The sequence below is a fragment of the Gobius niger genome, assembly GCF_951799975.1.
Source record: "Gobius niger genome assembly, chromosome: 19".
NCBI lineage: Eukaryota > Metazoa > Chordata > Actinopteri > Gobiiformes > Gobiidae > Gobius > Gobius niger.
The window spans coordinates 28101263-28155578 of record NC_136870.1 but is presented as its reverse complement, the minus strand read 5'-3'; the positions used below and the strand labels follow the sequence as shown (position 1 = coordinate 28155578).

The following is a 54316-nucleotide window of genomic DNA, read 5'->3' as shown; positions in this document are numbered from 1 at the left end:
TTAACAAAAAGTGACAAAAAAGTGACAAAAAAGTGACAAAAAATCAACAAAAAATGTGACAAAAAAGTGACAAAAAAATGACAAAAAATCAACAAAAAAATGACAAAAAAGTGACAAAAAGTGACAAAAATGTGACAAAAAAATGACAAAAATTCAACAAAATTCAACAAAAATTCAACAAAAATTCAACAAAAAAATGACAAAAAAAAAAAAAAAAACACACACCAAAAAAGGTGACACAACACAGCAACAACACGAGGAAAAAGATCAGTTTTGTGGGTCTTAGCTTTCAAATGAGGTGTTAAACAGGCCTATATAATGGCCAAAGAGGACAGAATGCATTCGGTTCAGGCGGGGGGTCAGAGGTTAAGTCTTTCTCAGAGCCTGGTCCTGTTTGAATCTGTTTTTCACTTTAATAAACACAGAAACATAAACTGTCCAGAGTTTCTGTGGATTTGTTCCTGAAGCGCCACTGCCATCTAGTGGTTCATCGCTGTAACTGCTCATATTTCACCATCGAGTGTTTTTTCTCTCTTTTCCAGAAAACAAATCCTGAACTTGTGTCATATTCATGTAGTGAACCTCACGCTTCACTACAAGTGGGAGGGGAGAGAAAATAAAAGATATCGTTTTGGACATGATCTGTGCGGTCTTTGTGTTTATGATCTAATGTTAAAGAGAAAAGCTCATCAGACCTGCTGTGAAATATGTCTTTTATTCAACCCCTTAACTCCCGCCTGAACCTAGAGCATTTTCTCCAGTTCAGCTTTACCCAAATCCTGTAACGCCTCATTTGAAAGCTAAGACCTACAAAACTAAATTGATCTTTTTCCCTCACATTACCAGATTTTCACTTTTTCGATTTTTTTTGTCCATTTTTCTGTCACTTTTTTGTCAAATTATTCGCATTTTTGTGTCAAATTTTTAGCACTTTTTCGACCATTTTTTCTAAATTTTTCGTCAAATTTTTGTCAATTTTTGTCTTTTTTTTATATATATATTTTTTGTAAATTTTTTGTCACTTTTCGTCAATTTTTTCCTCAATTTTTCGTCAATTTTTTGTCACTTTTTTGTATTTTCCCCCCCACTTTTTTCACATTTTCATCATTTTTTTCGTCTCAGTTTTGTCGCTATTTTCACACCTTTTTTCTTAGCACTTTTTTGTCCATTTTTTCTAGATTTTTTGGCCAAATTTGTGTCCATTTTTGTCATTTTTTAAAAACATTTAAAAACATTTTTTGTCACTTTTTCGTCAAATTTTGTCTTTTTTTAAAAACATTTTTTCCACATTTTTTGTCAAAATTTTCTTACTTTTTTGCCAAATTTATGTCAATTTTTGTCATTTAAAAAAAAAAAAAAACGTCACTTTTTCGTCAATTGTTTTTCACTTTATTCACATTTTCATCCTTGTTTTCGTCTCAGTTTTGTTGCTATTTTCACACCTTTTTTCTTAGCACTTTTTTGTCAATTTTTTGTCAATTTTTGTATTTTTTTTTGTAATTTGTAATGACAAAAACTCAACAAAAATGTGACAAAAATTCATCAAAAATGTGACCCAAAAAAAACACAAAAAAGGTGACACAACACAGCAACAACGTGAGGAAAAAGATCAGTTTTGTGGGTCTTAGCTTTCAAATGAGCTGTTACACAGACATATATCCAAAGAGGACGGGAGGCATTCGGTTCAGGCGGGAGGTAAGAGGTTCAGGCGGGGGGTCAGAGGTTAAACATCAGCAGCTTTTTACCACCTGAAGAACATGAAGACCAGAGGAACCGTGTCAGAACCAGACTGAGAGACTCATCCATGTGTGAGACGACTGGAGCGGCTGCAGAACATCCAGAACCAGGAGACACGGCCACATTAGTCCAGTGCTCCGGCCTCTGTGTGTGACCTGTCAGAGAACCGTCTCAGGGAAATCAGATCAAACAGCGAAACAAACGGGGATTTTTACAGAATACGTGAGTTTATTGAGGCACTTGACACTGAAACGGATCCAATACAAATCAAATACGTCATAATAATAATAATAATAATAATTCACATTGTGTTGAGTGTAAACATGAGCGTTACATTCATGAAGATCCTTAAACACAGAGGAACAAACTGCTCTGGAGGTAAAACGGTCAGAAATACCACAAACTAAACCAACAATATTCATAAGAAACCAGCGGAGGACTGAGGACAGCTCTTTAAAGCCACTCTGAGGAACATCTGTGTTCACGCTGGAACATCTGTGTCCACGCTGGAACATCTGTGTTCACGCTGGAACATCTGTGTTCACGCTGGAACATCTGTGTTCACGCTGGAACATCTGTGTCCACGCTGGAACATCTGTGTTCACGCTGGAACATCTGTGTTCACGCTGGAACATCTGTGTTCACGCTGGAACATCTGGATCTGCAGGTTTTCACACATGAGCCTGTGTTTCAGAACATTGGAACCTGATGAATGTGCAGATATTTTAGTATCGGTCTTTGGAAAAGTATTGTTCAGGTATCGAGCATTTTCTCCAGTTCAGCTTTACCCAAATCCTGTAGGCCAGTGTAACGACATGGTAACGCCTCATTTGAAAGCGAAGATCTACAAAACTAAATTGATCTTTTTCTTCACGTTTTTTCCTCACTTTTTCGATTTTTTTGTCCATTTTTCTGTCAATTTTTTTTCAAATTATTCGCATTTTTGTGTCAAATTCTTAGCACTTTTTCGACCATTTTTTCTCAATTTTTCGTCAAATTTTTGTCCATATTTGTCTTTTTTTATATATATATTTTTTCTAAATTTTTTGTCACTTTTCGTCAATTTTTCCCTCAATTTTTCATAAATTTTTTGTCACTTTTTTGTATTTTTCCCCCCACTTTTTTCACATTTTCATCATTTTTTTCGTCTCAGTTTTGTTGCTGTTTTCACAGCTTTTTTCTTAGCACTTTTTCGTCCATTTTTTCTAGATTTTTTGGCCAAATTTTTCTCACTTTTTTGCCAAATTTGTGTCCATTTCTGTCATTTTTTAAAAACATTTTTAAACATTTTTTGTCACTTTTTCGTCAAATTTTGTCTTTTTTTAAAAACATTTTTTCCACATTTTTCGTCAAAATTTTCTTACTTTTTTGCCAAATTTATGTCAATTTTTGTCATTTAAAAAAAAAACAATTTGTCACTTTTTCGTCAATTTTTTTTCACTTTATTCACATTTTCATCATTGTTTTCGTCTCAGTTTTGTTGCTATTTTCACACCTTTTTTCTTATCACCTTTTTATCCCTTTTTTGTCAATTTTTTGTCCATTTTTGTCTTTTTTTTGTCAATTTTTTGTCATTTTTTTGTCAATTTTTTGTCAATTTTTTGTCAATTTTTCATCCTCGTTTTCATCTCACTTTTGTTGCTATTTTCACACCTTTTTCCAGAAGCTTTTGGATTGGGGTAAAGCCAAACTGGAGAAAATGTGCTCGGTCCAGGTGGGAGTTAAGGGGTTGTCCCGCAGCGTGGCTTTAAGAACGACCCCCCCCAGGAGCAACACCTCCCACGAAGCTTTGAGTTCAGTCCGTCGTCCGGTCGTCTGGTCCGACCTGAGGCTGAGTTTGAGCTGAAAAGTCCAGGCTACATCGACATCGTTAAATATCAACTCTGTTTTTAGCAACGTTTGGAAAATAAACCAGTGAAACACGAACGTTAAGGCCGTGGCTAAACCGCGCTGGTCCCGCCCCCAAACACCTCGCACAGGAAGTGACAAAGATCTACGATGTTCTGCACAAGTCGCCTTCTGCTAACGGCTAACGGCTAACGGCTAAGGAAGGGGCTAAAACAGGACGAGGCTTCCCCTGTCGCCGTAGCTACAGTTTCCCCCAGGTGATGTTTTTGACCCTCAAAACCCCCTGTCCCCCCAAAAATTAAAGCAAAAAGTGACAAAAATTCAACAACAAAAATGACAAAAAAATGACAAAAATTCAACCAAAAAGTGACAAAAATTCAACAAAAAAATGACAAAAATTCAACAAAAAAGTGACAAAAATTCAACCACAAAGTGACAAAAATTCAACAAAAAAGTGACAAAAATTCAACCAAAAAGTGACAAAAATGTGACCAAAAAGTGACAAAAATTAAACAAAAAAATGACAAAAATTAAACAAAAATGTGACAAAAATTCAAGAAAAAAATTCAACAAAAAAGTGACAAAAATTCAACAAAAAAATGACAAAAAAGTGACGAAAACTCAACAAAAAAGTGACAAAAAAGTGACAAAAAAGTGACAAAAATTCAACCAAAAAATGACAAAAATTCAACAAAAAAATGACAAAAATTCAACCAAAAAATGACAAAAATTCTACCAAAAAATGACAAAAATTCAACCAAAAAATGACAAAAATTCAACCAAAAAATGACAAAAATTCAACCAAAAAGTGACAAAAATTCTATAAAAAAATGACAAAAATTCTATAAAAAAATGACAAAAATTCAACAAAAAGTGACAAAAATTCAACAAAAAAGTGACAAAAATTCAACAAAAAAGTGACAAAAAAGTGACAAAAACTCAACAAAAAAGTGACAAAAAAGTGACAAAAACTCAACAAAAAAAGTGACAAAAATTCAACAAAAAAATGACAAAAAAGTGACGAAAACTCAACAAAAAAGTGACAAAAAAGTGACAAAAAAGTGACAAAAATTCAACAACAAAAAAAGACAAAAATTCAACAAAAATGTGACAAAAAAATCAACAAAAAAAATGACAAAAAAATGACAACAATTCAACAAAAAAGTGACAAAAATTCAACCAAAAAGTGACAAAAATTCAACACAAAAATGACAAAAAATCAACGCTGTAGCTACAGTTTCCCCCAGGTGATGTTTTTGACCCTCCTCTGTCTCCGTAGTTTCCCGTGGGCGTGTACAGGTGATGTTTTTGACCCTCCTCTGTCTCCGTAGTTTCCCGTGGGCGTGTACAGGTGATGTTTTTGACCCTCCTCTGTCTCCGTAGTTTCCCGTGGGCGTGTACAGGTGATGTTTTTGACCCTCCTCTGTCTCCGTAGTTTCCCGTGGGCGTGTACAGGTGATGTTTTTGACCCTCCCCTGTCGCCGTAGTTTCCCGTGGGCGTGTACAGGTGATGTTTTTGACCCTCCTCTGTCTCCGTAGTTTCCCGTGGGCGTGTACAGGTGATGTTTTTGACCCTCCCCTGTCTCCGTAGTTTCCCGTGGGCGTGTACAGGTGATGTTTTTGACCCTCCCCTGTCTCCGTAGTTTCCCGTGGGCGTGTACAGGTGATGTTTTTGACCCTCCTCTGTCTCCGTAGTTTCCCGTGGGCGTGTACAGGTGATGTTTTTGACCCTCCCCTGTCTCCGTAGTTTCCCGTGGGCGTGTACAGGTGATGTTTTTGACCCTCCCCTGTCTCCGTAGTTTCCCGTGGGCGTGTACAGGTGATGTTTTTGACCCTCCCCTGTCGCCGTAGTTTCCCGTGGGCGTGTACAGGTGATGTTTTTGACCCTCCTCTGTCCCCGTAGTTTCCCGTGGGCGTGTACAGGTGATGTTTTTGACCCTCCTCTGTCCCCGTAGTCCGTCTCCGTGGTTACGAGGTCCCGGTCTGGCTGCTGAGGCTCTCCCAGGGGCAGATGATCTCTTTGGCCCCGGCGCCTCCAGGGGGCGCCCTCTCCTCCTCCTCGTCCTCGGACTCGATGGGGTAGATCCGGCACTCGGGCGGAATGTCCACTTTCATCTGGAAAAAGCTGGAAATAACAAACGGGTTAGTATTTATGAATGAGTCAGAGGGAAAGACCAGGGAGACACAGAGGGAAGTTTATAAACTTTAGCAAAATGTCAAAAACGTTTTCATTTTTATTGTAACATTTAAAAAACTAATAATAATAAAAATCACAACTTAAAAAAAAACTACTTCAAAATTTTCCTAAATAAATAAATAAATTAAATGAAAAAAAGTCACAACTTAAAAAAAAAGTACAAAAAAAATTCTAAACTTTTCTAACTACTTCAAAATGTTCCAAATATAATGTAAATAATAACAATGTAAATACTACTACTACTACTACTACTACTACTACTACTACTACTACTAATAATAATAATAATAATAATTCCAAATGTAAAAAAAAAAAAATAACAACCGGATAAAGCGGAAGAAAATGGATGGATGGAAAAAAACTAAAAAAAATTCTAAACTTTTCAAACTACTCCAAAATGTTCCAAATATAATGTAAATAATAATAATAATAATAATAATAATAATAATTCCAAATGTAAGAAAAAATAAATAAAAATAAAAATCACAACTTAAAAAAAAAACTACTCCAAAATTTTCCAAAAAAGTATAAATAAATTATAAATGAAAAAAAGTCACAACTAAAAAAAAGTACAAAAAAATTCTAAACTTTTCCAACTACTCCATTTTTATCAAAAAATGTAAAAAAAAAAAATAATAATAATAACTGCGCCATTGCGATTGCCTGCGGAATTGCGGGAAGCGAATGCAGAAATTGCATAAACTGTTCAAATTGCATAAATTGCTTAATTTGCATAATCTAATTTGCATAAACTGCAAAAAGTGGTAAAATGCATGAATGGGTTAATTTGCATAATTATGTAAATTGCATAAACTCTTTAAAATTCAAAAGTCCTAAATGGCATAAACTCTTAAGTTGCATAAACTGGTTAAATCCCATAAAGTGGTTACTTTGCATAAATTATTAATATTGCATAAACTTTTAAATTCCATAAACTGGTCAAACTGTTGAAATGGCCTCAGTGCTTGATTGGCAGAAGCACAAATGGCTGAAAGGCGGAGTTTCCCCATTGGCTGGATTCGCACATACACACTAATGCAAACATTTCAAACTCCCGTATAAAAAAACTGTAAAACTGCAGAAGCCAATTTTTTCTCAAAACCCACAAGTTGCAGAAGCTGAACCTGCACAATGTGCAGAAATTGCAGAAAATGCAGAAAAAGTGCAGAAAAGCATGGATTTGCAGCAGCCCCATTGTAAGTCAATGGGAAAAATCTCCGACATTTCGGCCGATTGCGGAAAAACCGTAAGTTGCAGAAGTCCCAAAAGTAACAGCACCTTCTCCTCAACATGCGGAACGTTCTGATGCATAACTTGCATAAATTGCACAAAGCATGAAGGTGCTGAAAGCTCTAGAAAATCGGGAAAAAGATGGAAGAGGAATAATAATAAAGAACATGAAAACCAATAATTGACTGCGGAAGAATTCCACAGTCAATCAATAATTCCAAATGTAAAATAAAAAAAATAAAAATATGACAACTTCCAAAAATAAGGAACTTTTTAAAAAAAACTTTTCCAACGACTCCAAAATTTTCCAAAAAAGTAACAAAAAATTATAAATGAAAAAAAGTCACAACTTAAAAAAAAGTACAAAAAAATTCTAAACGTTTCCAACTACTTCGACATGTTCCAAATATAATTTAAATAATAATAATAATAATAATAATATTAATAATTCCAAATGTTACAAAAATTAAATTAAATTGAAAAGCAAAAAAAATTCTAAACTTTTCAAACTACTCCACAATTTCCAAAAAATGTAAAAAAAATAAATCAATAATAATAATTCCAAATGTAAAATAAAAAATACAAAAATATCACAACTTCCAAAAAAAAGACTCCAAAATTTTCCAAAAATGTCAATAATAACAATAAAAATAATAAGAATTCCAAACGTAAAAAAAAGAACACAACTTCAAAAAAAAAGTTTTAAAAATTCAAAATTTTTCAAAAATGTGAAAAAAAAAACTAATAATAATAATTCCAAATGTAAAATAAAAACAATTAAAATATCACAACTTCCCAAAAAAAAGTTATTTAAAAAAAAAAACCTTTTCCAACTCCTCCAAAATGACTTTTCCACATGTTGTTGTTACTTCCTGGATAAATCTCCACATTGACCTTTGATAAAACTCCACTCACTTCCCGAAGCGCTTGGGCGGGGCCTGTCCCTGCCGCTCTCCGCTGATTGGCTGCACTCGGCCGCCGGCGCCCCCTGCTGTGGCGAGGGCGTTGTTGCATTTGGGCGACAGCGACGCGAAGACGCCGATGGGGCCGCAGCCGCGCCGCAGCAGCCGGCGCAGGGACACGCCCACTCGGGAGCGGGGCGGGGCCGGAGGGGGCGGGGCCGGGGCCGGGGGCGAGCCGTCCAGGGCCAGGCTGATGGGGGAGGGGCAGCCGGCGCTCAGGGCGGGCACGGGCAGCGACGGCGAGGAGGCGGAGTCCAGGAACCCGGAGTAAACGGCGAGATGAGGCACGGGCGTCGTGAAGCGGCACAACTGCGGGTCAGAAACACGAAGTTCAGCCCCGCCCACGCGGAGGTTTGGGTCCGATACCGATGTGAAGCCGATATTTAAGCCGATATTTATATCACACGTCTATATCACACTACAATGATGACAAACCTTCTGTTGGTCTGTAAATGCAGTAAATTAGAATAACTGCCTTGTATAAAATGTCTCTCAAAATGGCTGTAGTGAATGTCTTGAAATAGGCCTCTGTCTCTTTAAGAACCTCTTAACTCCCGCCTGAACCGAGAGCATTTTCTCCAGTTTGGCTTTACCCCAATCCAAAAGCTTCTGGAAAAAAGCTGTGAAAATAGCGACAGAACTGAGACGAAAACAATGATGGAAATGTGACAAAAATGTGACGAAAAAATGACAAAAAAATACAAAAAATTACAAAAAAATGATTAAAAAAATTACAATAATGTGACAAAAAAGTGACAAAAAAATGACAAAAAAAATACAAAAAATTACAAAAAAATGATTAAAAAAAATGACAATAATGTGATAAAAGAGTGACGAAAAAATTACAAAAATGTGACAAAAAATTGATAAAAATTTGACAAAAAATGATTTTAAGAAAATGGAAGAAAAAATGACAAAAAAATTGACAAAAAATTACAAAAAATTACAAAAAAAATTACAAAAAATTGACAAAAATTGGATACAAATTTGACAAAAAAATGACAAAAATACTACAAAAAATTGAAAAATGACAAAAATGTGACAAAAAAAATGAAAAATGACAGAAATTTGACCAAAAAGAATGACACAAAATTGACACAAAATGTGACAAAAATTTGATAAAAATTTGAAGATCCGCTAAGATAGTTTGAACCCAGGGCCCAGAATTTGGTGCTTACGCCCCTGGAGCTCACGGCCCAAAGGCCAGAGTGACGGTGGGGGGAAGGGGGTTAAATATATAATAATGTTCTTTAAGTGGGTCAAAACAATGTTCACAAACTTCTGTAAAAGATCTGTGAATAAACGGCTTCACATCTGGATAAAACAGCTGTTCCTGTGATTTAAAACCTCTTAACTCCCGCCTGAACCGAGAGCATTTTCTCCAGTTCAGCTTTACCCAAATCCTGTAGGCCAGTGTAACGCCTCATTTGAAAGCTAAGATCTACAAAACTAAATTGATCTTTTTCCTCACATTATCACATTTTTTTCCATCACTTTTTCGATTTTTTTTGTCCATTTTTTTGTCACTTTTTTGTCAAATTTTTCTCACTTTTTTGTCACATTTCTGTCGTTTTTTGTTAATTTTTCGTCACTTTTGTCACATTTTCATCATTGTTTTCGTCTCAGTTTTGTCGCTATTTTCACACCTTTTTTCCAGAAGCTTTTGGATTGGGGCAAAGCCAAACTGGAGAAAATGTGTCACAAATTTGTCAAATTTTTGTTGATTTTTTGTCATTTTTTGTCATTTTTTTGTCAAATTTTTGTCTTTTTTTTGTTGATTTTTTGTTGATTTTTTGTTGATTTTTTGTTGAATTTTTGTCATTTTTTTGCTGAATTTTTGTCATTTTTTTGTTGAATTTTTGTCTTTTTTTATTGAGTTTTAGTCACATTTTTGTCGCGTTTACATCCTTGTTTTCTTCTCATTTTTTGTGGCTATTTTGGTGCTTTTTTCCAGAAGCTTTTTGATTAGGGTAAAGCCAAACTGGAGAAAATGGGATCCGTTCAGGCCGGAGCTAAGAGGTTAATCCAAAGCCTTGTCGCTGCAGTGTCGCTCCTCGTCCACCAGGGGGCGCCCACATGTTTGTGCAGATACTCACCGGGATGAAGATGAAGACGATGGAGACACAGAGACACGAATGACGCTGCGCTTTTCAAACCTGCGTTGACAAGTTTCTCAAAGCGCGAATGACGGAGACGGAGACACACGAGGCGGAGCGGCGGCGTTTATTACTCACACTGAAATCAACACACATTAAACGCTAAGAACAGAAGCCGGCGACAGATTACAGATGTTCATGGATCACAAACATGTTCTACAAACTACGTTCAGCGTCTGACTCGTGGTCCGTCACTGCGGTTTGCGGCTGAGTTTGCTCATGACCTGCGTGATGTCGACCGGGGCGGCGGCGGCCATCTTGGCTCTACGCTCCGCCTCCAGCTGCCGCAGCACGATGGGGCTGAGCGACGGGCGGCGAGTGCGGGCGTTCTGCTCCAGCTGCGAGTCCCTGAGACACAGCGGGGGGGGAGACGTTTGTGAACACATCTGTCCAGGAAGTGGGAACCCAGGGTGCTGAGGGCGCCGCAGCAACCCCCTGGTGGAGAGTTTGTGAACTGCAGGTAATAGTAACCCCTTAACTCCCGCCTGAACCGAGAGCATTTTCTCCAGCTTTACCCCAAATCCAAAAGCTTCTGGAAAAAAGGTGTGAAAATAGCGACAAAACTGAGACGAAAACACGGATGAAAATGTGAAAAAAGTGAGAAAACATTGACGAAAAAGTGACAAAAAATGTACAAAAAATGAGAAAAATTGACACAAATTTGACAAAAAATTGAGAAAAAATGGACGAAAAATTGAGAAAAAATGGACGAAAAAGTGACAAGAATTTAGCAAAAAAATGCGAATAATTTGACGAATAAGTGACAAAAATGAAAAAAAAAAAATGACAAAAATTGACAAAAAAGTGAGAAAAGTTTGACAAAAAATGGAGGAAAAAAGGGACGAAAAAGTGACGAAAAAATTGCAAAAAGTGACAAAAAATTGACAAAAAATGAGAAAAATTGACACAAATTTGACAAAAAATGGAGGAAAAAAGGGACGAAAAAGTGATAAGAATTTGACAAAAAATGCGAAGAATTTGACCAAAAAGTGACAAAAAATTTGACAAAAAAGTGAGAAAAAAATTATAAAAAATGGAGGAAGAAAAGGACGAAAAATTAATTTGACGAATAAGTGACAATTTTTTTTTTTTAAATGACAAAAATGGACAAAAATTTGACAAAAAAGTGAGAAAAAATTTACAAAAAATTGAGAAAAAATGGACGAAAAAGTGACAAGAATTTAGCAAAAAAAATGAGAATAATTTGACGAATAAGTGACAAAAAAAAAAAAAAATAAAGACAAAAATTGACAAAAAATTGACAAAAAAGTGAGAAAAATTTGACGAAAAATTGAGAAAAAATGGACAAAAAAGTGATAAGAATTTGACAAAAAATACGAAGAATTTGACGAAAAAGTGACAAAAAATTTACAAAAAAGTGAGAAAAAAATGACAAAAAAATGGAGGAAGAAAAGGACGAAAAAGTGACAAGAATTTGACAAAAAAATGCTAATAATTTGACGAATAAGTGACAAAAATTAGAAAAATTGACAAAAATTTGACAAAAAAGTGAGAAAAATTTGACGAAAAATCGAGAAAAAATGGACGAAAAAGTGACAAGAATTTAGCAAAAAAATGAGAATAATTTGACGAATAAGTGACAATTTTTTTTTTTTAAATTACAAAAATGGACAAAAATGGACAAAAAATTGACAAAAATGTGAGAAAAATGTGAGAAAAATTGGACAAAAAATTGAGTAAAAATGGACAAAAAAGTGATAAGAATTTGACAAAAAATACGAAGAATTTGACGAAAAAGTGACAAAAAATTTACAAAAAATTAGAAAAAATTGAGAAAAAATGGAGGAAGAAAACGACGAAAAAGTGAGAAAAATTTGACGAAAAATTTAACGAAAAATTGAGAAAAAATGGACGAAAATTTGCCAAAAATGAGACGACTGCCCAACAAAAAAAGTGATGAAAAAAAATCCGCCTTGAGGAAAAAGATCCATTTAGTTTTGTAGGTCTTTCAAATGAGGCGTTACACTGGCCGACAGGATTTGGGTAAAGCTGAACTGGAGAAAATGCTCTCGGTTCAGGCGGGAGTTAAGAGGTTAATAAACAGGAAATATGCACAGGAAAAGTAAATTTTGTCCCTCAGCGCCCCCTAACTAAAACATCTTCCCACAGCTCTGCACATCTGTCCAGGAAGTCTAGGACATGACGGGGGAAATCCGTTTTCGTGGAGGAACTTACGTGAACTTGTGCTCCTCGGGGGTGACGGCCTTTTTCTGCGTCTCTTTGAAAACGGGAGACTTCAGGTATCGGCCGTACGAGTCCTGCCGGGAGAGACGTTTTCAAAGGTTTGTTGTGTGTTAAAGGAGTCGCCGCGTTTTAGCATCGTTAATATACATGAAGAACAGGAGGGGTCCTAATATGGAGCCCTGTGGCACACCTCTGTGGACATTAAAAACAGGGAACAGATACACGCTCCCCACGGCCGACTTCTGCACGGTTTTAGCTGAAAAACACGACGAGTATTCCAGAGAAACAGCTGTGCAGGCGCTCTCCGTGAAGGAAGAGTTTTTACACTTTTTACATCGAAGTCACTTCAACATTAGCACCGCAACAACATGAGAAAAAGACGAGGAAATGTGAACCTCTGACCCGCTCACGTGAGTTACTGGAACAGAGCGGGGCCTAAAAACACATGCATTATCTCAGTATTTCTGATCAAATAAACACAACAGCCCCGCGATTAAAGCGCTATGAACGAGTGAAGTTTTACATTGATGAAATGAGCCGCGCTGCCACACGAGGCACAAATGCATAAATGAGCCAGTGCAGGATTATATTCCAGCATTGTACATAATAATTCATTAGTATGATGTCAACAAGAAGAAAATACTAGGAATGAAGCAGTAGTAGTAATATTATTCTTTTTTTTCTTCTTTTTTTTTAATAAGATGTGGCACAGATGAGCAGAGTCAGACCTGCTCATGATGGAACTGTAAAAACCAGAGCTTTAGAAAAAAGTGGAGACTCAAACCCAAAGTAAAACTCATTATTTGATTTATATTTATACACTTGTATATTGCTTGGTAGAGTTAATACATTTTGGGCAGAACTGTGAACTGTTACATTGAGTTCTTGTCACAAAATAAAGTGCAAATATATATACATAATTATTGGTGTCATTATCGGTTACTGGTGTCAGGACATGCGGAATTATCGGAAATCGGTTATCGGTTAAAATTGGCATTATCGTGCATCACTAATTAAAAACATAGAATTTTTCATATTTCCCTGTGGTGCGTTCACTGACCTTCTTCATGAGCCTGTAGATGTATCTGTGGTGCGTTCACTGACCTTCTTCATGAGCCTGTAGATGTTTCTGTGGTGCGTTCACTGACCCCCCGTGGTGCGTTCACTGACCTTCTTCATGAGCCTGTAGATGTTTCTGTGGTGCGTTCACTGACCTTCTTCATGAGCCTGTAGATGTATCTGTGGTGCGTTCACTGACCTTCTTCATGAGCCTGTAGATGTTTCTGTGGTGCGTTCACTGACCCCCCGTGGTGCGTTCACTGACCTTCTTCATGAGCCTGTAGATGTTTCCGTGGTGCGTTCACTGACCCCCCGTGGTGCGTTCACTGACCTTCTTCATGAGCCTGTAGATGTTTCTGTGGTGCGTTCACTGACCTTCTTCATGAGCCTGTAGATGTGTCTGTGGTGCGTTCACTGACCTTCTTCATGAGCCTGTAGATGTTTCTGTGGTGCGTTCACTGACCTTCTTCATGAGCCTGTAGATGTATCTGTGGTGCGTTCACTGACCTTCTTCATGAGCCTGTAGATGTATCTGTGGTGCGTTCACTGACCTTCTTCATGAGCCTGTAGATGTATCTGTGGTGCGTTCACTGACCTCCTTCATGAGCCTGTAGATGTTTCTGTGGTGCGTTCACTGACCTTCTTCATGAGCCTGTAGATGTGTCTGTGGTGCGTTCACTGACCTTCTTCATGAGCCTGTAGATGTATCTGTGGTGCGTTCACTGACCTCCTTCATGAGCCTGTAGATGTTTCTGTGGTGCGTTCACTGACCTTCTTCATGAGCCTGTAGATGTGTCTGTGGTGCGTTCACTGACCTTCTTCATGAGCCTGTAGATGTATCTGTGGTGCGTTCACTGACCTTCTTCATGAGCCTGTAGATGTATCTGTGGTGCGTTCACTGACCTCCTTCATGAGCCTGTAGATGTTTCTGTGGTGCGTTCACTGACCTTCTTCATGAGCCTGTAGATGTTTCTGTGGTGCGTTCACTGACCTTCTTCATGAGCCTGTAGATGTGTCTGTGGTGCGTTCACTGACCTTCTTCATGAGCCTGTAGATGTGTCTGTGGTGCGTTCACTGACCTTCTTCATGAGCCTGTAGATGTTTCTGTGGTGCGTTCACTGACCTTCTTCATGAGCCTGTAGATGTTTCTGTGGTGCGTTCACTGACCTTCTTCATGAGCCTGTAGATGTTTCTGTGGTGCGTTCACTGACCTTCTTCATGAGCCTGTAGATGTGTCTGTGGTGCGTTCACTGACCTTCTTCATGAGCCTGTAGATGTTTCTGTGGTGCGTTCACTGACCTTCTTCATGAGCCTGTAGATGTTTCTGTGGTGCGTTCACTGACCTCTCGTGGTGCGTTCACTGACCTTCTTCATGAGCCTGTAGATGTATCTGTGGTGCGTTCACTGACCTCTCGTGGTGCGTTCACTGACCTTCTTCATGAGCCTGTAGATGTATCTGTGGTGCGTTCACTGACCTTCTTCATGAGCCTGTAGATGTATCTGTGGTGCGTTCACTGACCTTCTTCATGAGCCTGTAGATGTTTCTGTGGTGCGTTCACTGACCTTCTTCATGAGCCTGTAGATGTTTCTGTGGTGCGTTCACTGACCTCTCGTGGTGCGTTCACTGACCTTCTTCATGAGCCTGTAGATGTATCTGTGGTGCGTTCACTGACCCCCCGTGGTGCGTTCACTGACCTTCTTCATGAGCCTGTAGATGTATCCGTGGTGCGTTCACTGACCTTCTTCATGAGCCTGTAGATGTATCTGTGGTGCGTTCACTGACCTTCTTCATGAGCCTGTAGATGTGTCTGTGGTGCGTTCACTGACCTTCTTCATGAGCCTGTAGATGTGTCTGTGGTGCGTTCACTGACCTTCTTCATGAGCCTGTAGATGTTTCTGTGGTGCGTTCACTGACCTTCTTCATGAGCCTGTAGATGTTTCTGTGGTGCGTTCACTGACCTTCTTCATGAGCCTGTAGATGTATCTGTGGTGCGTTCACTGACCTTCTTCATGAGCCTGTAGATGTTTCCGTGGTGCGTTCACTGACCTTCTTCATGAGCCTGTAGATGTATCTGTGGTGCGTTCACTGACCCCCCGTGGTGCGTTCACTGACCTTCTTCATGAGCCTGTAGATGTTTCTGTGGTGCGTTCACTGACCTCTCGTGGTGCGTTCACTGACCTTCTTCATGAGCCTGTAGATGTATCTGTGGTGCGTTCACTGACCTCTCGTGGTGCGTTCACTGACCTTCTTCATGAGCCTGTAGATGTTTCTGTGGTGCGTTCACTGACCTTCTTCATGAGCCTGTAGATGTTTCTGTGGTGCGTTCACTGACCTCCTGTGGTGCGTTCACTGACCTTCTTCATGAGCCTGTAGATGTTTCTGTGGTGCGTTCACTGACCTTCTTCATGAGCCTGTAGATGTTTCTGTGGTGCGTTCACTGACCTTCTTCATGAGCCTGTAGATGTTTCTGTGGTGCGTTCACTGACCTCCTGTGGTGCGTTCACTGACCTTCTTCATGAGCCTGTAGATGTTTCTGTGGTGCGTTCACTGACCTTCTTCATGAGCATGTAGATGTTTCTGTGGTGCGTTCACTGACCGTCTTCATGAGCCTGTAGATGTTTCCGTGGTGCGTTCACTGACCCCCCGTGGTGCGTTCACTGACCTTCTTCATGAGCCTGTAGATGTATCTGTGGTGCGTTCACTGACCTTCTTCATGAGCCTGTAGATGTATCTGTGGTGCGTTCACTGACCGTCTTCATGAGCCTGTAGATGTATCTGTGGTGCGTTCACTGACCTCTCGTGGTGCGTTCACTGACCGTCTTCATGAGCATGTAGATGTTTCCGTGGTGCGTTCACTGACCTTCTTCATGAGCCTGTAGATGTTTCCGTGGTGCGTTCACTGACCCCCCGTGGTGCGTTCACTGACCTTCTTCATGAGCCTGTAGATGTTTCCGTGGTGCGTTCACTGACCCCCCGTGGTGCGTTCACTGACCTTCTTCATGAGCCTGTAGATGTTTCTGTGGTGCGTTCACTGACCCCCCGTGGTGCGTTCACTGACCTTCTTCATGAGCCTGTAGATGTTTCCGTGGTGCGTTCACTGACCTTCTTCATGAGCCTGTAGATGTTTCTGTGGTGCGTTCACTGACCTTCTTCATGAGCCTGTAGATGTTTCCGTGGTGCGTTCACTGACCTTCTTCATGAGCCTGTAGATGTTTCTGTGGTGCGTTCACTGACCTTCTTCATGAGCATGTAGATGTATCTGTGGTGCGTTCACTGCCCTCTCGTGGTGCGTTCACTGACCCCCCGTGGTGCGTTCACTGACCTTCTTCATGAGCCTGTAGATGTTTCTGTGGTGCGTTCACTGACCTCTCGTGGTGCGTTCACTGACCTTCTTCATGAGCCTGTAGATGTTTCTGTGGTGCGTTCACTGACCTTCTTCATGAGCCTGTAGATGTTTCTGTGGTGCGTTCACTGACCTTCTTCATGAGCCTGTAGATGTTTCTGTGGTGCGTTCACTGACCTCCTGTGGTGCGTTCACTGACCCCCCGTGGTGCGTTCACTGACCTTCTTCATGAGCATGTAGATGTGCGTCTGCGCGGCGTCCAGCACGTATCGGTGCGGGTGCTTCAGGGACTTGATGGTGATCTCCATGGTTTTGCCGTCGATGTTGATCCAGCGAGGAGCTCCTCGAGCCAAGAAGGTCCTGCAGGAGAACATCAGGAGGAACATCAGGAGGAACATCAGGAGCTTAAAGGGACGGCAGGACACGAGAACATCCCCTTTAACACATGGTCCTGCAGAAGAACATCAGGAGCTTAACCTCTTAACCTGAACCGAGAGGAGCGTTTTCCTCACGTCATCAGAGGTTTTTCCATCATTTTTTTGTTGGGTTTTCAACTCATTTTGTAACGATTTTTTATCACATTTTTGTATTTTTTTTGTCACATTTTTTGTCCATTTTTATCGATTTTTTGTCATTTTTTTGTCATTTTTTTGTCAATATTTTGTCACATTTTTGTAAATTTTTGTCAATTTTTTTTAATCAATTTTTTGTCCAATTTTTATCAATTTTTTGTCAATTTTTTGTCAATTTTTTATCGATTTTTTGTCATTTTTTAAATCAAATTTTTGTCATTTTTTTAAATCAAAATGTTGTCATTTTTTTGTCATTTTTTTGTCCATATTTTATCACATTTTGTATTTTTTGTCACATTTTTAAATCAATTTTTAGTCTTTTTTTTTTTTTTAAATTCACATTTTTGTAATTTTTTTGTCAAATTTTTGTAATTTTTTTGTTTTTTTTTGTCAATTTTATATCAATTTTTTGTCATTTTTTTAAATCACATTTGTCATTTTTTGTTATTTTTCATCAAATTTTTGTATTTTTTTTGCTACATTTTGGTCATTTTCTTGTCAATTTTTTGTAAATTTTTGTAAATTTTTTGTCAAATTTTTTATCAAATTTTTGTCCTTTTTTTAAATCACATTTTTGTCATTTTTTGTCACATTTCCATCATTGTTTTCGTCTCAGTTTTGTTGCTTTTTCACAGCTTTTTCCCAGAAGCTTTTGGATTGGGGTAAAGCCAAACTGGAGAAAATGTGCTCGGTTCAGGTGGGAGTTAAGGGGTTAAAGGGACGGCAGGACAGGAGAACATCCCCTTTAAGACAGGTTTGTTTCCAGTTCTTCATTGAGTCTTCAGAAGTTTCTCGAGCTCATGTTGATGTTCTCGTGTCCTGAAGGAAAACCAGTGGAGAACCTCTGAGAACCTCTGAGAACCTCTGAGAACCTCTGAGAACCTCTGAGAACCTCTGATCTACAGATATATGATTTTCTGGAACCTGCTTTAGATACTTTTTTTCGTCAGGCCCTGCAGACGTGTCCTCACAAACTGTTAGATGTTCTGAACGACAACAGATCCTGAGGCTGAGATGATCCAGAGGAAACGTCTGAAGGTCTGAGTGGGTGGAGCTACATGATGGTGTGTGTTTACTTGTAGATCTGCTCCGCCTTCTCCTTCATGGTGGCGGCTGTTCCCCACTTCAGGTCCTCACAGCTCTCCCAGAACGCCAGGTTCTCTCCTGGAACACAACGAGATGTTTGTGAGAGTCTTCCTCCTGCAGAGTCCTCCTCCTGCAGAGTCTTCCTCCTGCAGAGTCTTCCTCCTGCAGAGTCTTCCTCCTGCAGAGTCCTCCTCCTGCAGAGTCTTCCTCACTCACCGCTGAACTCCTTCTTGAGGAACATCCTGAAGTCGTCTCGTCCTCGTGGGTCCGACAGCAGCTCCGCGAAGCTGAAGGTCCAACGCTCCACACGCTGCTTAGTGGGCGTCTCCACACTGAGACAGGAAACATGCGTGAGAGAGAGGAGGAGACGAGGAGGAGAGGGGGAGGAGAGAGGAGGAGGAGAGAGAGGAGAGACGAGGAGGAAGAAGAAGAAGAAGAAGAGGAGGAGAGAGGCGGAGGAGAGGGAGGAGGAGAGAGGAGGAGAGACAAGGAGGAGAGACTCACTTGTGAGCGTTGAGCGTCCAGTAGGAGGCGTCGTCCGTGTGCCAGGGGTTGGAGGGCAGGGGGCGGGACAGGAAGGGGTCGTGGCTCTGATAGGTGGAGCAGTATTTCACCAAACTGAGAACAGATCGATGATGTCACTTCCTGCTCAGAGGATGAAGGAGAAAACAGACTCCTCCTGCCGTGACCAGTGTGGACATTTGGAGATCGTTTCCTCCTTAACGTCTTAGTTCTAATGTCAGAAGGTTTTTACAGACAAACAGACTAAGGACAGACAGGATTAGCTTTCAAATGTCTGAATGAATATATCTTTGACAGAACAGTGACTCACAGAGACTTTAATCTGACACTGGTCTGGAAAACGTGTTAGTTTATGTTTCCACAGGAAAGGCTGTGACTGAGGCCCCGCCCACACGTAGCAGGAAAGGCTGTGACTGAGGCCCCGCCCACACGTAGCATCTCACAAACCCAAGATATTTTCCTACAATCCGGCCTCATCCACCCAACACCAGAGTTTTCTGTCTATAAATACAAAGGTTTCTAAAAACTCCGGCCAAAGTGAAGATTTGTGAATCCTCTGGTTATGTGTTTGAGTGTGGACATAATAACCGAAGTAGTCGACCACGTCACTGCAGCGTGCAGCGCGAGGCCTGTGTTTACATCAGAAACAGCATCTGACGTTCCAAAGCTCCAGTCCTGCTTCCTGTCAAAGCGCAGGTGAAGGAGCACTTTACACTTTACAGGCAGTTGTTTTACGCCCAAATAACCGTCCCACATCCGACGTGGGGGGGGCATTTCTGGGCAGGCATGCAGTTTGCGACGCAACACCGGGACGCACTTCTGCAGGAGAACTTTGAGATGAAGGAAACGGTGAGACCAACGCCACAGTCCTGCTGCTGCTGTGTTTGGAGTCAGGTCAGGTCAGTCTGTCAGAGGTCAGAGGTCAGTCTGAGGTCAGTCTGAGGTCAGTCTGAGGTCAGTCTGAGGTCAGTCTGAGGTCAGTCTGAGGTCAGTCTGAGGTCAGTCTGAGGTCAGCGATCAGCGGTGAGTCAAGAAAGTTCCTCGCTGCACTTGCCTATTTATCGGAAGATGACAAAAAATGTATATGTCGTCTCACAGCTGTTAGGCAGGTCTGTGACAGTGTTCATTTTGACAACATATTTTATTTTAGTCTTAGTCTTTTCACTACAATGTAATTTAATTTTAGTCAAGATTTAGTAAAAAAAAAAAAAACTAGTTTTAGTCGACTAAATTTAAGACTAATTTACTCGACTTTGCATTGATAATATTGATTCTAATCATGTTTAATGTTGTTCCTCTGCTTCATGTTTCTGCTCCACATGAACAAAGCTCAGAGCTGATCCTTTAAACATGATCTGAGGCTCTTTCAGACGCTCAATACAAGTTTGGATGATTCTAGTCTCTCCTTTTCATTTTTATTTAGTCTGATTTTAGTCGACTCAAATATCTGGACATTTTAGTCACAGTTTTAGTCTCATGAGAAACTTTTAATTTAGTTTTAGTCACAAAAATATCACTTTGACTAAATGTTATAGTGGACAGAATGAACCCTGGTCTGTGCAGCTGTAACGGTGAGTTTGGGACGACAGTGAAAACAGCTGCATAAAGATACTGTATGTGCGGAAACGTGTGGAGCGATTTGAACAAGTTATGATGAAAAAACACATATACGGTTCAGTGTGGATGCCGATTTTTAAAAAACGAGGCGGAGGCGGATTTATAAATGCCCTGCTACGTGTGGACGAGGCCTGAGATGACGCTGTGATCCAAATATGGGCATTTCCTGTGGGAGACGCAGCGGCTAAAGACAGGAGGAACATCCACAGGTGCATCTGACCTTCAGTCGCTCCTAAAGACTTTACAGACTCACACTGGAAATGACCATATTTGTATTACAGCGTCTTTCCTGCTACACGTGGATACCAAACATTAGTCGCTGGAGTCACTTCCTGGATGAATCTAAACCTCGTAAAGACAGAGTTTGAACTTGAAGTGTCTGGACTCACGCTCCCAGAGACACCGAGGACTTGACCCGGGGCCTCATGATGGACTGCTGGGTGAAGATCATCTGGAAACACAGACGGAACATCAGAAACTTCTCACACAGAGACACCGTGGAATCAAAGAGGAACTCACGATCCTCTCGTAGAAGTCCGGGGTCGGCGCCTGGAGGGACAAACCCAGATCTTTATCACAGTTAAAGCTTCTCCTGCCCTCACAGTCTCACAGTTTATTATTTATCTAAGTCTGAGGGACAAACCCAGATCTTTATCACGGTTAAATCTTCTCCTGCCTTTAAAGTCTCACAGTTTATTATTTATCTAAGTCAGGGAGGTCCAAACCTTCTTCACTGAGGGCCACACACAGAGCTCAGTCCAGGTCAGAAATACAACGTCACCTCTTTTGTATAAAACTTAGCAAATAATAATATATATTTTTTTATTTAGAAGTTTTTCCTGCGTTCTGGTGCATTTTAAGCAGTAAATAATAACTATTTTTGTCAGTTTGCTGCTGTGAAAAGAATAATTTCTGGCTAATATAAACAGGCTACAGCTTTTTTAGTGCAAACGAACATATTAGTGGTAAACCCTGAACCCAGAGCATTTTCTCCAGTTCAGCTTTACCCAAATCCTGTAGGTCAGTGTAACGCCTCATTTGAAAGCTAAGACCTACAAAACTAAATTGATCTTTTTCCTCACGACATCAGGTTTTTTTTCATCACTTTTTCAATTTTTCGTCAATTTATTCAAATTTTTTTTTGTCAATTTTTTCTCACTTTTTGTCAAATTCTTATCACTTTTTTTGTCCATTTTTTGTTAATTTTTGTCATTTTTTTTGCCAGTTTTTTGTCCATTTTTTGTCCATTTTTTGTCAAATTATTCACATTTTTTTGTCAACTTTTAATCATTTTTTTGTCCATTTTTTGTCAAATTCTTATCACTTTTTCGTCCATTTTTTCCTCCATTTTTCGTTAATTTTTGTCTCTTTTTCATCCATTTTTTCTTAAATTTTTGCCAATTTTTTCTCACTTTTTTGTCAAATTCTTAACACTTTTGTGTCCATTTTTTGTCACTTTTTGGTCCATTTTTTCTCAATTTCTCGCCAGTTTTTTCTCACTTTTTCGTCCATTTTTTCTCACTTTTTTCACATTTTCATCCTTGTTTTCGTCTCAGTTTTGTTGCTATTTTCTCACCTTTTTTCCAGAAGCTTTTGGATTGAGGTAAAGCCAAACTGGAGAAAATGTGCTCGGTTCAGGTGGGGGTTAAGGGGTTAAAGTAAAACAAAAAAACATCCTTAATCACAGCTTTCTATGAATGGATTTTCCTTTATTTCATATATATTAAATTAAAGCATTTATGTGTTTTTTCCCTGGGTCAGACTGACAGGAACAAGAGCACTGCCTTTGAACCTGAACTCCAGTGCTTTGGTCCAGTTTAACAGTGATATTGTTGATAAGAATAAACAGTCTCAGACGTCGATGTGAAGCAGAAAAACCTGCAAAGAAAGAAAACACAGACTTTAGTGTTTTTCCTCTGACGTGGTGTAAGTGTCAGATACAAAAGAGGATCAGACTCAATAATCTGATTAACACGAGCCGAGGTCGAACTGGATTAGACTCGTATTGTTTCCACTCGGTCCAAGAGACAAACGATAAACCCTCCACAGAGCTCCACCGTCCCGCCCCTCGCGGTCCAAGAGACAAACGATAAACCCTCCACAGAGCTCCACCGTCCCGCCCCTCGCGGTCCAAGAGACAAACGATAAACCCTCCACAGAGCTCCACCGTCCCGCCCCTCGCGGTCCAAGAGACAAACGATAAACCCTCCACAGAGCTCCACCGTCCCGCCCCTCGCGGTCCTGCTGTTTACACGGCCAGGTAACGGTACAAGGCTGTGACGTCATTCACTTCCTGACTGTAGAAACTCCGTATCCCAGGAACCATTGCCACATCGCGCCCGCTGGTCAAACACGGCCAGTTTCTGTTACTTTCCGACAAAAGTTCTATGTTATTTCACTATAAAACAATCTGTATCAGGCTAATGGGAATAACAATGATCTGTGGTTCGTTTAAACTCTTAACTCCCGCCTGAACATGTTTTCTCCAAATCTAAAAGCTTCTTAAAACAGCGACAAAAAACGAGAAGAAAATGAGGATGTAAATTGACAAAAACGACAAAAATCCAGCAAAAAAAACGACAAAAATCAGCAAAAAAAAAGGCAAAAATTAAGGGAAAAAAAAGACAAAAATCCAGCTAAAAAAAGACAAAAATCCAGCAAAAAAACGACACAAAATCCAGGAAAAAAATGACAAAAATCCAGCAAAAAAACGACAAAAATCCAGCAAAAAAGTGACAAAAATCCAACAAAAAAGTGACAAAAATCAAGGAAAAAAACGACAAAAATCCAGCAAAAAAAGACAAAAATCCAGCAAAAGAAAAAGACAAAAATCAGCAAAAAAGACAAAAATCCAGGAAAAAAACGACAAAAAATCCAGGAAAAAAATGACAAAAATCCAGCAAAAAAGTGACAAAAATCCAACAAGTGACAAAAATCCAGCAAAAAAGTGACAAAAATCCAACAAGTGACAAAAATCCAACAAAAAAGTGACAAAAATCCAGCAAAAAAATGACAAAAATCCAGCAAAAAAAACGACAAAAATCCAGCAAAAAAACGACAAAAATCCAACAAAAAAAACGACAAAAATCCAACAAAAAAACGACAAAAATCCAGCAAAAAAGTGACAAAAATCCAGGAAAAAAACAACAAAAATCCAGGAAAAAAATGACAAAAATCCAGGAAAAAAATGACAAAAATCCAGCAGAAAAACAACAAAAATCCAGCAAAAAAGTCACAAAAGTGCCATAAAAAGTGACAAAAACACATAAGGGAAATAAAAAGTGACGACAATAGCAAAGAGGAGAGAGTGCATTTGGTTTGGGCGGGGGGTAAGAGGTTAATTGGATCGTTGGAACGTTTTTCTTCCTCTCAGTGTTAGATATGGATTAAACGTCCACTCTCTGCCTGCATTATGTTGGAATACATTGTTTATAATCTGTCGTCTACATTACAATAAATAAATACGTGAAGCTCCACCAATCAAAAGCCTCGTAGCAGATCATGGGACTCCCGAGCATCCTGGGTAATGTAGTTCTAGGACGAAGGCTCGCATTTTCCCCCAATTTTCCCCCATTTTTTCCCCAATGTTTTCCTATTTATTCCCTATTTTCTCTGATTTTTTTTTTATTATCAAAATCAATACGGTCTTAAAGGGGAGTTTTCCTTCCGGACCAGAGAGGAGGCGGGACTGTGGAGGAGGCGGGGCTGTGGAGCTCTATATCTTTCCTCATTTTGGCCCCCGTTCAGGTCGTTTCACTTCCCAGTTTGATGACAGAATTGTGGGCGTGTCTCCCGGGTCCTCACCTTGTACCTGGTCGGCGTTGGGATCCGCTCTTCGCTCCAGGCCGAAGTCCATCGCGCTCACGGTCCCCGGCTTCAAACCAAACATCACGCAGACCATCAGTGTTTTTATGCAGAAGTGAAACGGCCACAGGGGGGGGGGGGGGGGGGGACAAACTCACCGGGGGCCTGTGCACCACCCAGTACGCCCTCTCCTGGCACTCGAACACCACCCGGTCCGGCTTCTTCCTCTCCTTCGCCGCCCTGAGGAGAGACTCAGAGGTTCACAGGGAATCACCCGCCCCCCCCTGCTCCTCACTGCCCCCTCTCTCCTTGAGAATGACAAAAATCGAGCAAAAAAAGACAAAAATTGAGCAAAAAAAAGACAAAAATCCAGCAAAAAAGTGACAAAAATCGAGCAAAAAAATGACAAAAATCGAGCAAAAAAATGACAAAAATCCAGCAAAAAAATGACAAAAATCCAGCAAAAAAATGACAAAAATCCAGCAAAAAAATGACAAAAATCCAGCAAAAAAGTGACAAAAATCGAGCAAAAAAGTGACAAAAATCCAGCAAAAAAGTGACAAAAATCCAGCAAAAAAGTGACAAAAATCCAGCAAAAAAATGACAAAAATCCAGCAAAAAAATGACAAAAATCCAGGAAAAAAATGACAAAAATCCAGAAAAATAAAAGACAAAAATTGAGCAAAAAAAAGACAAAAATCGAGCAAAAAAATGACAAAAATCGAGCAAAAAAGTGACAAAAATCCAGGAAAAAAACAACAAAAATCGAGCAAAAAAGGGACAAAAATCCAGCAAAAAAAAGACAAAAATCGAGCAAAAAAGAGACAGAAATCCAGCAAAAAAAAGACAAAAATCCAGTAAAAAAGTGACAAAAATCCAGGAAAAAAACGACAAAAATCGAGCAAAAAAGTGACAAAAATCCAGCAAAAAAGTGACAAAAATCAAGCAAAAAAAAGACAAAAATCCAGCAAAAAAAAGACAAAAATCCAGTAAAAAAAATGACAAAAATCCAGCAAAAAAGTGACAAAAAAACAGCAAAAAAATGACAAAAATCCAGTAAAAAAAGTGTCAAAAATCCAGTAAAAAAGTGACAAAAATCCAGCAAAAAAAAGACAAAAATCCAGCAAAAAAATGACAAAAATCCAGTAAAAAAAGTGTCAAAAATCCAGTAAAAAAGTGACAAAAATCCAGTAAAAAAAGTGTCAAAAATCCAGTAAAAAAGTGACAAAAATCCAGTAAAAAAGTGACAAAAATCCAGCAAAAAAATGACAAAAATCCAGTAAAAAAAAGACAAAAATCCAACAAAAAAGTGACAAAAATCCAGCAAAAAAATGACAAAAATCCAGCAAAAAAAAATGACAAAAATCCAGCAAAAAAATGACAAAAATCCAGCAAAAAAGTGACAAAAATCCAGTAAAAAAATGACAAAAATCCAGTAAAAAAATGACAAAAATCCAGCAAAAAAAGGACAAAATTCCAGCAAAAAAGTGACAAAATTCCAGCAAAAAAATGACAAAAATCCAGCAAAAAAATGACAAAAATCCAGCAAAAAAGTGACAAAAATCGAGCAAAAAAGTGACAAAAATCCAGCAAAAAAGTGACAAAAATCCAGCAAAAAAGTGACAAAAATCCAGCAAAAAAATGACAAAAATCCAGCAAAAAAATGACAAAAATCCAGGAAAAAAATGACAAAAATCCAGAAAAATAAAAGACAAAAATTGAGCAAAAAAAAGACAAAAATCGAGCAAAAAAATGACAAAAATCGAGCAAAAAAGTGACAAAAATCCAGGAAAAAAACAACAAAAATCGAGCAAAAAAGGGACAAAAATCCAGCAAAAAAAAGACAAAAATCGAGCAAAAAAGAGACAGAAATCCAGCAAAAAAAAGACAAAAATCCAGTAAAAAAGTGACAAAAATCCAGGAAAAAAACGACAAAAATCGAGCAAAAAAAGTGACAAAAATCCAGCAAAAAAGTGACAAAAATCAAGCAAAAAAAAGACAAAAATCCAGCAAAAAAAAGACAAAAATCCAGTAAAAAAAATGACAAAAATCCAGCAAAAAAGTGACAAAAAAACAGCAAAAAAATGACAAAAATCCAGTAAAAAAAGTGTCAAAAATCCAGTAAAAAAGTGACAAAAATCCAGCAAAAAAAAGACAAAAATCCAGCAAAAAAATGACAAAAATCCGGTAAAAAAAGTGTCAAAAATCCAGTAAAAAAGTGACAAAAATCCAGTAAAAAAAGTGTCAAAAATCCAGTAAAAAAGTGACAAAAATCCAGCAAAAAAATGACAAAAATCCAGTAAAAAAAAGACAAAAATCCAACAAAAAAGTGACAAAAATCCAGCAAAAAAATGACAAAAATCCAGCAAAAAAAAATGACAAAAATCCAGCAAAAAAATGACAAAAATCCAGCAAAAAAGTGACAAAAATCCAGTAAAAAAATGACAAAAATCCAGTAAAAAAATGACAAAAATCCAGCAAAAAAAGGACAAAATTCCAGCAAAAAAGTGACAAAAATCCAGCAAAAAAAAGACAAAAATCCAGCAAAAAAAAGACAAAAATCCAGTAAAAAAAATGACAAAAATCCAGCAAAAAAGTGACAAAAAAACAGCAAAAAAATGACAAAAATCCAGTAAAAAAAGTGTCAAAAATCCAGTAAAAAAGTGACAAAAATCCAGCAAAAAAAAGACAAAAATCCAGCAAAAAAATGACAAAAATCCAGTAAAAAAAGTGTCAAAAATCCAGTAAAAAAGTGACAAAAATCCAGTAAAAAAAGTGTCAAAAATCCAGTAAAAAAGTGACAAAAATCCAGTAAAAAAGTGACAAAAATCCAGCAAAAAAATGACAAAAATCCAGTAAAAAAAAGACAAAAATCCAACAAAAAAGTGACAAAAATCCAGCAAAAAAATGACAAAAATCCAGCAAAAAAAAATGACAAAAATCCAGCAAAAAAATGACAAAAATCCAGCAAAAAAGTGACAAAAATCCAGTAAAAAAAATGACAAAAATCCAGTAAAAAAATGACAAAAATCCAGCAAAAAAAGGACAAAATTCCAGCAAAAAAGTGACAAAATTCCAGCAAAAAAATGACAAAAATCCAGCAAAAAAATGACAAAAATCCAGCAAAAAAGTGACAAAAATCGAGCAAAAAAGTGACAAAAATCCAGCAAAAAAGTGACAAAAATCCAGCAAAAAAGTGACAAAAATCCAGCAAAAAAATGACAAAAATCCAGCAAAAAAATGACAAAAATCCAGGAAAAAAATGACAAAAATCCAGAAAAATAAAAGACAAAAATTGAGCAAAAAAAAGACAAAAATCGAGCAAAAAAATGACAAAAATCGAGCAAAAAAGTGACAAAAATCCAGGAAAAAAACAACAAAAATCGAGCAAAAAAGGGACAAAAATCCAGCAAAAAAAAGACAAAAATCGAGCAAAAAAGAGACAGAAATCCAGCAAAAAAAAGACAAAAATCCAGTAAAAAAGTGACAAAAATCCAGGAAAAAAACGACAAAAATCGAGCAAAAAAAGTGACAAAAATCCAGCAAAAAAGTGACAAAAATCAAGCAAAAAAAAGACAAAAATCCAGCAAAAAAAAGACAAAAATCCAGTAAAAAAAATGACAAAAATCCAGCAAAAAAGTGACAAAAAAACAGCAAAAAAATGACAAAAATCCAGTAAAAAAAGTGTCAAAAATCCAGTAAAAAAGTGACAAAAATCCAGCAAAAAAAAGACAAAAATCCAGCAAAAAAATGACAAAAATCCGGTAAAAAAAGTGTCAAAAATCCAGTAAAAAAGTGACAAAAATCCAGTAAAAAAAGTGTCAAAAATCCAGTAAAAAAGTGACAAAAATCCAGCAAAAAAATGACAAAAATCCAGTAAAAAAAAGACAAAAATCCAACAAAAAAGTGACAAAAATCCAGCAAAAAAATGACAAAAATCCAGCAAAAAAAAATGACAAAAATCCAGCAAAAAAATGACAAAAATCCAGCAAAAAAGTGACAAAAATCCAGTAAAAAAATGACAAAAATCCAGTAAAAAAATGACAAAAATCCAGCAAAAAAAGGACAAAATTCCAGCAAAAAAGTGACAAAAATCCAGCAAAAAAGTGACAAAAAAGTCTCCTTCGGCGCCCTGAGGAGAGACACGGAACTCAGAGGGAATCACCTGCCTCCTCTCTCCTCCTCACTGCCCCCTGTCTGCTCCTCACTGCCCCCTGTCTGCTCTCACCTGTACTGCTCCTTCGCCTGCATCACGATGAAGTCCCACTTGTGGTTCATCCACTTGTGCAGACGGTTGTACTGCTCCTGGAACAGAGAACACAGACCTCATACAGACGAGGCGCGGCAGGAGAACCGGAGGCGCAGCAGGAGAACAGGAGGCGCAGCAGCAGAACAGGAGAACAGGAGTGCATACAGACCTGCTCGTGCAGCTCCAGGATGCCCTTCTTGCGGATGTTCCTCTTGGCCAGGTAAATCGCTGCAGAGAGAGTCGAGCGTTAGATAAAGTCACGGCTGAAACAGGACGTTGCGTTTGGGCCGGACCGTAATCCGTGTCCTCCACGGGCCACTGCTGCGTGGGCCAGAAGTACGGCGTCTGCGGAGGGACACAACAGTTACACGGTGAACACGCGTGGTCGGAGGGGGCGGAGCTTCTGACCTGGAAGCGGTAGAGCGAGGCGTCGGCTCGGATCAGCAGCCGCTTGTGCTGCTGCAGGGGGTAGATGTATCCGAGGGCCGCCAGCATGGAGCCCACACTCCTCGCCTCTGAGCACAGACACACAGGAATGTTAAAGACCGTAAAGGCTCTAATATAGGGCGGGGCCTTTATTTACTCAAGGGCATCAGGACCAGGCCTTTATTGGAACCAGGCCACAGTTAGAGACAGGCCTTTATTTCTATTTGAGCAAAACGGACGACCAGGAAAACGAAGAAAAACAGATTCATCAGGTTCATCAGATTTATTACTGAACATTTCAAACCCTCTCCCAGCGGCTGGAACATTGACGCCTTTTATTTTGTCGAGACAACAGGAAGTGTTTCGTTGCTGTTAGCGGTGCTTTGACATCAGTGTCACTGCAGGTTTCTGTTTCGTTTTTACCGGACCGGATTATTTGTTGTTATCTTGTGTAAAAGGCGAGTTTAGACGGAGCGTTTGTGTTTGTGATCGATCATGAGACTGACCCGAGAGAAGACGAGACGCTCGCGCTGATGGGAGGAGTTATTTTGAGGCGTGGGACTGACCTGCACACGGAGCAGCTGGACGTGCTTTGAAGACGCGATGGTGACTTTATTAAAACCCTGGAGGGTCACACAACTCTCCCCCTGTTTCCAAATATGGTCACAGGAGGTTTGAAAAGTGGCTAAATCTGTGTCAAAGTTACGCTGGGATCAGCTCCTCCGCAGCGTCGCCCTCGGCCCGGGTTCAGTTTGTTACTTCCTGCACCTGAGTTTTCATTTACACCAGTATGAGACAAACTCCTAACATGGGGAATATTTCTACTGCTGTAGTTTCTGAGGAGCAGTGGTTGGTTACTCGGCTGGTGACGAAAGCTCGGAGGCGTCTCCAGGAGGTGGGGGCGTTCCTAGGAGGACTCAGGCAAACCTATCCCTAAAATGGCCGCCATCAGAGTTTTTACAGATTACTCAGAAATACGTGAATGTGCCAAGGCAACACTTCAGCCATGTTTTTAATGAGGGAGGGACAGAATAACAGGATGGAAATACCCCCCTTTAACTGAACCAACACAGAGGAGGCTGTTCACACGCACCGTCAGCGTCCACCAGGAGGCGCTCACTCAGCCAGCTCACGATGTCCTCCCCTGGAACACAAGAACACAAGAACACAAGAACACAAGAGTTACTGTTACTGAAGCACTCGAAGCACAAAGCCCTGGAGAACATGTGTGGATCATCAGCTCCAGCTGCAGAGCCTCAGGTCAGACTCTCCAAACATCTGTGCCTGTGGTTCTTCCTCAGAAGGTTCAGAGCCGTGTTTACTGTGAGGTGTCAGAGACAAAGGGCCACATGTGGCCCGCGGGCCTTGTGTTGGACACATGTGTTCTGGATCAGTGTTTTTCAGCCTCTGTGCCGGGACACACTCGTGCCGTGAGATGTCGTCTGGTGAGGCTTGGAAAATCATCATATTTTACCTAGTTGTTTTTCTTTAAAACAAATTCATTTTATCCACAAGTAATGAACCGTTTTCAAGTGTCTGTCGAGAGCAGAGTAACCATGTAATAAATACTAAATAGAGTTCTGGAATGTGATTAGCAGCGATTATAAACTTATGGAGATCACTGCAAAAAGTAAATATCAAGCATTGCCTTAAATGAATTGAGGAAATGTTTCTTGTTTTGAGCGGTTTTCACTCATTTAGACACTTTTCCTGATCGGACCGAGTTTGCTTTGCTTGTTTGAGGACATTTCAGACCAGTTCTAGGGTAAATCTTGCTTGAAATACGAAAGTAAAATTGCCAATGAGATAAGACCAATTTTCTTTCCCCATTGGCAAAGAAAATGACCTGAAATAAGGACGAAATGTATCGAAACGAGTCAGAAACATCTCAGAACAAGTGAAATAATCCAGGACAAATGCCCAAGAACTTCTTAACTAGTCAAAACAACTAAAATGTGGATTATTGTGCTCAAATTGAGATGTTTATACTGATCTAGTTCAATACTTTTTGCAGTGATTTTAGAAGTTAAAATACTGGAGTTATTGTTCACATTAAAACACTTGGACACCACAGTGTGTTAGATGTTTTTACCAGCAGTGACTCAGCAGCTAACGGGGGGCTTTTTTCTCCACTTTAAACTGTTTTTAGCTAATGTTAGTCTGTGGAAAATGTATGCTAACAGGTGCCAAGATGGCGGATCTCCATGGTAACTGTGGACTTTCCCAAACTCTATATCAGGTCATTTCTTTGAGACAGGAGGCGGTGACGGTGGCGGTGGCTGTGGCCCGGCGGCTCGCGAGACTCTACAGTAGATTCTATTCAAGACACTGATGTGAACGACTGAGGCCACAGGGTCACGGTTTGAATATTTCCTGCTGCCTCCTGATTCTTTCAATGAAAAAATGGGCTTTGGTTTAAAAAGGTTGAAAACCACTGCTCTGAAGGTCTGTATCCGCGATCGTGTCCTTTCCCAGATCTCATGACCATAATCTAGAGGGGGGGGGAACATCACAACAGTCTGACAGGGCGACCGCATCTCTGCCGCCGCCACCGCCGCCCTGGTCCGTCTGTCCACCTCACGCTTGACCCCTCCCTCACTGAGAACCCGACCCCGAGACGCTTGAACTCGTCCACCATGAGGAGAGAGAAGCAGATCTTCTAGAACAATGAGCTCCATCATTCACAAGACGCTGCAGTCGAGCAGAGGAGGATATTGTACATGTTGTAGTATCGATCTTCAGAATGGCGGCTTTAAGTAACCGTGACGTCACTGGAAACACATGGATTTTGTTTTGATTGAGCCCAGAGTTATGGCCGTATTCATGTTCCTGGTGTGAAGGAGCAGGTTCTAAACATGTTCAGCCCAGAAACCAAAAGCAGCTCAGTTTAAAAGAGCTTTCACTGAAGGACCTGCTCCTTCAGCAGCGGCTATTTTTACCCTGACAGAACTTCCTCCTCCTCCTCCTCCTCCTCCTCCTCCTCCCTCTCTTCTTCCTCCCCCTCCTCCTCCTCGCGCCGTGACGTATTATCCGCGGGATCCCTCTCCTGACTCCGGGACTCCGTTACCACGACGACCACCACTTCCCGTTTCCGTGGCGACCCGTGTCTCCTCCTCCTCCTCCTCCATCCTGCCCGAAGCCGAGGGGAATCTCCATCGTCACATTCAGAGACTGCATTTAACCCCTTAACCCCCGTCATAACTGAGCAGATTTGCTCCAGTTTTACCCAAATCTAAAAGCTATGGAAGCCCGTTTCCGCCATGTTGAAAAATAAAAGCCCAACGGGAACTCGAAAATACAAGATTTAAAGTCATAATTCTGTCTTTAAAACACAAAATTATGACTTTAAATCTCTAAATTCTGAGTTTTTCAGATCCGTAATCATAAACGTCAGCCCTATTTTACTTTGAAAGGCCGGATGTCGTTGCCGTTCTCTTTCCTGTCTGATGCGTCTGAACTGTGGAGCTTCATCTGGCAGAGCCGGATCTTGGAATCGTATCATGCCTGAAAAACAACTCGTGCCTCTTTGCCTCTGCCATGTCCTATGGACCCCCCTATGGTCTCCCCGCTGGATAAAAGGGCGATGCCGGTGGACAATGGCTAGTTTGCCCGGTTAGCCTGGTTAGCATGTGCAATCCAGCTCATTGTTGATAAAAAAAAGTGTGTAATTAACCACTAATGTGTCAATCCTGACCCAGTGTGTGATAATCTTCAAGGCTGCTTTATGTGGTTACGGCTTTATTGACGTGTTTAGTGTAAAATACTTAATTCCACAAGATCCATTATTGGAGCTGATGCTAGAGCTGCTAAGAAGCTAGTTAGCTCCGGGTGCTAAGCAATCGGCTACGGCTAACTGTACATGAAGTGTGAGAAATAAACCAGCCCGGCTCAGTGTGTGATCGCTGTTAAAGGGATGCTTTATGTAGACGGTGTTAAAGGGATGCTTTATGTAGACGGTGTTAAAGGGATGCTTTATGTAGACGGTGTTAAAGGGATGCTTTATGTAGACGGTGTTTTACTGACTTTATTCAGGCATTTTTCACATTTTCACATGATCATGATCATCCGAAGTTCATAATGTTAGCGATCGTAGCATTAGCTTTGGGAATGCCCTGCATCATCAAGGCCTAAACACATTCCTATCGTGGATACAGACATTTTTAATAACTTTTCTTGTCACTGCTTTTAATCCTGGTGTTGAGGTAAAATAAACACTTCTGTGTCTTTGTAAAAGTCCCAGAGCTGCTGTAGCTCCGGTTCACAACACGATGAAGCTAATCCTCCATGACTGTTTGTTTACATCTGTCCCCACCGTACCCACGTCTATGATCACGGATCTGAAAAACTCCAAATTACGAGTTTAAAAGTCGTAATTTTGACTTCCTGTTGGGCTTTTATTTTTTAACATGGCGGAAACGGGCTTCCATAAAAGCTTCTTGCCTGGAGCTGACAGGCCTCACACGACCTACAAAACTGTGACAATCTGAACCAGGACGTTAAGATGGGTTTTGTAGGACTTAGCTTTCAAATGAGGTGTTTCCCTGGCCTATAGTCCGCGTCTCACCTGTGACGGCCTGGGGGAGGGCGTGTCTCACCTGTGACGGCCTGGGGGGGGGGGGCGTGGGGAGGGCGTGTCTCACCTGTGACGGCGTGTCTCACCCGTGACGGCGTGTCTCACCTGTGACGGCGTGTCTCACCTGTGACGGCGTGGGGGGGGGGCGTGTCTCACCTGTGACGGCGTGGGGGGGGGGGGCGTGTCTCACCTGTGACGGCGTGTCTCACCTGTGACGGCGTGGGGGGGGGCGTGTCTCACCTGTGACGGCGTGTCTCACCCGTGACGGCGTGTCTCACCTGTGACGGCGTGTCTCACCTGTGACGGCGTGGGGGGGGGGCGTGTCTCACCTGTGACGGCGTGTCTCACCTGTGACGGCGTGGGGGGGGGCGTGTCTCACCTGTGACGGTGTGGGGGGGGGGCGTGTCTCACCTGTGACGGCCTGGGGGGGGGGGGGCGTGGGGAGGGCGTGTCTCACCTGTGACGGCGTGTCTCACCCGTGACGGCGTGTCTCACCTGTGACGGCGTGTCTCACCTGTGACGGCGTGGGGGGGGGCGTGTCTCACCTGTGACGGCGTGTCTCACCTGTGACGGCGTGGGGGGGGGGCGTGTCTCACCTGTGACGGCGTGTCTCACCTGTGACGGCGTGGGGGGGGGGCGTGTCTCACCTGTGACGGCGTGTCTCACCCGTGACGGCGTGTCTCACCTGTGACGGCGTGGGGAGGGCGTGTCTCACCTGTGACGGCGTGTCTCACCCGTGACGGCGTGTCTCACCTGTGACGGCGTGTCTCACCTGTGACGGCGTGGGGGGGGGGCGTGTCTCACCTGTGACGGCGTGTCTCACCCGTGACGGCGTGTCTCACCTGTGACGGCGTGTCTCACCTGTGACGGCGTGGGGGGGGGGGCGTGTCTCACCTGTGACGGCGTGTCTCACCTGTGACGGCGTGGGGGGGGGCGTGTCTCACCTGTGACGGCGTGGGGGGGGGGCGTGTCTCACCTGTGACGGTGTGGGGGGGGGGCGTGTCTCACCTGTGACGGCGTGGGGGGGGGGCGTGTCTCACCTGTGACGGTGTGTCTCACCTGTGACGGCGTGGGGAGGGCGTGTCTCACCTGTGACGGCGTGTCTCACCCGTGACGGCGTGTCTCACCTGTGACGGCGTGGGGAGGGCGTGTCTCACCTGTGACGGCGTGTCTCACCCGTGACGGCGTGTCTCACCTGTGACGGCGTGTCTCACCTGTGACGGCGTGGGGGGGGGGGCGTGTCTCACCTGTGACGGCGTGTCTCACCTGTGACGGCGTGGGGGGGGGCGTGTCTCACCTGTGACGGCGTGGGGGGGGGGCGTGTCTCACCTGTGACGGTGTGGGGGGGGGGCGTGTCTCACCTGTGACGGCGTGGGGGGGGGGCGTGTCTCACCTGTGACGGTGTGGGGGAGGGCGTGTCTCACCTGTGACGGTGTGTCTCACCTGTGACGGCGTGGGGGGGGCGTGTCTCACCTGTGACGGCGTGGGGGGGGCGTGTCTCACCTGTGACGGCGTGGGGGGGGCGTGTCTCACCTGTGACGGCGTGGGGGGGGCGTGTCTCACCTGTGACGGCGTGTCTCACCTGTGACGGCGTGGGGGGGGCGTGTCTCACCTGTGACGGCGTGGGGGGGGCGTGTCTCACCTGTGACGGCGTGGGGGGGGGGCGTGTCTCACCTGTGACGGCGTGGGGGGGGGGGCGTGTCTCACCTGTGACGGCGTGTCTCACCTGTGACGGCGTGGGGGGGGGCGTGTCTCACCTGTGACGGCGTGGGGGGGGGCGTGTCTCACCTGTGACGGCGTGGGGGGGGGCGTGTCTCACCTGTGACGGCGTGGGGGGGGGGCGTGTCTCACCTGTGACGGTGTGGGGGGGGGGCGTGTCTCACCTGTGACGGCGTGGGGGGGGGGCGTGTCTCACCTGTGACGGCGTGGGGGAGGGCGTGTCTCACCTGTGACGGCGTGGGGGGGGCGTGTCTCACCTGTGACGGCGTGGGGGGGGCGTGTCTCACCTGTGACGGCGTGGGGGGGGCGTGTCTCACCTGTGACGGCGTGGGGGGGGCGTGTCTCACCTGTGACGGTGTGGGGGGGGGGCGTGTCTCACCTGTGACGGCGTGGGGGGGGGGCGTGTCTCACCTGTGACGGTGTGGGGGAGGGCGTGTCTCACCTGTGACGGCGTGGGGGATGGTGGTGATGACCAGTCTCTGGGGCTGTGACCTCACTCCTGACCTCGGGTCCTGCATCTCCAGCACGACGCTCTCCGCCTGAGGAACCCACACAGAGACACAGAAACCACATCATCCACGTGAGGCCGGGGAGTCCGGGTTTCCACGGCGACCGCTGGAGGCGTCACCATGACAACCGCGGCAGGAAAAACCTCCTCAGCTCACGGCTCGGCGACCGCAGAGTTTTTCTCCTGCTCCTCCACTGCTTTAATCCATCCACTTCCTCCTGCTTTACTCGGGGCCCCAAGACTTAAAGGGATGTTTCAGGGTGTTTGACACAGGGCCTCATTTCCTCGTTATCCAGAGTGTTGCTGATTTCTGGAGATATTTTTTTTGTAATTCATGCAGTTCTTATATTTGAAAAATTCAACAAAAAAGTGACAAAAATTCAACAAAAATGTGACAAAAATTCAACAAAAAAGTGACAAAAATTCAACAAAAAAGTGACAAAAATTCAACAAAAAAGTGACAAAAACTAAACAAAAAAGTGACAAAAACTAAACAAAAAAGTGAAAAAACTAAACAAAAAAGGGACAAAAATTCAACAAAAAAGTGACAAAAACTAAACAAAAAAGGGACAAAAATTCAACAAAAAAGTGACAAAAATTAAACAAAAAAGTGACAAAAATTCAACAAAAAAGTGACAAAAACTAAACAAAAAAGTGACAAAAATTCAACAAAAAAGTGACAAAAATTCAACAAAAAAGTGACAAAAATTCAACAAAAAAGGGACAAAAACTAAACAAAAAAGTGACAAAAACTAAACAAAAAAGTGAAAAAACTAAACAAAAAAGGGACAAAAATTCAACAAAAAAGTGACAAAAATTAAACAAAAAAGTGACAAAAATTCAACAAAAAAGGGACAAAAACTAAACAAAAAAGTGACAAAAACTAAACAAAAAAGTGAAAAAACTAAACAAAAAAGTGACAAAAATTCAACAAAAAAGGGACAAAAACTAAACAAAAAAGTGACAAAAACTAAACAAAAAAGTGACAAAAATTCAACAAAAAAGGGACAAAAACTAAACAAAAAAGTGACAAAAACTAAACAAAAAAGTGACAAAAACTAAACAAAAAAGTGACAAAAACTAAACAAAAAAGTGACAAAAATTCAACAAAAAAGTGACAAAAACTAAACAAAAAAGTGACAAAAACTAAACAAAAAAGTGACAAAAACTAATCAAAAAAGTGACAAAAATTCAACAAAAAAGTGACAAAAATTCAACAAAAAAGTGACAAAAATTCAACAAAAAAGTGACAAAAACTCAACAAAAATGTGACAAAAATTCAACAAAAAAATGACAAAAATTCAACAAAAAAGTGACAAAAACTCAACAAAAAAATGACAAAAATTCAACAAAAAAGTGACAAAAATTCAACAAAAAAGTGACAAAAATTCAACAAAAATGTGACAAAAATTCACCAAAAAAGTGACAAAAATTCAACAAAAAAGTGACAAAAACTAAACAAAAAAGTGACAAAAATTCAACAAAAAAGTGACAAAAACTAAACAAAAAAGTGACAAAAATTCTACAAAAAAGTGACAAAAACTAAACAAAAAAGTGACAAAAATTCTACAAAAAAGTGACAAAAACTCAACAAAAAAGTGACAAAAATTCAACAAAAAAGTGACAAAAATTCAACAAAAAATGACAAAGATTCAACAAAAAAATGACAAAAACTCAACAAAAAAGTGACAAAAACTCAACAAAAATGTGACAAAAATTCAACAAAAAAGTGACAAAAATTCAACAAAAAAAGTGACAAAAATTCAACAAAAAAGTGACAAAAATTCAACAAAAAAGTGACAAAAACTCAACAAAAAAGTGACAAAAACTCAACGAAAAAGTGACAAAAATTCAACAAAAAAGTGACAAAAACTAAACAAAAAAGTGACAAAAATTCAACAAAAAAATGACAAAAATTTAACAAAAAAGTGACAAAAACTCAACAAAAATGTGACAAAAAAGAAAGGAAAAAAAAACATACAAAAGGAGACACAACACAGCAACAACGCGAGGAAAGAGATCAGTTTTGTGGGTCTTAGCTTTCAAATGTGTCCATAGAGTCATGTTTGGAATATAACTGACCTGCATCACATGAATGATCACATTTTGAGGGACTTTTTTCTCTCAGATCACTCCGCCGCTGCGTAGCTTATACAACCACGAAGCTGATGCTGCTCAAATATAAGTTACTTTAAATGATTCTATGGACATTTATATGGTTATATGGAAATTGTGGTCCCGGATACTCCCGGAGCACCCCCTACAGGGCACCACGAGGGACACGGAATTTTTTGCCACAATTTCGCCCAATTTTCACAATTTTTTGCCCAGTTTATTTTATTTTTTTCTTATTTTTTGTTTTTTTTTACAAATGTTTTCCTCAAAATTTCTGCCACAATTTCTTCCCAAATTGTCCCACATTTCCTGACATGTTCTAGTCGACACACATTTTAGTATAAACCAGTTATTAGTGAAAAATCTGTAAAAATTCCGATTTCACCCACAAAGGAAACCATAGGACCATATTTGGATTACAGCGTCATAGATACAGAGAAGGGGGCGTGGCTTCACCGAGGGGGAAACTAGAATCTTTAGGGAAACACAATTTTTCTCTCTTTTAACCATTTTCTGGTGGAATATCAACTTATTTTTCACATAAATAAAGTCAAGTGTAAATCGGGCCCATATGGATATTTTCTCACAGCAGATTGTTCTGTAGAAGTGAAAAAACGGCAGTTGTAGCTAGTGCTAGCTAAGCGTTAGCATTAGCCCGATGCTAACATGTAGCATCAAGTTAGCATTCTCCATTATTTATGTGTTTATGGGCTGTTGAACCACTTTGCTCCTCCCCATGTCTTTGCATCTTTATTTATTAGAAACTATGTTCATGATTCAGCGTTTGTTAAAGTATTTTTTGAGTTGTTTTCCCCCTTAACTGTTTTAAAAAATGACCATATATGGGCGATTCCAGAGGTACCGTCTGTATCTATCTCAGTCACAGCCTTTCCTGCTACACGTGGACACCAAACCGGTCAGTATTAGTGAATGAAAGAGTCACTTCCTGGATAAACCTCAGAGTAAACCTCACAAAGACAGAGTTTGGGCTGATCTGTGAGACGTTCAGGAGGGAAGGATGGCCCGGTTTCCTCGAGCGGCTCCAGAGCTGAGGATTATCTGATTATCTGTTATTAAAGTGAACCGCTCAGGCCATGAAGGTCACGCTGCATTATTCACTCACCGCTGGGAGACGACATTTACACACAAGCTTTACGTTCACCGCACAGGAGCTGCATCACCAGAACCATTTCACTAAAACCATCTCAGCTCCATCTCAGTCAGCAAACACATGACGAAAGAGTGACAGGTAAAAGTGGAAAAATGTGACGGGAAAAAGTCCAAACAGTGACGACAACACGAGGAAAAAGATCCTTTAAGCTCTTAACTCCCACCTGAACGGATCCCATTTTCTCCAGTTTGGCTTTACCCCAATCAAGAAGCTTCTTGGGGAAAAAACAGCCACAAAAAATGAGAAGAAAACAAGGATGTAAACGCAACACAAAAGTGACAAAAACTCAACAAAAATGTGACAAAAACTCAACAAAAATTCAACCAAAAATTCAACCAAAAATTCAACAAAAATTCAACAAAAATTCAACAAAAATTCATCAAAAATTCAACAAAAATTCAACAAAAATTCAACAAAAATTCAACAAAAATTCATCAAAAATTCAACAAAAATTCATCAAAAATTCTACAAAAATTCTACAAAAAAGTGACAAAAACTCAACAAAAATGTGACAAAAATTCAACCAAAAAGTGACAAAAATTCAAGAAAAAAGTGACAAAAATTCAAGAAAAAAGTGACAAAAAATCAACAAAAAAGTGACAAAAACTCAGCAAAAATGACACACAGGTGACACAACACAGCAACAACGTGAGGAAAAAGATCATTTTTGTGGGTCTTAGCTTTCAAATGAGGTGTTACACAGGCCTATAGCGAAAGAGGACAGAAGGCATTCGGTTTAGGCGGGGGGTAAGAGGTTGAGATCAGTTTTGTTGGTCTTTCAAACAAAGCAGGTTTTTTTTGAATTTGTGTTTGACTCCGCTGGTTTTTTGTGGAGTTGATTATCGATAATAGCAATAATTACAATTTGTCGACATGAACTTCTCATTATCGACGAATCGCTTTCATAAAATGTTCCATCGATACAGACACTCGTCAAAGAAGGGGGCGTGGCTTCGTCGAGGGGGCCATTTTCTGGTGAACTATAAACGTATTCACCACATACGAATAAAGTCAAGTCTAAATCAGGTCCATGTGGATGTTTAAAAACGGCAGTCGCAGGTAGGGTTAGCTAATGTAGAGGCCGTGTGGCCTTGTGCCACACAAACCACTAGGATGCAAAGTTTTGAAGGCTCTCAGACGCGTGTTCCAATCAAAAGGGGAGCGCAGTAATCTTGTAACATGTTCCTTTATTTACTTGAGCTCAGCACGGTCAAAAGACTGTTCCTCCTTACTTTGCAACACCTGGCACCACTAATTACCAGGCTTAAATAGGGCCAGGGCAAGAAGCATGAGGAGGAATCAGCCACAGTGACTCCTAGAGGTCAGGCAGGCATTCTGGCCGCTACAGCTAGCATGTAGCATTATGTTAGCATTCTCCGTTATTCATATATCTAGGGCAGGGGGAGGCAACGTCAGGCCCGGGGGCCAAATCCGGCCCTCCAGCACAGAACCTCTGGCCCTAAAGATGATTTTGAGAAACATTATGACACAAATCAGAAAGTACTTTAACATAGACTTATATGGGAGAATGCAATTTGAAGGGCCTTTTTCTCCAAACACATGTTTCTGTCATTGTGGCGACACTATGTCCACGTCAGTCGGACCTAAAGACTTTACATTTTCCAGCCTTGGACTGAACAAGATTTGGAAGATTTTTTCAGAGGGATTTTTTATTATTTAATCCTTAGCCCCATTTATTGAGTTTTGAATGTCAAAAAATAAGGCGAGAATTACATTTTTACAAATGTTTCCACTAAAAAACAGTTTATTTTAAAACTAAACAAGAAATCCAAAATCCCCTGTGAAAAAATCTTGGCAACTCATTCATCAATAAAATGAAACTATAAATTTGAATGTAGCTCTGTCCATTATTCAGATTTCGTCGCTGAAAAGACGGGAAATTTGAGGCATTTTTAGGCATAAAACACCTTGTTCTTAAATGAAAAGATAAAATGACAGAAAACTTGCCATGTATTTTTTCTCACATTTATGTCAGTGATCGACAGCAACAGCTTCAAATTGAAATCTGTAAATTTGTTTTTTTTTTCTTATTCACCTGCAGTGTCTCGCCTAAACAGGAGAAATACTGTTAATGCACCCAATTGGGTCACATCATGCACAACTCCGGGATTTTTAGAAAGTGCACTGGAAAAATAATAATGATTTTAAAGGAACAGGCCACCGTTTTTACATACTGAGATATGTTCTTACCTCACTTTAGCCGAGTTAATATATCCCCGTCTGGTCTTTGTCCGTGCGCTCACACATACGCAGCCTCTCCCACATGTCACATAGCTCCAAAAAAGCTCACGATAGAAGCTCCCAAGCTCTTCCACGTGTTCCCTATTTAAATAAAGTTACGTGAAGTGTTTTCATGTGAAGTATATTTACACAGAAATGTAACGTGTCGATTTTATAAGCAAATAAAAAGGGGAACTATATTGTGAGGCGTAATGATACGAGGAGCAAAACGTCCGCGCAGTAACTCCTAAAGGTTATTGACGGAGGTGAGCGGGGGGAAGTCGCACGGACAAAGACCAGACGGGGATATATTAACTCGGCTAAGGCTAGGTAAGAACATATCTCAGCATGTAAAAACAGTGGCCTATTCCTTTAAGGAAGAAGTGACAGAAACCTACTTGTATTAAGAGATTGAATCTAAAGTATGAGCAGATTTGGTCTTAGATCAGATAAACCATCTTATCACCAATGGAACAAGTCATTCTCTTAACTCAGATTATATTGTATCATTTCAAATGAAAAACAAACCTTTTTAAAAGTAAAGTTCATTTGTCTGATTTCAAAGTGGGTTTTATGTTTGTTCCATTGGCATCAGCATTTGTATCTTTATCTTAGATTAGTCCAAACAGACTCAAATTCAACATAAAGAATCTTTATTCAAGCAATTTTAAGTCATTTTTCTCATTTAAGATGCTATTTTTTCCAGCGTAATGCTTTACTTTGGTCTAAAACTGGCGGCTTCAGCCCTCAGTGTTTTTACAAATTGGCCTCCATTAAGAAAACTTGCCTCCCCTGCTCTATGGGCTGTTGAACCATGTTGCTCCTTTCTTTATTTAGTATAAACTATATTCATAATTCAGCATTTGTTAAAGTAGTTTTTTGAATAATTAGAGAAAGTTTCGATTTTTCTCCAAATTGTTTTCCCCTTTAACTGTTTTCAAACATGACCATATATGGGCGAGTCCAGAGCTGTGTCTGTATCCTGTACGCAGAGAATACGTTACACTATAGTTCACCGACTCTGGTTATAAAGGCACAAGTTATTTATTACTGAAATAATCATATAATCTGACAGGAGGCCGAGGGCAGCTGTGGCTACATTATTATCATCATTAACTCATCGACATGTTTTCAGTAAACCCGGCATTAGATTTGAATACCTTCCACCAGACCTCAGGCTCATTATGAAACATTCACCATCACTGTTTACAAAAGGAAAACAACATCAGCAACAGAAACTACTGGACCAAACGTCACATATTTGAGTCAGACCAAACCGCGCCGCGTCTTTAAAAGTCTCAGATCAACACGTTGCATCGAAAACATCACAAAATCTGGGCTTTTCTGTCGCGACATCGACCCGTTTGAGCGATAATTCCGACTGAACGCGTCACGTAAAGCGGAGGTTTTCAGGATGGATCCGGACTTTTACGCGCGGAGCCGGAGACGCGGAGAGCGCGGCGTCACGGAGCCACAGAGGCGTTTGTTTATGTGGGAATAGAAGAGGAAAGAGGAGGAGAAAGCGGCACCTTGTGGAGGCAGGCCATGCGCGGCCGGTGCCTCTGCCCGTGGTCCCGCAGCGTGTTCTGGATGGTCATGGTGTCCGCGGCTCCGCGCACGATCCGCGGCTGCAGACGGAGGAGAGAGCCGCGAGGAGAGCGAGGTCCGCGGGGGAAGGAGCTGCGAGGAGCCGCTGAAGATGGAGGAGGAGGCGGGGGAGGGAGGGGGGGAGAGGGAGGAGGGGGGGGGAGATTAGCCTCGTTATGATCGTGATTAGGGGGAGACTATGTCCAAACAAACCCGCCTCATTTGCATAATGAGATGTTTAAAGAACGCACGAGGCGTTTCCGGTTTGAATTGTTATTATTATTGTGCAGATCGTGGACAATATGAAACATAACTGTGCAAAGGAAACAGAATATCCGATATCATCATGTCATGGGCAAACTGAGGCCCGGGGGCCAAAGCAGGCCTGCATGGGAAAGGATACATTTGCATATCGACTCCTGATTGGTCAGAGTCGCTCACACCTGAAAGACACATTTTAACATCCGGGTTGTTCGTGTGTGTGTTTATATTGGGCTTGACTTCACGGCAGGAGGTCACGTCACGTTCTAGGATGTGATGATGTCATAGTGTCAGGTGGAGGTGTAGGAAATCTCCAAAAGGAAATTGTTTTTCCTCATGTAGATCCTCTCAGTAATGACTGAGATATTCAGTTAACATAGTTACCGCCATAGCAGTTGCTCCGCCTCAATTTTAAAGGGGGGGTGTTATGCAAAATGTACTTTTTCAAGCTTTCCATCATGTTATTCTGTCACTCCCTCATTAAAAACATGGCTGAAGTGTTGCCTTGGCACATTCACGTATTTCTGAGTCATCTGTAAAAACTGTGATGGCGGCCATTTTAGGGATAGGTTTGCCTGAGTCCTCCTAGGAACGCCCCCACCTCCTGGAGACGCCTCCGAGCTTTGGTCACCAGCCGAGTAACCAACCACTGCTCCTCAGCAGAACCCCCTCCCCACTGATGCCACAGACAGCGTGTGGAGGGGGCGTGTCTAAAGGCTCAGAGGTTCTTAAAGAGACAGAGGCCTATTTCAAGACATTCACTACAGCCATTTTGAGAGAGACATTTTATACAAGGCAGTTATTCTGATTTACTGCATTTACAGACCAACAGAAGGTTTGTCATCATTGTAGTGTGATATAGACGGGTGCTATGGGGCTGAAAAAAGCAGAACACCCCCTCTTTAAAGCAGAACACCCCCTCTTTAAAGCAGAACACCCCCTCTTTAAACTACTGGTGGGTTGCAGGTTCTAGAATATGATGATGTCACCGGACCCAGCGGGGGCAGGAGCCAGTGTTTCCTATTAATTGCATTACACAATTAGAAAAATGATGATTAATATCACCCCTCCTGGAACCGCCACCTTGATGTGGTGGAGGGTTTGAGCGCCCGAATGATCCTGGTGCTCTGTGTCGGGGGCGTCGTGTCCCTGGTAGGGTCTCCCAGGGCAAACAGGTCCTATAGGTGACGGGTCAGACAGAGAGCAGGTCAGAAGCTCCTCATGAGAGACCAACAGGCCCGGTTAGAACCATGAGGCCGTCCTCATGTGGACCCACCACCTGCAGGGGGCGCCATAAGGGGGCTGGTGCAGCTCCAACAGCCCCCATGACCCGGCAACGGACAAGTGGAAGAAAATGGATGGATGGATAATATCAGTCACTGGGTCCATGATCTCTCTGTACAAGAACAAACATATACTCATAATGTTCCCTCTATATAATCGTATAGGCCTTTAGAACGCTGTGATGTGACCTGAAACACAGCTCTTTAGAATGTGATGTCACGAGAACGCAACACGTTTTACTGTTTTCAATCAGAAATACATCAAAATCATTGTTATTCATTTAAAAAAATATTGTTTTGAAGCATCTCGCGACTCCCCAAGGGGCTTCGACCCCCACTTTGGGAAACCCTGGCCTAAAAAGAGGAGAAAACACCAATATTTCCACTAAAGAAAGACTCTGTGACGACCGACCCCTGACCTTCTGACCTCCTGACCTTCTGACCTTCTGACCTCAGCTTCATGATTTTAACACAAAACATGAGACAAATCCTCTCCTTAATCATCATCTTGTTTTTTTCTGTAGAATCAGGTCCTTTACAAACGTGTGCAGGAGCGACACCGTGTGGTCACAGCCGGTCACTGCGGTTTCACAAAGCTTTAACCTGAAACAAGTCCTTCTTCAAAACATCACAAAACTTCAGAAAGTCTTAATGAAGAGATTTATTCCTCACATTCTTTGGCGTCACAAACATTTTAAACACATTATTAATAAAAGTCAAAACAATTCAACAATTCAGTCATTTTTGTAACTTTTTTGTAATTTTTTTTCTACATTTTTTTTTCACTTTTTGTCACATGTGACAAAAAGTGAAAAAAAAGAAAAGAAAAAAAAAATCAATTTTCTGTCAATTTTTCATCTTTTTTTTTGTCATTTTTTGTCAAATTTGTATCTTTTTTTCCCCGTCTTTTTTGGGTCATTTTTATCATTTTTTGGACATATTTTTCTCATTTTTTCATCACTTTTTTGTCAACGTTTTTTGTCATTTTTTTTCTTCATTTTTTCTCTTTTTTTCCCACATTTTTCATCATTTTTTGGTCATTTTTTGTCAAATTTCTGTCACATTTTTTTTATAATTTTTTCCTCATTTTTATTATTTATTCGTCACATTTTTGTCAGTTTTTCATCATTTTTTTTGGCATTTTTTGTCAATTTTTTCATCAATTTTTCATCACTTTTTTGTCAAAGTTTTTTTTAATTTTTTTTCTTCATTTCTGTCACATTTTTCGTCACTTTTTTGTCAATGTTTTCTCACTTTTTTGTCACATTTCCATCATTGTTTAACAGACACTGCAGATGAAAAGGGAAACTTCAGAAAGTCTTTATGAAGAGATTTATTCCTCACATTCTTTGGCGTCACAAACATTTTAAACACATTATTAATAAAAGTGAAAACAAACAGATTCATAATCAGAGCATCGTCATCGTCAGATAAAAACAAACTCATAGAAATGATTCAAGCTCGAAAGAAATTCATGCTTTGTTAAAATATCTTCATCTGTGTTGGTCAAACCCAGAGAAACAATTCATTCTTTTTAGTTTGAGTCAATAAGGCGTGTTTAGTTTTTAGATAAAGTAGATAAAAGTGGAAAAAAAGAGAAAAAAAAACTCCTTGATTTTAAATAAAAGAAAATAAATAAAAGAAAATAAATAAATAAAGGAAAACATGGCAAAAAAAAAATGGGGGAAAGAAAAAGAATTGGGTAAAAATGCCAGAAAAATAGAAATGGTAAATGAGTAAATGGTGGAAACGTTGTGGTGAAAGGGGCGTGGCCTCAGTGGTACTTCCTCCATCGCTCACGCTCTGGAAAACATTTACATGAGGTTAATTTAAGACTTTTTAAGACCTTTTTAAGAGCACAAAATCTCAGAAATAAGACCTGTTTTTGGACGTGCGATATATAAATGGACTGTAAAGAAAATCACTGTCACAAAAATCCAAGAGTCAAACTGTTGTTTCTGATTTCACAGTGGGATGTTCAAATGTTAGAACTTCATTTTTCACAATAGGCATTTTAACAATCGTTCAAGTTTTAACCTCTTAACTCCCGCCTGAAAGGAGAGGACCTTTTTCCTCACGTCATCACATTTTTTTTTCCATCATTTTTTTGTCGGGAATTCGACTCATTTTGGTAACTTTATTTGTCATTTTTTGTCAATTTTTTGTAATTTTTGGTCAATTTTTTTGATCACATTTTTTTGTCAATTTTTCATCAAGTTTTTTTCATTTTTTTTTCATTTTTTTTTCATTTTTTCGTCAATTTTTCATCAAATTTTTGTCATTTTTTTGTCACATTTTTGTATTTTTTGTCAATTTTTTTGTAATTTTTTCATCAATTTTTAAATTTTTTGTCACTTTTTTGTCACATTTTTGTCTTTTTTTCGTCATTTTTTTGTCAATTTCTTGTGACATTTTTGCCTCTTTTTCATCAAGTTTTTTTCACTTTTTTGTCAATTTTTTGTAATTTTTTTCGTCAATTTTTCATCAAGTTTTTGTTAATTTTCTCGTCAATTTTTCAATTTTTTGTCACATTTTTTTGTCACATTTTTGTCATTTTTTGTTAATTTCTTGTGACATTTTTTGCCTTTTTCATCAATTTTTTTGTCACATTTTTGGTCACATTTTTGTCTTTTTTTCGTCATTTTTTTGTCAATTTCTTGTGACATTTTTGCTTCTTTTTCATCAAGTTTTTTTCACTTTTTTGTCAATTTTTTGTAATTTTTTCCGTAAATTTTTCATCAAGTTTTTGTTAATTTTCTCGTCAATTTTTCATTTTTTTGTCACATTTTTGTCATTTTTTTTGGTCATTTTTTGTCAATTTCTTGTGACATTTTTGCCTTTTTCATCAATTTTTTGTCACTTTTTTGTCACATTTCCATCATTGTTTTCGTCTCAGTTTTGTTGCTTTTCATCACATTTTTGTCTTTTTTTGTGTCATTTTTTGTCACATTTTTGTCATTGTTTTGTCAATTTTTCATTTTTTTGTCAATTTTTTGTCAATTTTTTGTCAATTTTTTTGTAATTTTTTCGTCACTTTTTCAATTTTTTGTCACATTTTTTTGTCACATTTTTGTCATTTTCTTGTGACATTTTTGCCTCTTTTTCATCAATTTTTCTCACTTTTTTGTCACATTTCCATCATTGTTTTCATCTCAGTTTTGTTGCTATTTATCACATTTTTGTCTTTTTTTGTGTGTCATTTTTTGTCACATTTTTTGTAATTTTTTCGTCAATTTTTCAATTTTTTGTCACATTTTTGTCATATTTTTTGTCATTTTTTGTCAATTTCTTGTGACATTTTTGCCTCATTTTATCAATTTTTTGTCACTTTTTTGTCACATTTCCATCATGGTTTTCGTCTCAGTTTTGCTTTTGGATTGGGGTAAAGCCAAACTGGAGAAAATGTGCTCGGTTCAGGTGGGAGTTAAGACAGGTCCTAAAGAACTCGTCACAGCTAAGGTAAGAAATGGTGGCCTGTTCCTTTAAGACTTTTTAAGACCCCGCGGACACCCCTGTAACAAGGAAATCAAAAGTAAAACCAAGAGTCACTCACTGAGACGAGGGAAAGTCCAGACGTAGCTGAGGACGCAGTATCCCGCCAGCAGCATGGCCACGCCCCCGACCCCGCCCTTCCTCACGTCGATGTACCTGCGGTAGTACCACTGCCAGCCTGAGGGGGCGGCGGGGCAGAGGAGAGACGGGTCCCGGTGAAGAGGCGGAGACAGAGTCGTGTGTTACGTGTGTGTGTGTGTGTGACTCTCACTGACCTCTCTGGAGCAGCTGGAACGCGTCGCGGGGCCTTCGAGGCGAACGGGAAACCAGCCAATCGGGAAGCTCCCTCAGCATCACCTGACCCAACCGCTGCTGCGACAGAGCGCCTGGGAAACGAGCGAGGGAAAGAGTTTAATCTCCCGTCTCCAAACAAATGTGAAGCTTTTACCTTTATCTGTGTCACTTCCTGTCAGCGGCTTTAACCTCTTAACTCCCGCCTGAACCGAGAGCGTTTCCTCCAGTTCAGCTTTACCCAAATCCTGTAGGCCAGTGTAACGCCTCATTTGAAAGATCTACAAAACTCAACTAAATGGATCTTTTTCCTCACGTCATCAGATTTCTTTTCCATCATTTTATTTTTTTTGGTATTCAAGTCATTTTTTGTAATTTTATTTTTCTTCATTTTTAAATCATTTTTTGTCACATTTTTGTAATTTTTTGTCAATTTTTTATTATTTTTGATCATTTTTTGTCACATTTATGCATTTTTGTCTTTTTTTTTGTTGCATTTTTTTGTCATTTTTTGTCAATTTCTGATAATTTTTTCGTCATTTTTTTTGTCTTTTTTTATCATTTTTTGTCACATTTATGTAACTTTTTTGTCATTTTTTCGTTATTTTTTTGGCACTTTTTTGTCAATTTTTTAATATTTTGTAATAATTTTTGGTCATTTTTTTTGTCTTTTTTGGTCATTTTTTGGTCAATTTTTTATAATTTTTTCGTATTTTTTTTCGTATTTTTTTTCGTCATTTTTTGTCACATTTATGTCACTTTTTTGTCATTTTTCTGCACTTTTTTTGTCAATTTTTTATAATTTTTTCGTCATTTTTTTTTGTCTTTTTGTCAGATTTATGTCATTTTTTGTTAATTTTTTATCAAATTTCTGTCACATTTTTGTAATTTTAGTGACATTTTTTCTGTCTTGTAATTTTTTTGTCAAATTTTAATCATTTTTTGGTCATTTTTTTGGTCATTTTTTGTTATTTTTTGTCAAATTTTTTATCATTTTTTCGTAATTTTATTTGTCTTTTTTGGTAATTTTTAGTCATTTTTTTGTCACATTTTCGTCAATTTTTGGTCAATTTTTAATAATTTTTTCGTCTTTTTTGGTAATTTTTGGTCACATTTTTGTCACATTTTTTCGTCATTTTTTGTATTTTTTTGTCAATTTTTTGTCATTTTTTCATCTTTTTTTTTTTCTTTTTTTGGTCATTTTTATCATTTTTTCTCACTTTTTTGTCACATTTCCATGATTGTTTTCATCTCAGTTCTGTTGCTGTTTTCACACCTTTTTTCCAGAAGCTTTTGGACTGGGGCAAAGAGATGCAACGGGCGCCTGAGATGGGCATTCGGCTTATTTTCAAAAGCATTAAAGTCATATCGAGGTCTTCATTTTAACCCCGTCCCTCGCTCACCTCTGACGCTCCTCTCGTCTGGTTTCCTCACGTCCCTCCTCGTCTCCGCCTCCATCTCTCTCTCCGCCTCCTGCAGGTTTGCCTTAAAAATCGCCGCCGCGTCTTTCCCGAACGCTTCGCTCGACACCTCCGCCTGCAGGAACGCCGTGGCGGGAGACGGCAGCGCGGCCAGCCCCCTCGAGTGCCCGTCCATCCTCAGCCCGTCCTTCAGAAGCTCCGCCCTCTGGGAGAAATTACAGTCCGTGCTTTCCGCTTTCGACAGCTCGCTCAGAAAACGCCCACTTCTCTCCGCCGTCAGAGCCATCAGCTGTGACGGGGCCTCTCGGAGCAGAGCCACGCTTTTAGTTTCACTTTCTTTCACAGGATCCTCCACAACAGGGTTCTCTTTCCGGCGGCCATTTTGTCTCGTCCGTCCCAAAGCGGCTCGAACATCGTGAAGCGTAACCGTAGCTTCTTGTTTCGAAGTCAACGCGTCGATTTCTCTCAAACTCCTCTGGTTTTCAGGTAAACTCCTCTGGTTTTCCGCTAAACTCCTCTGGTTTTCCGCTAAACTCCTCTGGTTTTCCGCTAAACTCCTCTGGTTTTCTGGTAAACTCCTCTGGTTTTCCGCTAAACTCCTCTGGTTTTCTGCTAAACTCCTCTGGTTTTCCCGTAAACTCCTCTGGTTTTCCGGCAAACTCCTCTGGTTTTCCGGCAAACTCCTCTGGTTTTCCGCTAAACTCCTCTGGTTTTCCGGCAAACTCCTCTGGTTTTCCGCTAAACTCCTCTGGTTTTCTGGTAAACTCCTCTGGTTTTCTGCTAAACTCCTCTGGTTTTCCGCTAAACTCCTCTGGTTTTCCTCTCCTCCCGACCAAACATTCTCTTTCGAAACTTTGCCTTTATTGGAGCTGCTTTTCTTGGTCAAAATCCCTTTAACTTCCTTCGTTTTTGAGACAGTTTGGGAACTGTCCACGTCTTTCATCCCATCCGTCGGCTTTGTCCGTTGTTCTTCAGTCCGATTCAAAGTTTGCCGTTCAATATCCGCTCCTATTTCGTGAATTATCTCCCGATTATTTTCGGTGGATGAAGAGTTTGCCATTTCGGGTTTTGCATTTAACGATGAACGTACTTTTTCTGAATGATTTCCAGTTAATTCCTCGTCGATTTGGCTCCACGTGGGAACTTTCTTTTTGCTTTTTGAGGCTGATGATGGTACAGAAGTCGGGGAGGACATTTCTGCCGCCATTTTGATCTGTTCAGACAGTTTCATCTTCGTTTTCTTCACTGAACTGGGCTTTTTTAACGTCATGGCCGCTTGTTCCTTCCCTTCCGTCGTGGCAGAACGTTGAGTTTGGTTTGAGTTTGGAGGCAGCGATGATGAGGAGGAGGAGGAGGAGGTCTTGGTTTCTTCATGTCGAGGAGATGTGGTGGTTTTGGAGCTTTTCGCAGCTTTACAGTGAGGCAGGTGACTCTTCAACCTCTTGAAGGACTTTCCACAAAACGGACAAACCTCTGGAAGGAAAGAGGAGACACGTGGTTGGCTGATTAATTCATAACAAAGAAAACAAAATGGGGGGAAAATGAAACACAAACTTTGCAGCTTTAAGGCAAAATCAGGTAAATGAGGCCTTTAATGCTAATACAAAATAGTTCTGAAGGATCTTTTTTGATGGTCATTCTTTGTGAAAACATCTGAAAGAATTCTAATTTCAACCAAATCCACAGGGGCAAAAGTCAGATTGGATTTTTGAAACTCGAATGGCAAAGTGGTTTTAAAAAATGTAGATGTTAAACGTGAAATTAACCTCTTAACTCCCGCCTGAAGCGAGAACATTTTCTCCAGTTCAGCTTTACCCAAATCCTGTAGGCCAGTGTAACGCCTCATTTGAAAGCTAAGATCGACAAAACTTATCTAAATGGGTCTTTTTCCTCACGTCATCACATTTTTTTCCCATCATTTTTTGGGGCGGTTTCAACTCATTTTTGTAATTTTTTTGTCAAATAGTACATTTTTTGTCACTTTTTGTCACATGTTCATCATTTTTTGTCAATTTTTTGTGATTTTTTTCATTTTTTGTAATTTTTTTGGTCATTTTTTGTCAAATTTTTCACATTTTTGTCATTTTTTGGTGACATTTTTGTCATTTGTTTTGGTCAATTTTTTGTCACATTTTTGCCACTTTTTCATCATTTTTTTGTCACTTTGACATTTTTTTGTCCTTTTTTGACAATTTATGTCAATTTTTTGTCTTTTTTTAGTAATTTTTGTCAATTTTTTTGTCGTTTTTTTGTCAAATTTTTGCCACTTTTTCATCATTTTTTGTAACATTTTTTTGTCACTTTCTGACATTTTTTGTCGTTCTTTTTGTAATTTTTGTGAAATTTTTGCCACTTTTTCATCATTTTTTGGTCAATTTTATTTGTCAGTTTTTTGTCACATTTTTGCCACTTTTTCATCATTTTTTCGTCAAGTTTTTTGTCAAAGTTTTCTCACTTTTTGGTCACATTTCCATCATTGTTTTCGTCTAAGTTCTGTTGCTATTTTCACACATTTTTTCCAGAAGCTTTTGAATTGGGGTAAAGCCAAACTGTAGAAAATGTGCTCGGTTCAGGTGGGAGTTAAGAGGTTAAGAGTTTGACGTCAATGAAATAAGAGAAAACAGTCTCCAATAATAAAACAGCCATGTGACGCATAATTAGAGCAAATATTCAAACTCTTTTACTTTTGCTTTGAAGATGTAATAGTTTTCTCACTTACCAGAGCTCATTTTCACTAAAGAAGTCACTCATCCCCGACGCAAACGTGTCTTTCTTCAGAGTTTACGAGAGAACAAACGTGCAGACTGAATTATGTGAATAAATATCCGTAAACTCCAGGTTCAAGTGGAGTTTGGAGGTTGTTTTCCTGCTCGGAGGGTCACTCACTGCAGCACGTTGTGGAGGAGGAGAAGCCCCTCAGGCAGCGGACACGGAGCCTGAACGGAAATGACAACAAACTTCACATTATTTACATTTCAGACTCGTTTAGAAAGTTCTAGAGCAGATATTCAGGAGCGAGGATTCTCCTGTAAAACTGTGAATGGATAAATCATGTTTTTATCATGTTAAATCAGCGGAATTACGGAGTTTTATTCGGGACTCGCCAGCCGTTACTGTTAAGCTAGCGAGCGGAGTGCGCATGCGCGGGATGCCGCCGTTGCCGCGGAAACGGGACCAGAGATGATTCTGTGGAGAGATGTCAAACTAATGTCACCGGCGTTAAAGAAGGAATAAAAGATAAATGAGAGGCTGTAATCTGACCCACGACCTCAGGCTGTTAGCATGTTAGCTAACATGTCTGAGGAGAGGCAAACTGGGGGAGGGGTCAAAGGTAACGACCAAATATATCGTAAAATCATCGTAAAAATCTCATCGGGAATCTCTACTCCATGAAGAATATCTGGTGACAGCTGTCAAACTTTTTTTTTTATTTTTTTTTATTTTTATTGCAATGTACAGAAACAAACACGGTACGTTATAAAAACTAAATAAAAAATAAAAATAAAAATAAAAATAATGATAAATAATAATCATAATAATAATTGTTTTTCGTAGTTGTAGATCAGGGGTAGGCAACGTCAGGCCCGGGGGCCAAATCCGGCCCTCCACCACAGAACCTCTGGCCCTCAATATGATTTTGAGAAACATTATTATGCAGGTAAAGGATCAAATAACTGTTAAAACACTCTAAAAATGTGAGAAATAGTGTCTTTTTATAGTGTGTTGTTTAAATGTCTTTGCAGAACATCCCACTTGGTCATATATAATGTAAAACAGTGATTCTCAACTGGTGGGTCGGGACTCAAAAGTGGCTTTTTTTTCAGTATTTTCCATCTGAAACTACACGGAAACACTCTGGAGTCTAGAACAATTAATATTGGTTGTTTTGATCATGATTTCAGTCTTAAAAGCAAATCTACGGCTTGTTCAATAAAAACATGTGATAAATACAATGTTTTATATGATATATGACACATGACAGTTATATGTGGGTCGCAGCTTGTCATTAAGGTAAAGCGGGTCTCGGAGCTGGACCACTTTAGAACCACTGATGTAAAACATTGGCATTTGCAGAAAATGGTTCTTAACTTTAGGCTACAAAGGTGAGGTTCGGCCCTTGGAGTTTTGGCAGTGATGAAAATCGGCCTCCGTGACACAAACTTGGCGACCCCGTTTGTAAAAGGTTTGAGCTCATTCTTCCAGTGGGCTTAGTTTGAAAGAAGCTGCATTTGTGAATAAAATGTTTAGATGAAAGGAATGAATATTAATCCCATAATCAATGTTAGAGTGTGAGCTTGCCGTTTGACCCATCCTTGGAACAGTAGGTGGCGGTAGTGAGACATGAGAACTTGTGATGTTATGTTGTTATGTGTATGTGACAATACTTGCCATGTTTTGTTATTTTGTGTTCAGGACCCCCTTGAAAAAGAGACGGTTCATCTCAACGGGGCCGTCCTTGAAATAAATAAGAAACTATGTCAAGATAAGTTATTTTGGGCAGTTGATTTTTCTTTTTCTAATTATTGTTATTATTTTCAATCTGGTCGTGAAAGTATGTCATTTGTTCATTTTGTCATTTTCTTTATTTTCCCTGTGGCGCCAGATGGAAGCGAGAGGAGATTGAAGCTGATAATCCTCCT

General features: G+C 40.2%; 1 protein-coding gene and 1 long non-coding RNA gene across 2 annotated transcripts; one reads left to right on the top strand and one right to left on the bottom strand.

The window, feature by feature from the left end:
- Positions 1-4840: 4840 nt before the first annotated feature.
- LOC306978970 lies at positions 4841-5662 on the top strand. The gene is made up of 3 exons (XR_013793932.1): positions 4841-4974; positions 5229-5292; positions 5541-5662. It is a non-coding gene; the product is annotated as an uncharacterized lncRNA (long non-coding RNA).
- On the bottom strand, positions 5439-42980 carry rgs9b (regulator of G protein signaling 9b). Its single transcript, XM_079577723.1, has 19 exons — positions 42871-42980; positions 35749-35845; positions 30108-30158; positions 28997-29103; positions 28882-28933; positions 28758-28816; positions 28568-28644; positions 24498-24579; positions 24347-24409; positions 21055-21084; positions 20925-20986; positions 18901-19014; positions 18613-18728; positions 18387-18474; positions 16960-17098; positions 12327-12409; positions 10355-10478; positions 7928-8283; positions 5439-5710 (listed from the first exon to the last, which is right to left on the bottom strand). The coding sequence occupies exons 1-19, from the start codon at positions 42937-42939 to the stop codon at positions 5554-5556; spliced, it is 1926 nt and encodes a 641-aa protein (XP_079433849.1). The 5' UTR covers positions 42940-42980; the 3' UTR covers positions 5439-5553.
- Between the last annotated feature and the right edge of the window lie 11336 nt (positions 42981-54316).

Bases quoted from the DNA above. Each gene is read 5' to 3' on its own strand.
- rgs9b (XM_079577723.1), bottom strand. From the start codon at position 42,939: ATGACCATCCAGAACACGCTGCGGGACCACGGGCAGAGGCACCGGCCG. The intron at 17,099-18,386 runs GTAAACACACAC...GTTCTCCTGCAG, and splicing joins AAGGCGGAGCAGATCTACAA to GACCTTCTTGGCTCGAGGAG. The intron at 10,479-12,326 runs GTAAGTTCCTCC...GCTGTGTCTCAG, and splicing joins CCCGAGGAGCACAAGTTCAC to GGACTCGCAGCTGGAGCAGA.